Below are 72,089 nucleotides of genomic sequence, written 5' to 3' on the forward strand. Positions count from 1 at the left end.
TAGGTCCAGCAACTGTCCAGGGTTGGTGGATATTCTGTTCGAGACTCTCAACAAAGTTATGAACAGAAATAAAAATATATATATTCTCTCCCCTTAGATGCTGTGAAGAGGTGGAGCCCAAATACTACCGACACCAAAATAGATGCAGCAATGGCGGAACATCTGAAGCACGCTCCAGGAAGACCTGGGGGTGGAGGATAGAAAAAAATAAGCCAAACCGCTGTAATGTGTTTAAGGGAAAGTTCACCCAAAAATGACCAAAAAAAACTCATGTTTCAGACATGTATAACTTTCTAATTTCGGCTGAACACAAAGATATTTGGAAGAATGTAACCAAGCAGATCTCGCCGCCTTAACTATCATAATAATTTTTTTCTATAATGGTAGTTAATGGGTTGTGAGATCTGCTTGGTTACAAACATTCTTCCAAATATATTTGTGTTCAGCAGAACATCGAAAGGTATAGAGATTTGAAACATGAGGGTGAGTAAATAACAGAATTTTCATTTTTGGGTGAACTATCCCTTTATATAATTAAGTATTTTGCACTTGTTGTTTTAATTTGGTTAACAGATGCTAAACCGTTCCAAAAAAAATAAAAAGTGCTAAATCAGAACATGCTTCTTTTTTGCTTATGTCCACAAATAATGTGTTCTTGTTTGTGATGTACACGTGATTTTTTTTTAATGTATGTTCAGGTCTGACTGGACCGATTTTGAACCTTTTGTCAAGTTAAACCTCAAGACATAATTAATTGCCTTTCACGATGTTACACAATGGGTGTGTGATTATTTCATAATCAGGCTTATATACACTTAAAATATGCAGCAACACATATACACGTCCAGAAGACGACGCACTGACACGTCCAGAAGACGACACATTTAGACGTCCATGGACGTGCAGAAAAGACGTGCAGTATGAGGGGCGGTCCGTGCCAGTTCTAAGGCTGAGCAGTATGGCGTTCGGACGAGCTCATTAATATGACGTTGCAACATGCACTCGTCTCACTGAACGTCACGTCTGCGTCTGCCGAACGTGACGTCTGCGTCTGCCGAACGTGACGTCTGCGTCTGCCGAACGTGACGTCTGCGTCTGCCACATTACAGTTCGACTGCCTGGACGTGACGTCTACGTGACGTCTGCTTTGCTGCAAGGGTTTCCAGCACATTCCATACACTAATTAGAGCTTTATTATACCTATTCATTCTCTATTATTGTTTACACTTATCCTCAATTATGTTTAATTAGCAATTAAGTGCTTTTTACCTTTCTTATGTATAGCTTTTTATTCCAAAAAGTAAACATTTATACAAATGATATAAACAATTCTGTATGCAATTGCTTCTTCCACATATCCACGACTTCGGTAAAGTTGGTTTTATATTCGCACATTCGCACATCCGTATTCAATAGCCTTGTTAATCACACTATATTGGACATTCAGTGGACATTCACAAGTAAATATGCCATTAAAACAATGCTTGCCTATTTTGATCGACTGTGAAAAAAATGTTGTAAGTTGACAATCGTTGGTTGTCAATATCATGTCGCTGCTTAAAATTTGCAAACATTAATTTATTGCACATTTATTGGAAAGTCTGAATTTATCAGAAGTCTGAATGTGCGAATATAAAACCAACTTTACCGAAGTATATCCACGGATGTTTTGAAGAAATCATAAAAAAGTTGTTCTAGCATGTATTCACCACTAGGAGTCTCTAGACCAACACCAAAAGAACGAATGTTTAAACACTGCTATATTATGGGCTAATTTTACTAAAATAAACAATATTTGCAATCTTTTATTTTGGAGTTGTAATATTTAGATTTATAGTTTCGCCAAAGTGATTGACAGGCGATCTGTTAGAATACTATAAAACATTTACACCTCAAAAGACAAAAGCGAGCACATTTTATTATTATTTTTTGTTTTTATTTATTTATTTATTTATTTTAATCAGTAGTGCACATTTATCTAGGGTAATTTTTTTTTAATTAGTATGGTAAAATGCATGACATGTTTTTTTTTCTTTTTTCTTTTTTCTCATCCATAAATATTATTTTATGCAAGTCGTGTTGATTTGTGAAGAAGGCTAAATTGATCAAACATATGCTCATTGCGCTTCCTGCGGCTGGCCGCTCGGTTGTTCCTTAAAAAAAAAACTTGATTTTAACAAACATAGAATGTTCCCAAAATATTTCTAAATTAACTAAAGAAACGAAAAGAAATTGACCACCTTGCCATTAAAAACAAAACTGAAATATTGTAATGGCTGCACATCAGCTGTGTTTGGGAAAGAGAGAGAGAAAGACAGACTCAGCTAAAATATAGTCTGATTATGGTTATGGCTAAAAATCCCAGAAAATATCGAGATATCATTTTTGTCTCTATCGCACACCTTTATATAGCCTATTCAATTAATCTTTTCTTGTTTGGTACACAATCCACTGATCATAAAGCTTAAAAAAACTTATCTTTTCTCAACGATATCTGGTTGTCCTGCATCTTCAATAAACAAGTTAAAGTTAGTCCATAATGCAGCTGCTAGAATTCTTTCCAGTAGTTTTTACTTCTATTCATGACTTCTTTGTTAACTTATCTGTTTTCTTTTCTTCTTGTGGCTACTGAAACTATTTATTTATTTACATACTTGTATGAGCACCCAATCATTTATTTCTGTTGTCGGATAAAATGAATTAAACATGGGCCAACGACGCCATCTATTGGTGAGCGAGTGCCAGCGTCGTTGTTTAGCTCTATTTTCATTTCACGCAACGATAAGGATCGAGGACACGACAAATAAATAAATAAACAAATAAAATTGGTGAATCATTTATATAAGGTTTTATTTATTTATATATTGAAGAGGCGGGGTCTGGTTTATAGTGTTATTATAATATTGTTACAATTTAAAATAATGGTTTTCTATTTTAATATACTTTATATTTATTTCTGAGATGCAAAGCTGAGTTCTCAGCATCATACTCCAGTCGTCTTTGACGCATGATCCTTCAATGTCAACGTCGGAAAAAATCGTGCTGCTTAATATTTTTCTGTGATATTTTTACAGGATTGATTGATGAATACTGGCAGATTATTATTCAAAATATAGAAATCTTATCAATTTAACATTATTGCTGAATAAAAGCTAACATTTTCTTTTTAAAAAAGAAAGGAAAACATGATAAAATAATATTAGAATCCTAATTTATATTTTAAATGTAAAATATAAGAAGAGAGGTGCTTGAAAAACTGAACATTAATCAGGCATAATGCATTTTTCCATGTATTTTATTATTATTTACAGCAACAGTCTCAGATCTAGCAGCTGATTGCGATCGATGGGTTGGCCATCAAGCATGTAGGCTATATTAAAAATGTAAAAAGATAAAAAAAACAATAACCCCCAAATGTAAAAAATTTCAAAACGGATTTCATTAAACTAAACGACATGAGTATACCTAAGAGCAACACAAACTTCGCTTTTAGGCTTTATACTTTTTATGTTATCTTTATACTTTTACAATTTAAAAAAGTAAAAAAAAAAAAAAAAGTCTAAATTGTTATATATTAATATATGTATATTTAATATGCACGTAATTAATGTATATTGAGTTTGCCGGGGAAAAGTTGCACTAAAAACTGACAAAAAAATTTTAAAAAAAGTCAGACGCAGACGTCACGTTACAATTCAGACTGAGATGTCACGTCCATTGAGAGCAGTGAATGAAGTGCAGGTAAATACTTATGAGGGGTGATTTCAACAAAATGTGATGATTGCTAAGCAAACTGAGAGGAGAACTAACGTGTATACGCACGCCAGCCGTCTGGCCAAAATCCCATAGTATTCAGGCGTCAGACGTCAGATATGAGACGTTAGACGTCACGGTCACGTGTTAGAGCTGCGCTCAAAGTGCGCGGCGGTATGGCGTTCGGACGAGCTCATTAATATGACGTTGCAACATGCACTCGTCTCACTGAACGTCACGTCTATGGGGGCGGATTCGTGCCATTGATTACCAACCAAAGGAAACAGTCGTGTACTTTTTACGTGTGAGAAGGAGCACGTCGCATCACAGACGCGTGAGACCAACGCCGGAGAAGGAGCACGTCGCCACCACAATAAATTAATATCTTACCCTCATGTTTTTCCTATGTTTTCGTATTTTCTTTATCAATAACTTTTTTCTTTTACTTTCCTGTTCTGATGACACTGGATATACAAATGGTGTATTGCATGCACAGTTCTCTGTAGCCTACTGTTAAAAAACCTAATAATTAAAAAATAATCATTAACTTTCTCTTTGAGATTAATGACTGTACCAAATTATACACCACCAAACTCGCAATTTTATGTTATGTTCACGATTATTAAGCCTACCAACTTCAAATTCAAGCACGTAAAATTTATAATTATAATCTATGCAACATAATATTCTGGGATGTCATTCTGAGCTTTTACTTTTGATAGCCTAGTGGTAAGATTTTTAATTAATACAGCTGACTATACAATGTGTGAATAGATCAGCTCACAATATCTGACTATATGCAATATTGTTTTCAGAAGATTAAGTCATTTTAATAGCCTATTATTTTCAAGAAATCAAATAGGCCTATAGAAAATATAGGAAAATATTCTAATCACAAATTTCATAACAATGCAGGTTAATTTTTAAATGTTTTAACTAGGGCTGTCAGTAATGATTGTTTTGTTAATTATCTGCTAAATAATTTATTTATTTATATTTTTACATAATTTATAATTTATTTTTACATATTTAGGCTATATATGTTTTGTAATTATTACTATTGCAAAGGGGGACTGATAAATGAAAGTGGGCAAAAGAGGCACATTATTATCACTTTTCCAACATTATTCTTAAAAGTAATGTAAATTTTGTTTTCAGCAATAGCTTTAGGTTTATTGGCCTCGATGAGCGTGAGACTCCCCGCCTGAGATTGTGTCCCAGACGGAATTAAATAATTCGTGAATCTTTGTAAATATTCGTGGCTTATACAGCGGGAAAATTTACTGTTTAGTTCGGTTTTGCAGGGTCATTATAGTTAATTAATAACAAAAACTATTAAAACATTTATGCTAATCGAAATAAACATGAAATATAAGAAAATATAAATATTAGTTGAAAAACTTAAACTGAACGAAAATTATTGTTGCCTTGTCAATATCGTTTCTGTTTATTTCCCCCTGACTTTCAATTGACGCGATCATCTTTTCATTAACCGACAAGATTAAATTAAATTAATTAAACGAAATTAGAATTGATAAGTGTCTGTGATTAAAAAGTCCCAGGGGTTTAGTTTTAGCCTACTTGAACAAATAGCAAAATAAACAACAGAACATGAGGATGCATTAATCACGCATCTGCAGCACTTCTGTGAACGGAAAAAAAGATTAAATTAGGCTATATAAAAGGAATAAATAGCCAATGTCTATACGCATAACTTAACATAGCCTATTAAAAAAATGAAAGGGGGAAGAATGCGACAATAGACTAGACTACATGAGTTTCGGTTCATTTGAGAAGTTCACAGAAAGGAAACCGAGAGGAAATTCTTTGTTTATTTTACAAGCAAAGTTTTCTTTTTAATTTTTGAGTGAACTAATACGCCTATTAAAACCTTCACAGATTCGAATGGTGTTGCATGTGTGTCTCTCTCAAGTTATTACACCATAAATGTCTGATTATTTTAAGATGTTTCCGCTTTTATAAGAAAATTCAAGTGAACGCGTCGGCGCCTCATCACGCGGACACAAAACATATCAGTTTTAGTAACTTGACATCGCAGTTGTTAACTGTCAAAATAACATACATTCAACCAAACATATAAAAGGTTATACTGCTATAGTCTGTGTAAAAGCGTTTAAATAATAAATATAGTTTGGATTTGTGCCAAATTATAGAGGTAGGTTATAACGCAGGTTTCTGTTTCAGTTTAGCTTTAAATGAATTCGTTTTGGCTTAACGTTTATATAATATTTTTTCATAACTAAAATAGCTATGTAGTGGTTAATAAAATAATGCAAGAACGCAAATGGTTCTGCCACAAACTCAACTGTTGAACTGAACATGGGTTAAAGGGATATAGATGTTTATGTTGTCCCAAACACGTATTTCTTTTTCTTTCTTCTCTGGAAAATAAAAATTAAAAATAGACTTATGGAACACTTTCCCTCAAAAATATGATAATAGTAACAGTTCTATTTAGAACCGCATCGCCCTCATGAACAACCCCTTTATATGCATTACTTTATTCCTGCTTTTTTGTTTTTCAAAGCTGTAACTGACATAGCCACCTCATTAATGGTTTTCTGGAGCTCAACCATCAAACTACCACTGTAAACCCTAATGCTCAAAATACTTAATTCGTTTGAGTAGGACAAACTTAAATTAAACAAATTAGTTCAGTTAAATTAACAGTTATGAGTATTTAAAACTTTCTTTTACTTTTGAGTTCACAGCACTGACATATTTCAAGTAAACTAAACTGTTAGTTGCAGCAGATTTCTAATTCCCAGCATGCTTTGCATCAGACTGTCTAAATGTTGAAATAAAGTGTTATTTTGTGTGTTTTTGCATAAGATTTACATAGGGAGACATAAGTTAGTGTTTAATGTTGTGTTATGTTGGGATTGACATGGGGGTTCTGTTATGTTAGTTTTGTAGGGTTACCATTCTGGTGAAGAGTAGACCGTGTGGTTAGGTTGAGGATGGGCTGCAAAACTGTTGTTTGATTATATACATGCAAGTATATATTGACAGTCTCTTTGATAATTATAATAGCATGTGTTTTTTGCTAACTAACATTTCACCAAGATTTGAATGTGATGTTTATGTAAATTAACTATATGTACTTGAGTAGGGCGAGGCTGAGAACTGTGGGAGCGAAGGAATGGCAGTGATGTGATTGTTAATGAGAGACACCTGTGCACCACACTAGCATTGCTCCACTTCCATGGCTCTCGGCCCCGCCCCACTTGTCACAAAAAAATTAAGTTCTACTAACTTAAAAAAAATAAGTTAGTTAACTTAAATGTTTTGAGGTAATAAGTTTCCTCAAATGTTTTGAGTATTCTGAATTTATTGAGTTTTACAGTGCAGTTTCAGCTTCTGCTATTGCTACAAGCTGAAGAACCATAATTTGGTACCGTTTAAAACCATTTTTCTTTAGAGTGAAGGGAGGAATGCATTTTCTCCAAGTGATGGACTTGATTTTGATATTTTTAAAGCAATAGCCTACTTACTATTAATATTTATTGAAATCACCGCCTGTTAAATAAAACTTTACTAAATTAATAATAAATAATTATAAATAATGAAAAAATACAAAAATATGGAAAAATGCAGGTAAGTTAACACATCTCATCATTTATATGATTTAAAATTAATCATATTAAAATATATATTTTTCCACCATCAAATAGGCTATTACTGTTTCACATTTCACAAACTTACATGTAAATGAAATATACTGTCAATACACAAGTTACACAAATTATCTACATAAATAAATGCATTTATTTCTATTCAAAGGGATAGAAAACAAATTAATAATATAAGTCTAAAATGATACCTTATCTTATAGCTCCATCTAGTGGACAAGGTTAATATCCAAGCCTTCAGGTTGCAGATGAAATTGCTGATGATTTAGAGCAGTGGTTATAATACCAAAAATAAAATTATAATAGTTCAGGGTGAGAACAGCAAATTCTAAACCAGGAGTTCTCAACTGAATAGGGTTGGAGCTAAACTCTGCAGTAAAGTGGACCTTAAAGAGCTGACAACCCCTGGTTTAGAATTAGCTGTTCTCCTGAGCATCAGAAATTCATACATCTATTATAACTGCTCCTCTTTTTGGTCAGAAGTTACCATGTTAGTATTCCTTCGTTGTAACAAATGTAATAATAATAATAATAATAATAATAATAATAATAATATAATAATAAGAAGAATCCTTTCTACCATCATCTTTTTACTGTTTATACTTTTTGTAACTTCTTATTTTCCCAAATAGACAAACTATATCCATGAAACCAAGAATGTTTTCTAGGAATAACTTGTTCTCCATCTCATTTTGAAGAAAATGTTAAATGACAAAGAAAATTCAGGCAAGATCACGAAAGAACAAAAAAAGATATAGACAAATTGAGCATAAGCTTTTAGGGCTAAGTTAAAATAATGCCTTTAAATTTTCAAAACATTCTTAATTTGTTCACTTCAACACTAACGTAACAGCCAATACACACAAAGACACACACACACACACACACACACACACACACACTCATAATACATTAAATAAATTTAGAATTCATATGCACTGTTGCCACTAGTTAGTTAACTAATTATTGTAAAAACAATAGTCTATAACAAATAGCCTACATCTACTAATGGAAATTTTTAAATGCGTTTAAAGGCGTCATATGATGCGACGTATGATGATCAGGCGTCATATAATGCGACGTATGATGATCAGGCGTCATATGATGCGACGTACATATTTCAGACGTACCAATCACACGTAATTTTTTAATGTAAATTTCTCACGTACGCCGCCGTCACGTCGCCGCCTACGATTAGATCTACAATGACGTCGCCGTGACGTCGCCGCGGGTCTATCGTCTGTCCTCCCTATCAATCCCATTCAAAATTTGACACGGTCTGACGGCGACGTAAGGGTAGACTGCGCCTTATCCTTCGCCTGCTTAGCCTTAGAACTGGCACGGACCGCCCCCCATATATACTGCATTTGCGGTCCGTGCCATTGATTACCAACCAAAGGAAACAGTCGTCTACTTTTTACGTGTGAGAAGGGGCACGTCGCAACACAGACGCGTGAAATCAACGCCGGAGAAGGGACACGTCGCAACACAGACGCGTGACATCAACGCCGGAGAAGGGGCACGTCGCAACACAGACGCGTGACATCAACGCCGGAGAAGGGGCACGTCGCAACACAGACGCGTGACATCAACGCCGGAGAAGGGGCACGTCGCAACACAGACGCGTGACATCAACGCCGGAGAAAGGGCACGTGGCCACCACATAAGATAATTAATATCTTACCCTCATGTTTTTGTCAATTACTTTTTTCTTATATTTTCCTGTGGTCTGATGACACTTTGCATACAAAGTTGTATATGTAATCTCTGTAGCCTACTATTTAAAAATCTAATAATTAAAAAAGAAAGAATTCATTCACTTTCTCCTTGAGATTAATGACTGTACAAATTATACACCACCAAAGTAGCAATTTTATGTTATGTTCACGATTATTACCAACTTCAGATTCAAGCACGTAAAATTTAGAACTATAATCTAGTATTATGGAATAATTTTGGTAGTGTTGAGAGTTTTAATTAATACAGCTGAATATACAATGTGTGAATAGAATAGCTCACAATATCAGACTATGTGCGATATTGAGTCATTTTAATATATTTTCAAGAAATCAACATTAACAAAATATAGGAAAATACTTATCACAAATTTCATAACAATGCAGGTTAATTTTAAAATGTTTTAACTAGGGATCTCAGTAGGCTAATGATTATTTCATTAATCATTTGCTAAAGATTTTTTTTTTTAAATTAAGATAAGTGAACAATAGCTTTTAATATGAATTAAATACATGTAATAATGAGGCAATAATAATTGTTTGAAATGAAGTATTAAAAGTCATATTGCTTTACTAATAAACACTATTAACCTACATTAAGAAATGTATAAACAAAAAAATAGCGTGTTATAGACTAACGAATGCCAGCAGATGGCGACAGCGGCCTGACGATTGTTGTTCAACTTTACATCACGAGCAAACCATTGTTTCTGTCATGTTTAATTGCTTTTAATCTGTGTTTGGCCACGTTTATGATAGAAAAATTAAACCCAACAGTTAAAGTTGTATTTTGAAACCCTAAACATTTAATTATAAATATATTGATACATTCATGTGTTGCTGGCGTATGTTTTTAAGTTGCTACAAATAATTTCAACAGTACAAGTTTTGTCCACATTCCCAAATGCAAGTTATTGTGTAGAATTAAAATTACAAAGATTAGAATAAAATAATACAAGGACTGTAAATGGTTCTGCCACAAACTCAATTGTTGAACTGAACAGTACCAGAGGGTTAAAGAGATTGAGATGCATCTTGTCCCAAACACGTATTTTTTCTTTATTCTCTGGAAAATAAAATTTTAAAGGAGACTTATGTAACTTTTCTATGTCCCTTAAAAATATTATTAGTTTTCTTAAAATAAACACAATGGTTCATTGCAGAGAAATTGTGAACTCTTAAACATTAATACATACTGTACCGCTCAGCTGTACATATTTATGTGTTAAATTCACTGTTATCATTTGAAGTGAGCTAATAAATTAATTTATATAAATTAATTTTACAATAATTTATTTGTAAACTGAAGTATTATTTTTGTTATATTTATTATCATTTATTATTTGTTTTTTATTGTGGGTTACAAACATTTACTATTTAGACATGAAAAAAAAGCAAAACAGACACATAATGTTGTTAAACATTTTTTTTATAACACAAAATTATTATTTCAACAAAAATACAAAATCAAGAATGAAAAAAGACAAAGTAATCAACATAAATAATACTGCCAAGTCCAAAATGTGAGGACTGAATTTAGCCTAGTCCAAAATGTGAGGACTGAATTTAGGCTAGTCCAAAATGCGGTGACTGTACAATGCCTAAAGTCATACTTTCATTAAATGATTCATAGGACGCATGCAGTGGAAGCCTGAGGACTAATCCACATGTGTTAGCCACTGGATACATTTGTGGAGATCCATTTACTGGAACGTGTAGGAATTCGAGTGTGGGTTCTGGATCGAATCCCAGTGCTGGGATCCTGTCTGTTCCTGTGGCAAACATTAAAACACTTTCAAATGTTACTTTGACCTCTGTGTCCTCTACTGTCACCACAGCATCTCCACCTGAAATATAAAAGGAAGGGGGAATTAAGAAATTTAAATATGTAAAGTCTGCATAAATGAAAGCTTTGCAGGCCTTTTCTTCTCTTTTGTAATTTATATCTGCACTTGAGTGGTCAGTACACACAAAATTACAGTATTTAAAAAATCCTATCTATCAACGCAAACATAGTTGGTTATGTATTGTGTAAACATTTAAGGAAAAACATTTGATGTGTAACATTACATTAAATCTGTATATATGGTCATAACAAGCTGTGGTCTGTCATTAATGTTCATCAAATAACATAAAAGATAGAATTATTACTTTCGAAGTGACCATTTTTCAGCTACAATAACGAGTTGTTTTGGAATAAAACACTAAAGAGCAAGTAGTGACTGTTTTAAATGTATTCAATTTCTATTTTTGTTACTTGAATGCTTCTGTCTAGATCTGAATATTTAAACTAATTGTACAATGAACTTAAAAGGATAGTTCACCCAAAAATGAAAATGTGATGTTTATCTGCTTACCCCCAGCGCATCCAAGATGTAGGTGATTTTGTTTCTTCAGTAGAACACAAATGATGATTTTTAACTACAACCGTTGCCGTCTGTCAGCCGTATAATGCGTGTCAGTGGGAATTCCAGCGGTTGCAGTTAAAAATCATCATTTGTGTTCTACTGAAGAAACAAAGTCACCTACATCTTGGATGCCCTGGGGGTAAGCAGATAAACATCACATTTAATTTTTGGGTGAACTATCCCTTTAATTGTAAAAAAGCACTGTTGATTTAATTTGTTTCTTATAATTGTAATGTTTGTCATTTTTATGAACAACACAATAACAAAAAGCTAGATTGTGATTATCAATATAAAGAAATAATTTTGTTTGACAAAATAATTGGTTAAAATGATGCAATCAAATTGTTACCATCTGAATCGTAACTGAATAGAATAAAGAGGCAATACATATTCACCTCTTTTAGAAAGTATTCATATATTCTTTAGCTTGTTCATTACAAAAGGAAGCCAAAAGAATAATCTATACTGTGACAACAGGCACACAACAGTCCAGAATGTGGCAAATCATAATGAATTTGTGAGAACTATTATGTTGTTCAGTATATACACCCACGTGTCAGTGTTGATGTAAGTACTTGAAGACAGTGTGTTCATTTGTAACATTACTATGTAACAGTGTTTGTTCTTTGCATTTTCCAATTGTACTTAACAAACTGTGTATACCCTGTAGGTCAATCAACCAATCTCTCCACTGGCCAACTGCACGTTCCTCCTGCAACCGCCAAGAGGTGCCTCTTTCCGAATATCTGACCTTAAAGAGGTCAGTTAATGTTTTTGCAGTCAACGGGGCAGGGGGACCTCCAATAAAGAAGTTCCATAGGGCGCTGTCACGTTGGAGTGCCTGTAGCACCCCCAATGTGTCCAAGCCCTCCTGCAATCTAGTGAAGACATTACATAAAGTCCAATGAATAGTTACTTTACTACCTGTTTGTAAAAAAATTCTTGTGACAATAACATTTTCTTATGTATTTGCCAATCTTATGAAGGTATTAAAGGTATAGTTCACCCAAAAATGAAAATTCTGTCATTAATTACTCACCCTCATGTTGTTCCAAACCCTTAAGACCTCCGTTCATTTTTGCAACAGAAAATAAGATATTTTTGATAAATTCTGACAGCTTTCAGACAGCAAGGTAACTACCACGATCAAGGTCCAGAAACATAGCAAGGAGATCGGTAAAATAATCCATGTGACATCAGGGGTTCAACTGTAATGTTACGAAGCAACGTATGCTCTCCTGTGTCAGCTGCATCATATGTTACATTGCTTTCTTTCAAATCAAAGCATACATACCACATAGAAAGCATATTTGTGTGTTGAAGCTGACACAGAATGGCATACGCTACAAAAATATTCTACAAAATGACACCAGGGTGATGCAGAGTACACCAATTTTTTGCGTAAAAAAAGTATTCCCGAACCTTCATAACATTACACTTGAACCCCTGATGTCACATGGATTATTTTACTGATCTCCTTGCTATGTTTCTGGACCTTGATCATGGTAGTAACCTTGCTGTCTATGGTGCTGTCAGAACTCAGGTCTTAAGGGTCTGGAGCAACACAAAGGGATATAATTAGTGACAGAATTTTCATTTTTGGATGAACTATCCCTTTTACCTCTTAACTGTCACCCATGCCTATGTTTACTTCATTATATTCCAAATAAATCCTAATGTAATCATGACAAACTATATATATCGTTGGATATGTCTAAGACTCGTTAGTTGATATTTTACCACTGCAATAGATGAATTTATGACAAGAATGCACCTCAAAAATTTACATCATAAAATGAGTTCTAAGCTTTGTCACAAAAAGTGTTTCTTTGTTGCCTTTTTTTTTAAATCATATTTTACAAATCATTATAAAGTATATTTCAACTGAAAATGTAAAACATCCTTTAAAAGCCATAAAATGAGACACTGCATATCCAAGAAATAGAACATCATAATCATATTATAATGAAAACTTATAATTCATTATATAATTATAATTTAAGTTTGGATAGTGCATTTGCATGTCTATTTTTAAAAATGGGGGTGACAGTTAAAGGGATAAAGCAGCAGTCAGGGCATTTACTTGCACAAATGTTTATGTACCAGAAAGAACTGTCACAATAAAAACACTTACTGTCTCAAAGGTGCTTCTAGTCTACCCTCTAGATAATACTGTAAAGAGGAGTCCAAAATGTCATCACGGTCACTTAGTGACCGGACGACAGTCAAGGACCCTAAGAGTGCCAGATTGGAGGCTGCCTCTTCTACAGCATCCCTTGTTTCCTCCACTGTTTTTGCTTGTTGTATCTACAATAAACACAACAATTATATTTACTGTTCATGTGATAAGTACATGTTCTGTTAGTAGATTTCAGTATGAAATATAACTGGTATCTTGTAAATGTTACTTGAATATAGGTGCAAAGCAAGTAATTGTCACAGACACGTCAGGTTCCACCTCACTTCAGTACCCGCGCACCCAATCACCAGCGTACTAATCACCGCCACCTGAAGCTCATCACATCAGTCATCAACACCAGCACTTAAACCCCACACTCACACACACTCACTGTCCGGTCTCGTTTGTGTTACACCAGTTGTAAACTTACCTCAAGGACTCCCAAGGCGATACTTACCCAGCCTCATCATCTCCTTCGTCTCCATTGTCTCCAGTCTCCTCGTTTACCTACCTACCAGTGTGTGTGAGTGTTTCCATCTGCCTTCTCCAGCGTCTCCCTCTTCATTCATCTGCAACAACATCAAGGACAGTATTATCTATCATTCCACCTCTGAGATCTTCCACCACTTCATTCACCACCCGTTTTGCTCTGCTGTTTGCTCAATAAACATCTTAACTACTTTTATTCCTGCCTCCGGTGTCTCTGTTATAACAGTAATGAGTGGACCAGAAATTTTTACCTTCTTTCTATAAAAATTTTTTCCTGTCAGGCTCTGGAGGATTGACTAGCACTATAATTTTTTTATTTAATATTGCTAATAGCTGTTAATAATTAACAGTTAATATTCTTATATGATCCATGTGTTTTGCCTCCGCAGTATGTCTGAGATAAAAAATAAATATTTCAATGATGTCATCTGGCAAGTATGAGTGTGCATCATCATTGATGACATTGAAGTATTTATTTTTTATCTCAGACATACTGCAGAGGCAAAACACATGGATTATATAAGAATATTAACTGTTAATTATTAACAGCTACTAGCAATATTAAATACAAATGTTATAGTGCTAGTCAATCCTCCAGAGCCTGACAGGAAAAAAAACTGAATGTATCTGAATGTGAATGTGAATGTGTCAACTCAAAATGGTAAACCTGATTAAAAATGATGGAAATGTCTTAAATGTAATTGCTTTAATTTGCAACTGGCCTTCAGAAACTGTTGTTTTAGTTCTTCGTCATCCACCTCCATAATATCAACAGGGGGTCTTGGCTCCCCCGTCAACTGGCAAAGAAGCCTGTGTGAAAAAACATGGGGGCCTATCCCTCCATGCACCAGGCAGACAGACAATATGGTCCCAACAACTCTGTAGTTGCCCCTGCTGAGTCCTGAAAATATAAAAAACATTTGCAATTCTGTATGATTATATGTTTAGAAGGTAATATTCCATTTCTAGACTGGAGTGGAAGCTGCAGTTGTTTTATTTATAGTTTGGCTTTAACTGGTTAGTTGTAAAAAATGATATTTGGCTCTATATCAAACTACAATGCAGTTTGTTCTCATGTACTGCAACAGATTAGACATTTCTTGGTTTAAAGGAACATTCTCAAGTTCTCAAACAATTCTGGGGGCATATATGGTCACATGTATGTAGCTTGGCACTGCAAGGTGATCAGTCCTTTCTGTCTCCGTGCAACTTTGTGTTATGGTACATATGGATATTGCATTTTTTGCTATGTCCATATCAAGACCTAAAGGCTCCTGCCCATTCCCAGCCTCAGCCCATTCAGAAGTACCAGTACTTAGGTAGAAACCTATACATAAAAATGCTAATTCTAAATAAACTTTAGACAAACTTTGAGGTTTTTGCCATAACTAAATAAAGGCTTTTTTTATAAATACATAAATTGATATATATATATATATATATATATATGTATATGTATATATATATATATATAATAATACATAAATACATACACACACACACAATTATATTGGTTGTTAATAAGATATATATGCTGTACTGTCATGTACATACCTATAGAATCCAGTCCAAGGTTTTTCCTCCACACAGGGCCCACAAAAAAACGTGAGTTTATTAGTTCTTTCATGAGAAGGGTCAAAAATTCTCTGGTGGGTCCCCCACCGTCTACAGCTCCTTCTCCCTGGCCACACGTGTCTACAAAGACTATGTCCAGTTTTAATTTTGGGTCAAACTGCCTTCTTCTGAACGCCCTGAATGCACATTCGAGGACGTCTCCCCTTACAACATTTATTCTATTAGCTGTGGGTGGCAGTTCCTCAAAATTAACTCTTTCCTGGAGAGTGCGGAGTACCACCCTCAGGTCAGACTCTAACGTCAAAGGACTGCCTGGTGGACTCCCTGGAGGGGACCCAGGGGAAAATTGTGGTAGAGACTCTGCAGAAACTTGTGGTGTTGACCCTGGAGAAAACACTGGGGAAGCCTGTGGAGACCGTGGTGGAGAAAACCCTGGGGTGGTCTGTGGTGGAGAAGACCCTGGTAAAGCCTGTGGAGACCGTGGTGGAGAAAACCCTAGGGAAGCCTGTGGTGGAGAAGACCCTGGTAAAGCCTGTGGAGACCGTGGTGGAGAAAACCCTGGGGAGGTCTGTGGTGGAGAAGACCCTGGTAAAGCCTGTGGAGACCGTGGTGGAGAAAACCCTAGGGAAGCCTGTGGTGGAGAAGACCCTGGTAAAGCCTGTGGAGACCGTGGTGGAGAAAACCCTGGGGAGGTCTGTGGTGGAGAAGACCCTGGTAAAGCCTGTGGAGACCGTGGTGGAGAAAACCCTAGGGAAGCCTGTGGTGGAAACCGTTGAATCATGGCTACCATTCTTTTTTCCCCAATGTTAGTAATTTATTTCTACATTTTGATTTAATTTAATTACATTTCCTTTTTATTCTTTAATTTTATTACTGTTTTGATATCACTTTTGTTATCAAATTTTGATTTCAGTATTTCCAGATGTTAAAATAAACTTAATTTAAATAACCTGATCAGCTGGTCTCCAGTGAATAAATAAGGTTGTTGTCTCCAACAACCCACACTCTCTCAAGGTTCCAGTCTGCTGACTGTGCAGGTGCAAAGCTGGATTTATAGATGTTAATATGAAATCCTCTGTGGCATTGGGTACAGCCCCAGCAAAAGAAATGAGGCTCTGTAAACAAAGAAAAACATAGCCAAGCATATAAATATTATACCGTTGTCAAATACAAATGTACCTATGAAAGGAAAGGAAAAAAACAAAAAACAAACAAACAAAAACAACAAACTTACAAATTTTTTTGTTACCACATGGTTTTATCTGCAGCCAAAGGGGATTTGGGTGATTGAAGTGCAAAATTACATTATAGTAATCTGATGTAAAATACATTTAACTTTATTTTTAAAAGACACTCTGCGATGTAATGCGATTCATCTTCCTGACTAGACTATGGCCACTTACAGGTGCTCTGCAGTTCATCGAATATACTATAAATGGAAGTATTTTCACTGTTAAATTGTAATACTTAAAATACTGCAAAATTGGGTAGAACGGCATGAAATATCATTTGGTGAAACCATTTTTATTTGAAACAATATTGAAAAAGTGTCTCAACTTATCAAAATATGTTTTTCTGTGTTTAACAGAATAATGAAACACATACAGGTCTGGACCAACTTGTAGTTGAGTAAATAATGACAACATTTATATTTTAGGGTGAACTATTTAAGAGTAACTACCTATCTCTGGCCCTACAATAAGAATTGGTGTTATTTCTTGTGGCTTACTACAGCAGTTCACATATTAAATTAAGTGTAACACTAATACCATCTGTACATCAACATAATTGAACCCCTGCTAGTACTTTCCCACGTGGCCAGAATACATCTGAAATTAAGTTTCTTTGTACTGCTTGTATTCATTAAGTGCTTTAAAATTAACAGGACAGTTACTTTGTAATGAATGGCAATTGAGATCACTGGGCACTAGAACATCTAGGCACTGGGACAGTTTCTTCCTGCAGACCATTTCTGTTTTGAACAGTTAAATACTTATACATATACATGTATTTTTGCTGTATCTGTATTTGTGCATTGGAAGCGTCAATACCAAGAAAAAGTCATTGTGAAAGCATACTTGCCAATGGCGATTTTTATTATTGTGATTCTAATGTGTGGTGTAAATTCTAAATATTAAGATTTTGTTGGGTAATTAATAGAATCTGTACGAATTCTATTAATGTGCAAATATGTACAGTAACATGATTTCAAGTCTACATGAAAGATACAAATTATCATTAAAATAAATGAAATATGCATCCCCAAAACAAAAAAATAAAAAAAATAAAACATGAATATACCACATAAAATATATATTTAAAATAAACCATGAAACTGTTTCATGGTTGTGTGTGCCTCTGTGTATCTTTTTTCCCATTGTTAATGATGTTTTTGGTATGATAGGAAATGACAGGAAGGATAGGAAAACATGACTGTTTCCCATCACTGCAAAACATATATCTAGAGTAAAATACTAATACTATTGCTGAGTAAGACATACATTTAACTTTCATATAAACTTTGCAAGTGTATATGACCTTTAATGACATTGTAAGATTTACTGCTTTGCAGGTGTGAAGCTAATAGCAGGTAGGTATACAATAATAGTGTATCTTGGATCTTCCACGCACCTGGATAGGGCTATCCAGATGAAAAATCCTCCTGCGGTAACTTCCATCTGAATAGCGGAACTGGAAGTTTGTCCCATTTGTTGCAGAAACTGTTTCTGCTTCAGCCATTCTTTGAGTCACAATCTGTATTAAGATCAGTTATATTAAACTTTTCAAATGAATAATATGCACAAATTATATCACCTAGTATATCTGTTGCGTTTTATCTCAATAAGATTCATTAGGAGAAAGAATTGAGGAGGTTGACATTACATCAACCATTCATTCACAAGACTTTGGTCAACAACTTGCAAATTGTTATATTATGATTACATTTTACACAAAGGGATATATTAAAAAAACATGTTGTTCAGTTGTACAGTCAAAGTACACTTACATGTACACGCCTCCTCTCTGCCTCTTCTTGGATTCTTGCTGTATTCTCTCTCTCTCTCTGTATCTGCATCTGTGGAAACGGCAGACACATCTTGAATACTTTATTTCTTTTTTAATAAGACTTGATTATTTTTGAGATCCTTACTCTTTGTCTGTCTGTTTCCACACATCTTTGGAACTCTGCATTCTGCTGAAGAATGAGGTTTCGTCTTTGAAGAAGACTCTCCTAAAATGTACAATAATTAAGTCTTTTTGGATATCATACTAAATAGAGAGATAATCTTGGCTGGGGTTTCCCGATAACGATAGATCTTAGAGCTTAAGAGCATTTTCTGTGAGTCATTTTATGAATGTTCCTTAAAGTTTCATGTGTGTTTCCCAAAAATGCACTTAACAATCGCACATACCCATGCTGTAAGTGCTACTGAGGAGTCCCTGTCTGTTTTTCAAGTGCTGAAATGTGAATTTATAGAATGGCTCGTATTGCAGTGTTCCAGACAGCAGAAGTGATAAGTATAATATTATTGTACTATATATAATATTATATAATATATTATATATGTAGTACAATAATATTATACTTGTAGATTAATAATATATCATAATATTGTATAAAATATTATAGACATTATTTCCAGGTTGAAATTATGATTCACGTAGGGATTTACGATTACTCCAGAGCACATGCTTTTGGGAAACACAGCCTTGTTCGAACTAAATATGCAAAACTCTTAAAATAAAGTCTTTAAAAGTTAATCGTAATACCCAATACTTAAGCATAGTTTCCTGTTTGTATGACATGTGGACTTAATAAATCGTTATCTTGAGCAAAATAAGCAAGCTGACATTAAGTACAATGTATATATTTTATTTAGAATTTACAAATGTCATTTATATATTTTAGTTTGTTAAGAGATTTAAAGCACCATTTTTGAAGAGTGTGCATGGGCATACGTGTTCTGGTAGGTCAGAACAAGCATTTGATTTAATCTTGAAATAAAGCAAAATAACTGGGGAAAATGAGAATTAGTCCTCTAATGCCATGTCCGTAATTTATAGCAGAAATTCTAGCATTAATTCAATCTCAAACGGATCCATTTAAAGAAGTTATTACTCCACCACCTGCGTAATGTGATTCACCAGTGTGGTTGAACGACAAGTTTGCGACAATACGGTTTCGGGAAACAGTTGTGATTAGCTAGTTGATTTGTTCAACGATGCATCGTACTTCGGTAGTTCAGCAGTGAGTTACATCGTTGTTCGGGAAATGCACCCTGATTGTTTGATTGGTTAGTATGTGATCTAGATTGATTAGAAGTGGCACATAAATCAATACCATTTGGGGTTGATCAGTGGATTCCAAAAATGCAATGGAATCTCCAGCAGCGCTGTCCATTGAATCCTTTGTGACATGCCAACAAAGTAAGTAAAACATGAGATTAACCAGTTAATAAACTGAAACATTATTTTGAAAAACCAAATAAGTGAATAAAATGAGCAGTAACCAGTTTTATTTAAAAATGACTACTAGCTTGGTGTAATTTAACAAACGCTCAAAGTGCATTTTTATAGTGGCCAATAAATACCATTTGTGGTGGATCAGTTTCCGTAACTGAACTGCAGTCTCCTGTATTGTCCAGTGTTTCCTGTGTGACATGTCAACATAACACATACCAATTAAGTATAACATCAAACCACTTATATTATATTGTTATAATATTACCACTGATTATTTTTTCACCTATATTAAACTTTACGGTCATGTAATCTAAACATCACTACAGGGGGCAGTTCCACTTTATTAGAAAACAAAATCATTACCATTTGTGGTGGATCAGTTTCCGTAACTGAACTGCAGTCACTTGTATTGTCCAATGTTTCCTGTGTGACAAAAAGAGATTTAAATGTTATACAGCTAATTCATTGATAGGGACCTTTAGTAAGTTATGAAGGATAAGGGCTACCAGTCACTTCAATGTGGTGTCAAGTGCTGACACTAAGGGTCACACACGGGAGACCCAAACACCTCTAATGTTTTTAATGGCCAATGATAATTTTCAAGTAGAATTTGCAAGTCGCACCAATGAGATATAGGTATAAAAGGTATAAGTGTAATGTAATGTAAATGACAAAATCAGAGGAAGAATTGTAGCCTTTAGATTGTAAACACTTGGCTGAACATATTTTCATTATGAAACTGTTAATATTTGGAAAAGTGTCAGCCACATTACTTGAACCTTAATTAATTTCCTGGCATATGCTAGTGATTAAAGGGTATCTGAATAGTTACTAAAATCACATTTAAGAATTCTTACTAACTACTTTAAGACCTGCACAAACTAAATGAATACTGTATGCCTTTTCAAAATAAAACCATACAATTGAATAAAATAAATCTGTTATCTCAAGTTCTTTATCATTACATAATAGTCTGTAGCATATTAATTTGTACACCAGATTAACAATAAATACCAAGAACACATAATATATTACATACTTTCATATTTATGGGAATTGTTTTAAGTTCAAACACAATAAAATGCACAAAGTACAGATACATCCATATTGCAATTTGCTTTTTCTCTGTGTTGTTGAAGGAAGGCAATAAAAATTATTGAAAAAAAAAAAATTATTTAAAAAATTGAGACATAAATATGCACATTTACAACATCTAGAAAACCATTATAATGTAAAACCCATAATGTAAACAATGTAGTTCATCAAAAGTAAATCATAAATAATTGTTAGGCATAAATGTGCAGTTTTCACCTACTACAACTTATTGTAGTTACACAATTAATTGTACTTACAAATCTTATTGAACATACATCAGATTTTCAACTTTAATAAGTGCAGCAGCACTCACATAAACTAAATTGAATCATCAATTTTTGAATAATGAGATATTTCAATTGCAGCATATTGCTGTTTGTCCCTTACAAAATAGAAGACCTTAAAATTACTTTTGTCTTAAAAGTCTTAAAAAGACTTTTGTAATACTATGTCACACATTTTACGGCATTGCAATTAATGAATTCAATTTTAATGTTTTTTAAGGACCAGCAGAAACCCTTTAATTTAGTTTCCTGTTGAGTTACAACAAAGTTACATGTCGTGAACTCACCATATTTGTCTCATTTTCCAATGTCCTCTGATCCTCCGGATCACTGTCCTATTGGGATACATTACATTATTAGTAGTTCAGTTTCTGTACAAACATTTTCTGAATGCATTATAGCTTATTTATTCCTTATGATAGCTTTAGAAAAAAGTTTGTAAGATAAACTGTACTTAATAAAAATAAGTACTTTAGTTCGTAACCTTACCGAAGAAATCACCTCTGTGATGTCCGTACTGTTGTCTGTGTTGAAGTCATGCTACGAAATATGAATATATTTTAGTTATAAATTTACCCCCCCCCCCCCCCCCCAAAAAAAGTTACTCTAGAAACTATCTGTACCACACCTTTGGACGAATGTACAGTGCGGAGCGCCCCAATACTCCACTTTTCCTAATGGCTTGGGGAGTGCGTTCATCCAGGGGGACCACAACCCGATGTCTATTCACTTTGCAAAGGTCAAAGTTTACACTCTCAAGTTTTGGGAAAACTGTCCTCAGGAACTCCTCAAAGCCTGCTCCAGTCAGATTTTTGGGAACTTTAATGACTTTTATCTCTTCCGCTAAAAATGAATGTCAATAATAAAAAACATATTAAAAACAAAGAAAAAAATACATTGTTCTCATCTTGTTTGTTATTTAGACTTTTGGATAGTCAGTTTTGTAGAGGTAGGTACAGAGAAATTGCTCACTGAAGTGGCACAGATGTCACTAATCAGCTTTTTTAACTACATCCAAAACAGCAAATGTACTAGAGGCCATCTTAAACACATTCATCCTTGAAAATTTACGAAACAGACATTAGTCTTACTTTGCCAGCAGTTGAATGTTACTTGATGTGTTAACATAAGCCCAATCCTCATTGACCATGTGCAATGACCAGCATCTGGAATACTTTTGACAGAAGAAAAAATATCACACAATCAAGTTAATTGTAGAGATTGTTAAACGAACCAAACAGAGTACACTATCTTTAAAATCTGTCATTAATATTTAGGGGAAAACTGTAAACAGACATCATTTCATAATTTTTCAAGTGAAACATCACATGTAAATTTTTTGTAAAGTGGCATTGATTAACTGGGGTCTTAGAAGTGCAAAATTTCATTGAAATACAAATCAAATTTAAGAGCAAAATTTGGTGGCACACCCACACTATATTCTGGAATGAACAAATGTAAGCCCTTCATGCTTTGAAACAACACTGCTAATTGCTAACTCGGCAGACATTGGAGATCATAACAACATACGAACCAAGTGATGGAAACTATGTGCAATAGTTTGTGCTTTCTGTAACAATGTTAACATAATGCCATTAACACAAAATCAGTAGAGAATGTTTACTTACATACTGGTGGAGTCTCTCAAATTTGCTGCAATGCTGAAGAACAAAAAACAACAACAAATAGGTCAACATCAATATGTCCAGTTAATTACTTAGAAATAAATATACATCCTGCAAGTTGTATTGATAGTCCAGCAAATAATTAAAATGTAGTTATCATTTACCCAGCCAGATGCTGTTCTAAATATGTGTGATTTTCTTTTATCTTTTGAACACATAAGATATTCTGAAGAATGTTGATAACCCGACAGTTGATGGTCCCCATTGACTTCCATAGTATTTTCTTTCTTACTATGACAGTCGATATGTCTATGGTGATAAAATGTCCATTCTGGGATATAAACCATCCATTTATGTAGTGAGCAACATGTGAGTCCAAATACTAATAACTATGTAATATGCCAGAGAAATTATGTGTCCTCACTCATTAGTATGCAGGTACTATGGGCATTCTGTGTTACTGCATGAGAGCCAACACCCCACTCTTACTGATGTCCTGGTACTGACAAGTAGCCCATTCATGCTGCTAAATGCTTGCTATAAAGCTGTAAATGGTTGCAATGGAATCACAACACATTGTACAAGGTGATATTTTAATTTTTTTTTTACCAGAGTCTACAGAGGCCACCCCTCTATCTACAATATTGTGATCCACATATGCCTCTCAACTTTTTTCAATGGGGTGGTTGCTATGCTGCTCTAAGTGGTTGCTAGGGCATGGCTAGGATGTTGTTAAATCAATACCCATTGGCTGGTTGATAGGACGAGTCAAATAAACACATCCTAAGTGTCTATGACATTATGATCTAGAGATATAATCTTACAAGATCAGTGACCTTTTAAGTGTAAAGGATTTTTGTTTATTTGCATATTTGCATGACTTCTTTTATGTGCATTTTCATAAATGAATGATTTAATACTTTATTCATGGATCTACAAAAACACAGTGTACAGTGAGATACACACTTAAGTTTTGACCCAAAAAAGATGAAGATAAAAGTATGAGTCAACTATTGCAAAGTATTATGGGACACACATAATAAATATAATAACACATATACTAGTTAGTTGCAATGTACACCTCTACCATGCATGGTATTGACAAGGTGTCATGATCATTACTGGGAGTGCCCTTGTCTGCCACTTGAGGGCACTCCAACCTGGACTCTTGTTTTTACCCCTTGGACTACATTACCCATAACGCACTTCCCGGACTCATTATTCCATGTCATTGCACCCAGCTGTTTTGTGTTTTCTCATTAGTGTCTGTCTATTTATACCCTGTTTGTTTCTGCTTTTGTTATGGAGGTTTCAGTTCTGGGGTGTATTCCAGAAAGCAGGGTTAACTTACTGTCACATATACCCTGAACTCTCGGCTGATTAACCCAAACCTTGCTTACTCGAGGTATGCTGGTTCCAAAAATGCGTCCGGGAATAAGTTCAGCCAACCCAGAGTATGTTCCCGGTTAACACACAACACATTCTCAACAGAGCGACGAATCGATGATTCACCATGGAAACAGACGCTAAGAAAAAGCGCGCCATTCTACTTCATTTTTCTTCTTTTGTTTAATGGCGATTTACATAACCTACTTGGTGCACATCACCACCTATTGGGTGGTTATGCAATCATTTTTTATTCTTAATATTGTTTGATGCTAATTATTTAATAAGATATCACATATATAATATGTATTTTATTATAGAAATCATAGCATAGAAAATGTCGTTATAAAGGATAAAAAGCAGATCCATGTGTGAGATGACAATAAAATACATTCATATATTAGAATTGAATAAACATTTATATATTGTATAATATAACATTGTGTATATAACTGTAACTATATAATAAATGTAGATACATTAATATAACCATATTGATAATATAACCGCATCTGAATTCCTCTTAAACTAACTAACCCTTGAACATAACCTGCTCCGGAGCAGGTTATGTTCAGAGAGCAAGTTGCTATGGCTACTTACATACCCTAAAAGTTACCTCCGTTTTTGGAACCGAAAGTTGAGGTTATCCGCTTACTTACTCTTAAACATACCCAGGTATGTCACATAACCTGCTTTCTGGAATACCCCCCAGGTCACTCGTTTCTTTGTTTGTTTTCTTGTTTCATGTTTGACTGCTTTTTGGATTTTGACCCCTGCCTGTTCTGGAATTATGATTTTTGGACTACACATTACATAACCTCTGCACTTCCTGAACCTCTGATCTTGCCTGCTTGTTTCTGTGGATACCGTGACACAAGGTCAGTCAGTCCTAGGATCCAAGTTTGGCTCAGGGTCCACTGTTACACTTAAAAATGAGAACAGCTGTATCCAGTCAATGTGTAGTAAAATTCAAAGTGTCCTTGACACTATTTATTTGCTTTACTTTTTCTGCTCAGTGATATACCTGTAGGTATACACAAAAACAGCTAAGCAGGCTTAAATTAAGTTCACTCCAAGTACAGTTGGTATTTCAATACTTCATTTTGTGTTCATTCTGTAACATTATCATTTTATTAATGGGTTAATTAGACTATACTGAAGAACTGTTTTTTTTTTGTTTTGTTTTTTTGTCACAGCACTCACTAAACTTTACAATGTTAGCCTTGCTCTATTGTGGAAACAGTACAAGGATGACAGTCGCTTACCTGGTGATGCAGTGAGCTTTGTGTGTTTCCATTACATGCAGTGCCACTAGCTGTCTGCAGTTTACGCAGGTTTGCTGCAAAGACCCCTCTGTCACAGAGTCATCCTATAATGCAAAGCACACAGACAATATATGAGATACAATAGACATAATACAAACAAAGAAGTAACTGATGTAGCTTACCTTTTGATTGTCCCCATGTAGGGGGAGATTGCACTGCATGGGGACAATATATGCAACCGCTTTATTTAGGGTGCTCCTTTCTCTCAAATATTTAATACTGTAGCCTTCAGGTGGCATACTTATGTCGACGAGATGTTTGCTCCTGCTGCAGCGCATCAATTTGAAACCTCCTCCATTTTTAATTAAAGGAAAAGCCTCCTCAATTGACGTAATGAATTGCTGTGGTGTGCACTGCACATCTCCAAATTTAATTTTTTTCTTCCCAAGGCCGTTTGCCTGAAGGCACATCGTTTCCTCCACACTGGGAATAATTTGCGTGTCCACAACAGCACAGCAAAAAAAAAAGTGCTCCCATGGCTGGGCGGCTTTAATTTTGGTTTTTGAGCATTTATTATACGGCTGAAACAGCCTGCTCAAAGATGCTGTGACCTTGTTTGGTCTGTTAGCCGGTAACTGACATATGGGAAACGGTAGTTGAAGAGTTGGAGCAGCTGTTGGTGCAGTCAGCCCAGTAGTCAGTCCAGTACTCAGTCCAGTAGTCAGTCCAGCAGTCTGTCCAGTAGTCAGTCCAGTACTCAGTCCAGCAGTCTGTCCAGTAGTCAGTCCAGCAGTCTGTCCAGTAGTCAGTCCAGTACTCAGTCCAGCAGTCTGTCCAGTACTCAGTCCAGCAGTCTGTCCAGTACTCAGTCCAGTAGTCAGTCCAGTACTCAGTCCAGCAGTCTGTCCAGTACTCAGTCCAGTAGTCAGTCCAGTACTCAGTCCAGCAGTCTGTCCAGTAGTCAGTCCAGCAGTCTGTCCAGTAGTCAGTCCAGTACTCAGTCCAGCAGTCTGTCCAGTACTCAGTCCAGCAGTCTGTCCAGTACTCAGTCCAGCAGTCTGTCCAGTACTCAGTCCAGCAGTCTGTCCAGTACTCAGTCCAGCAGTCTGTCCAGTACTCAGTCCAGCAGTCTGTCCAGTACTCAGTCCAGCAGTCTGTCCAGTACTCAGTCCAGCAGTCAGTCCAGTACTCAGTCCAGCAGTCTGTCCAGTACTCAGTCCAGCAGTCTGTCCAGTACTCAGTCCAGCAGTCAGTCCAGTACTCAGTCCAGCAGTCTGTCCAGTACTCAGTCCAGCAGTCTGTCCAGTACTCAGTCCAGCAGTCTGTCCAGTACTCAGTCCAGCAGTCAGTCCAGTACTCAGTCCAGCAGTCTGTCCAGTACTCAGTCCAGCAGTCTGTCCAGTACTCAGTCCAGCAGTCTGTCCAGTACTCAGTCCAGCAGTCTGTCCAGTACTCAGTCCAGCAGTCTGTCCAGTACTCAGTCCAGCAGTCTGTCCAGTACTCAGTCCAGCAGTCAGTCCAGTACTCAGTCCAGCAGTCTGTCCAGTTGTCAGTCCAGTAGTCTGTCCAGACATTCCAATCTGTTCAGTTGCTTGGTCTCTTAGGAGTCGACCAAGCTCCATCATAAGAGCTGATGCCCTGTAACAATGGACAAACATAATTATTGACCTACACAGTCTAGATAAATATACTGTCTGGCCTTATTGAGGCGATACTCTGTCAACCTCTCCCCAAAGTGAGACTTAATACTGTACATTCAATTTTGGTTAAATCTGTAGATCACCAAAAAGCTTGGCAGCTCTGCTTTGCAGACAGTATAACTTACATATTAAGGCAGATAATATTAAATCACCATATGTTAATGGTTTTATTATATGCTTTGTCATAATGTATCATTAACCAAAAGTATTATCAATAACTTTTTCTCCTAAAATCAAGCTGTTTTAAGTTACATTAACCTGTCTAGTCATAAGTAACTCAAATGTAATATAATAAAGTTAGGTTTGATTGCTATGGACAATACCATAATCAGATATTTAAGTCAATATCACAATTGTACAATTTGTCATGTTTCAAATATTTTTAAATCACACACACACACACACTGCATAAATATATATATATATATATATATACATATATATATATATATATATATTTTTATATAGATATATATATATATATATATATATATATATATTTATATATGATTCTTTCAATAATTAAACAATATAAATAGGAGTCATTGAAAAATCTTAATTTTCTTCTAAAGCATTATCCATAACATTAAGGCATTCTCTGGAAAGATTCAAGATTCAAAGAAAAACGCGTTTTCTGACGTTTGGCGCAACCTAGTGGCTAAATAATATAAAATTATATTTATAACAAAAAAAATAAATAATAGCGTAAATAGCAGAAGTAATCATGTTAAATACAGTGGTTATTTTAAGCGTCACTTTTAAAAGGTGATTTCTGAATAATTTTTTATCCAGTAAGGCGGCACCTACAGGCAGACCACGAGCTCTGATTTTTTATTTTATTTTACATAGCCTACCATATATAACATATTTTTTTACATTTCAATTATTTATAGTCCATACAGTTTATTCATAACTGAAAATACGTTTACGATGACTTAAGAATAGCACCTTTTAAGTTGCCCAGTAGAGAGTCAGATACCTCCAATATTTTAGCTATGGGATGAATAAAAAAACACCAATATCCATTTTGTTTTGTTTTTTGGCGTATCTCTGCAGACTAAAAAGCGGGAACAGAACGAGAAGAGTCCGGGGTAGATTCGCGAGTCGCGATTATATTTCCTTTTTAAAACCTTGAAATTATGCTACGGGCCGTTGAATGCTTGAATGTTATAAGGTGTGCAATTATTTTAAGGCAAACGCACGGAGAATGTAATTATATTTGTTTAATTAGCTCTAGCAGAATCATGGCCCCTCCAACCAAAATTCCCGCCAAACGTATGTCTAAACGTAGGCCTATCTTGAAAGAGATATTACCAAAGTATTATTATGTTGCATAAAAGTCATATAAAACAACTAATTTTTGCCCTATTTGAGCAAAGTGGTTAATATCTGTCCTGTAAGGACTACAAAGCAATTGTATTTGAATTATTTTTTTGCCCCAGCAATCATCATCTGTAGCCTAAGGTTAAATGAAACCGAAAAAAAAAAAAATTAGCCTATTTTTATCCAGAATCGAGAGCATAACTTACTAACTTACACACAGAAAGCTGCCTTGGTAAAAGAGTTAAATCAAACATCTTTTAAGAACGATAAGAAAAAACTCAATTAATAGAAACCGATATTAATACATAATTTTATAGCTTACAATAAAGTTAAGATAATGCACTTATAATTTTATAACGAGGAAATGTAAACTTGATTATGATAATAATCGTAGAAAAGCACCGTTTAAACAAAACGCTGCATAATATGTCTAATGCAGGGACTGTAAATGCAAATTCAAGGTTATCTATCTTTTTTATTTGCATGTTAGTTTACTTTAGAATCAAAAATAGGTATAATCTATTAAAGGCTATATTAAAAGGAAATGTACCGTTGTCGCTGGTCCGAAGACATTGTCGAGAAAACGAGATAACGAACAAATGAAGGGTTTTGGCGCAAAATCCACCTTTTATACAAGTAGCGCGCCATTGGCTTTCATTCAAATTCTTGTGAAACTTCTATTGGCCCAACAGAACTTTTTTCTTTTCCTGTTTTTTTTTTTTGTTGTTTTTTTAAGTGTTTGTTTTAAAAAGTTACAATACTGCAAAATTATATATTTTTTTCTACAACAATTCCAACTACAGTAAATATTACATTCAATCAAACATTCAATAAGGAAACGAAAGGAAATAAAAAGGAAATAAAAATATTATTTATTTTTTTTACTTTTAGTGATTTGATATATGCCTATAATGGCTTGGTTGTGCCAGTATCCACAGGTAACTTTAAAAAAAAAACGCCTACAATGAGATTGGTGAAGCTTGTTTTAAATATAAAAAAAAAAAAAAAAAAAAAAAAAAAAAAATTGTTATTGCCACTTTTTAAATAAATACTCGTACTTTTTTCGCCATTAAAATTTCAAAGCTCACTATTCTGAATTTTCCAGAATCGCGTAAACTAGGCTAACAATTATAAATTTTTAAAAAATTTCTTGCCACAATTGTGATATCGCAATTGTGAGACTAAAATATAAATTGTTAGATTTAACTTTTTAGTATTAATTGTTATATGTATTATTAAATATTATTATTAGGGCTTGAGCACGAATGTGCTGAGACCTGTATTTGTTAGGATTTGTATTTTTCAAGCGGAAACCCTGTAATTGTTAGGATTTTTAGGGGTTCGAGCACGCATTTCTGAAACCCTATTGTGGGCTATTAGATAAGATTTGTATTATTATTATTATTATTATTATTATTAGGCCTATGCCCTAAAACTGATCGTGCAGCCCAAACCGTAGGGCCTGGCTGAAACATTATTAGTTAGTCCAGGCTATTCCAAATCGAGCACGTATAGCCGACTACGACTGCTTTTATGTGTATTTATCTGTTAAATAATTTATCATCATTTGTGCTGGGATCTGTAGCTGCTGCGACATATATATATATATATATATATATATATATATATATATATATATATATATATGTATGTATGTATTATAGAAAATGGGTAACGCCAAAAAAAAAAATATTCAAAGAAAATACAAACATCCTCCGATGCATTCCAAATAAATTTTAGGCTATCATGCAAAGTACAAAGGCGGAGCAGACATAGGCTAAAAGCACAACACCCAATATCAGTCCGTTACAGTGAGAACGGTATTGTGTCGATGGATATTTGGTTATATCGTTATGTCCAGAAAAAATAAAAAGATTACATTTTACGGTTGTTACTGTACAGTAGATTATTCTTACTAATGCAATACAATGTGCCATATCATATATGGTTGACATGACATAGCCTATATCCAATATACATCTTCCATCTTTATTTACCTCTCTAGCACTTTGTATTCTATTTTATATATCCCTTTTTTTTATTAAAAACACACACACACTCGACCCTCATTAACTGCATATTCATTCGATTGTAACACAATCCTATTATATTGTCTCTTTAAAAAACATACTTTTTATTCTATCTACTTATTTTGTATAAAAACAACAAACTTGTATTTGTACTGTACTCGTGTACTGCGTTAGGCTAACCCACACTTGTACCATTTACATGTTGTTGCTCTTTTGTTGGTTTTGGTTGGTTCCACTGTTGTCATTTGTAAGCCGCTTGTAAGTGTCTAGAAGCGTCTGCTAAATGACTTAATGTAATTTATGCCTTTTTATATATGGCTACCATTATTATTTAAATATCTAAAAGCACATCAATTTATTGCAGTATCTGTTCTGTTAAACTGCACAATTGTAGAAGAATAAACAAAAAATAATCACATACAAACGTTGCTGGAATCCACAAACATTACAGAAGTGTAACAATGCCATGGTTGCGCACTTAAATTAACATTTAAAGAACAATCACATAGATATTGTTGTTGTTAATTTCTCTATGTAATTTTACAAAAAGAATAATAATAAAAAAAATAAGACTGCATTTCAAAAATTTTATTTTCAATGCTCCAGCTTATATTCAAAATACTGGAAAAAGCCACGTTTTATTGATCACATGATAAATAAAAGCTTAAAGTGGTAATATGAACAAAAAATAATAAAGAATTCATAGTCAATTCACAGTCTTTGGATGTATCAGCTGTGCCCATTCCATCGTGTTGCTTTTTTCTTTACAAGAATCTGTTGACTGGTTTGTGATTCTTCTATGGAAAGCAAACTTGTTTCTGGCCACACCTCTTCCTGTGGAGACTTACTACTTCCTCTACCTTGGTATCCGGAAGACCGACAGAACGACAGACAGATAGACACTTTATTTATCCCAGTGGGAAATTCACAATTTCCAGCAGTATACACAACTGATATAACATACAGTAATACTAGTATTGAAAAATAATAATTATAATCTAAAATAAAGTCCTGTGCAAATCAGATTTTGTACTACCTAATGTACACTATATAATCCAGTTCAGTTCAAATCAATGACAAGTGTCCGCCTTGAGTGGAGTTAAAAAGCCGCAAGGCATGAGGAATAATCAACCTTCTCAGTCTGTCTGTAGAGCAGGGTAATGACAACAAACTGTCACTAAAACTGCTCCTCTGCCTTAAGATGATAATGTGCAATGGATGCAATGGATTGTCCATGATTGACAGCAATTTACTCAGTGCCCTTCGCTCTGCCACATTTGTTAGGCTATCCAGTTCTGTGCAGCAGCTTTTTACAGATGTTGAAGGACGCCAGCCTTCTGAGAAAGTACAAGCGGCTCTGTCCTTTCCTGCACAGAGCATCCGTGTTAGCAGTCCAGTCCAGTTTCTCATCTAACTGCACCCCCAAGTATTTGTACGCCTTTACCAGCTCCACACAGTCGCCTTTGATTATCACAGGCTCCGGTTGAGGCCTAGGCCTTCTGAAGTCCACCACCATATCTCCCTGGTCTTGGTGGTGTTAAGATGCAGATGGTCCTGGATCAGTCTCCTGTACTCCTCCTCCTGTCCACTCCTGATACAGCACACGATAGCAGTGCATTTCCCTACAGGGTTGGTCTCCCCTCTGTCCAATGTGTAAATCTCGAATCATAACTACAAAAACACAAAAATAAATAATATTTACATCTTAGTTTATTTTAAAAGTTGAATTCAATTGTTTATAGTAAATTGTATTAATAACCCTTCCAAGTCATAAACCTCACCAACACAGTTCACATGAGCACAATGAAGTATGCGAGTATTGCTAATGCAGGAGCCGGCCGATAATAAGTCAGCATTATGATGCAGAACCAAGTAGTACCACCACGGTGCTGTCTATACAATGTAAACAGCATATGAGAATAAAAGGGAAAAAAATTAATTGTTGAATAAAGTTGTTGTTTATTTATTTTGATTTGGCACACAAAAAGTATTCTTATCAATAGAAGATAAAAAGGTAAAATCACAGTATATTTTAAAAAAAACCCACACGTTTAAATAAATACATTTTTACTAATGACAACTTGTCCATGCTTGTTCAATGCAATATGCTGAACATCCAGACACATCTTACCGTTTTCCATCCTTGCTGTGTTAATGGAGATTCTGTGGTGGATTATGGGTCTGGATTATGGTTCTGATGATGAAAATCTGTGAATTTGGATTCAACATGTTTAAGTAATTTTTTTTTTTTTTCATTTGAAAGTTCAGGAAAAAGCTCAAGATTTAATATCTTTCATAGCCTTGGTATTTCCCTTATGCAAGTTATCATAGAGCATTTAATCAAAATATTCTGTTAGGGGTGCCTAAGGATACATAAGGAGTTTCCTTTGCCTTTATTAACCTGAGAAAACAAAATGTGAACCTACCTTCTTTAGCACATCGGATGTTTTCAGCAGTAGGGTTTAGCAATCTTCCTTCATGACGAGAAAAGTGCAGTGCTTTGAGAAAAAGGATATATCCATGAGTAGCAGGTTCTTGATCAAAGCCTATATTTACAAAATTAATATGTCTGAAATGTGCTGACATGAGACCAACAAGTCTATATACTCCTTTGTACTTTCTGCTCACAAGAAGAAATTTAAACTCTACACTATTCAACATGGACACATTATCTTCACCCATGTGATGGAATTTCTAATTAATAATTAACTATAATGAACTAACATTTCTTTTCTTCTACAGGCCTAATAATAATAATAATAATAATAATAATAATAATAATAATATAACTTTGAAATAGAGAAATAATCACTAGGACTGAGTGTTGTGATTCAGAAACATTCTGCTGTGCTGGCTAGGGTGTTATGGGTGTTTGGGACACCCGGTTTAACTAAGTCAGGTGCATAGGGAAAAATCTACCACACCCAGAATACAAGACTCAAGCGACATGTAATAAAAAGAAACAGAAAATGTAATATGTAATAAATGTAATAAAAATTAGTCCACAAATTATAAAGTACAGTTAATATACTTAATAGTAGTACACCTCAGTACCTTGAATTTGATGCGAGCGGTGTGACATGAGCTTTCTTTGGCTCATCGAAGACCACTCTTGCTGCTGCATTCTGGATCAGTAGCAGAAGCTTGATAGTACATGCAGGAAGGCCCGCCAAGAGAGCATTATAATAGTCCAGTGTGGAGAGAACAAGAGCTTGGACAAGAAGTTGAGAGGTCTGCTCTGTTAGGAAGGCTGTAATCTTCCTAACGTTGTATAAGGCAAACCTGCAAGACCGGGAAGTTGTAGCAATATGGTCTGTGAAACTGATCATTGATCACAAATGCATTGTTCCAGGCTGTCCTGAAATGAGTTATGGTTGACGAACATATCTGAATAGAGAGGTTGTGGTGAAGTGCTAGGTTGACTGAGACTACAAGCAGGTCTGTCATAGCGAGTTTGAGTTGAAGGTGATAACCAGAAATGACAGTCATACAGGCTGCAATGCGAGCAGCTACTGTCGGATCATCTGGTTGGAATGAAAAGTAGAGTTGAGTGCCATCAGCATAGCAGTGATTTAAAAAACAAAAAAGCTTCGGAATGACAGATCCTAAAGATGACATGTAGATGGAGAAGATGATGCAGTCTCAGTTGAATGGCCCCAATGGTTTTTGAAGCCCCATTGGTTGCAGTCCAAGAGGTTGTTCTGTGCAAGAAACAGTTAGTTGAACAACTCGCTCTTGTGTCTTTGCAATGAAAGAAAGAAAGGATACCGGTCTGTAGTTTTCTAAAAGTGATGGATTTAGAGTTTCTTAAGCAGTTAGGTTACCCGAGCCGGTATGACAGGTATGACTGAAGAAAAAAAATGGGGATAGGATCAAGCAGGCAGGTGGTAGGATGATTAGAAAGTAGAAGTTTCGAAATCTCTGCCTCCGAGATTGTAGAGAAGGAGAACATTTTTAGATGAAATCTTTGTCAGTTTTTTGTGTGGAGAATTGGGAACTGATGGTTCTTGTTTTTCGATAAGAAGAATATTGCAAAGTCATCAGCCGTATTAGTTGATGAAGGAGGGGATGGAAGGTTTTGAAAAGTATATGAGAATCATAACTGTTGTTAGTTTTGTTGTGGTATCATGTTGCTTTACCAGTGCGTACATCGGCCGAGAAGGAGGAGAGGAGTGACTGATAAACACTAAGGTCAGTAGAGTTTTTAGGTTTGCGCCACTTCCTCTCTGCGGTCCTGAGTCTAGAGCAATGTTCCCGGAGAAGGTGGTAGTAACTGTAAAAAAAAATAATTGTAGTGCACATAGTAGTGTCATCATCCTTTAAGACTTTAGGTACCTGTGTACATTAAAAATATGAGCTGCAGGAAAGCAGTGTCTGTGCACTTTAACTTTATCTATGAAAGTGTTGGCATGTCAGCCAATAGAATAAGACATTGGTAATAAATACACAGGTCTTTCCTTACCTCGGCCAAAAGTGGAGGACATGCAGTCCATATTTTTATGTTTGTGTAGACATTATGGACTGGGCCAATGACAGGGCTTGCAGGTAAATATCCTCACCAAAGACATCACTGCTCATAAAGGGGTCAATGTAAGCCCTTAAATGCTCCTCGATTGTTTGATGCAAATCCTGAGGTGTTTCCGGAACCTCAACAGCCTGGGAGTCTGGTTCTGCAACAGGCCCATCCCAATCAATGCCCCAGTTTGTGACATCAATCTGTTGAAACATGATTCCGATATTGTAAAAACTAATGCATTAAGTAGTCTAGTCTGCAAACAACTCCACTTAAAAGAAAGGTAGTAAAAGTGTAACCTGGTCAGGATTTTCTTGTTGCCCCGAAAGCACACCAGCAATCCACAACTGCTGTGGAGACCTGTTGCCCTCTGTAGAAAGAGGATGCCTGTCCCACATCTGAATGAACTCCTTCAGGTGCCAGTTCAGTCTTGACAGAAAGACATAATGTAGGCAGATGATGTGGATGTCTTGATCTGGATCCAGCTGACCAATACTTTCAAGGTGCCTAAAAGTAGACATGTGCCAAAATACCATAATGCCATATAACATGACAATTAATATGCACGATATACACTTCAAAACACCATGAACAATTGTTTATGACAAATTATTCAGACTTTTACAATGCATTTTTAGAATACATTTATCATGAACTGTGTTGTGTGAAAATCCACACCACCACTGTATGCTGTGCCAAAGAAGCATGTGCATTGAGAAGACATGCTGAATATAATCAGAAATGCAGCCTTAACCAAATAAACAAAGTGACTGCCAAAACTGAAATGTCTGTTTGAAACATTTAAAGGGCACAGCAGTTTACAATATATACACCACAATATATAGTACTTAATACGGCATTTAATTTTGTCGCCCAGTCTTTAATCTGGACTAAGTGAAACAAACTAATGCATTTATGAATTTTATCTTAATTTCTTAGTTAATTTTTATGATTTATCAAAGTGCCCCTATTATGGTCATTTGATAATGAGCTTTCATGCACTGTCAGCTCTAAATGAATGAAAACATCCTGTAAAGTTTGAAATATGAACGTGCACTCTCAAAAGAAAGAGTTGACTCTGAATCACTGAAACGAGTCCCAAGCCGTTTCATGTTAACATCAACATAAAACAGCATATTGTCTGCCCACTTGTTGCGCATACCTGGGAAAACTTTATTGTCTGAATGAAAATGCTAATAAATTTTGACAGTAGGTGCTGCTTTTGGAGCGTTACAAATGGCTATTTCTAATCGGACCAATCACCGCAGATTAGCATCAAAAAGGAGGGTTTTGGAAAAATGAAAATGAATGAATTTTTTTTTCTTTTCTGAAACTTATTTCAGAAAAAAAAACTTCATATATTCTAGATTCACTGCATGTAAAGTAAAACATTTCAAAAGCTTTTTGTTTTAATTGTAATGATTTGAGCTTACAGCTCAAAATATTAGAATATTTACATTTGAGTTTCATTAAATGACCATCCCTACAGTATAAATTCCGGGTATCTCTTGTTCTTTGAAACCACACTAATGGGGAAGACTGCTGACTTGGCAATGGTCCAGGAGACAATCACTGACACCCTCCACAGAGAGAGTAAGTCACAGAAGGTCATTACTGAATGGGGTGGCTGTTTACAGAGTGATGTATCAAAGCATATTAAATGCAAAGTTGACTAGAAGGAAGAAATTGAGTAGGAAAAGATGTATGAGCAACAGGGAAGACAGGGAATTCTCACAAGCTTGAGAATACTGACAAACAAAGTCGATTCAAACACTTGGGAGAGCTTAAAAAGGAGTGGACGGAAGTGCATCAAGACTCACCATGCTCAGATGTTTTTGGGAAAAGTGCTACCAAGCCACTTCTGAAACAGAAACAATGTCAGAAGCATCTTACCTGGGAAGAAAAAGAATTGGACTGTTGCTCGGCGGTCCAAAGTCATCTTTTCAGATAAAAGTTAATTTGTATTTTATTCAAAAATCAACATCTGGAGTCTGGAGGAAGAGTGGCAAAGAATCAAAGCTGCTTAACGTCTAGTGTGAAGTCTCTGAAGTCAGTAATGATTTTGGGGGGCCGTGACGTCTGCTGGTGTTGGTCCATTGTGTTTTATCAAGTCTAAAGTCAATGCAGCCATCCTCCAGGAGATTTTGGAGCACTTTATGCTTCCATCTGCTGACAAGCTTTATGGAGATGCTGATTTCCTTTTCCAGCAGGACTTTAGCACCTGCCCACAGTGCAAAAACCACTTCCAAGTGGTTTGCTGACCATGATATTACTGTGTTTTATTGGCCAGCCAACATGCCTGACCCCTGAATCTATGGGATATTTTAAAGAGAAAGATGAGAAACAGTCGAGAAACTATCCAGACGAGCTGAAGGCTCAATAATGCCTCAGCAGAGCCAGATTGATCACTTTCATGCCATGCCTCACTGATGCTGGAGTTTGTGCTAAAGGAGCCCTGACCAAACATTGAGTGCATAAATGAACAAACTTTAAAGAACTTGAACTTTTCTGTTTTGCAAATCCATTTTTTTTTTTTTGATCTTAGGCAAGATTATTATCCTATTCTAATATTTTGACATACTGGATTTGACTTTCAAAAGCTGTAAGATCTACTTATGAAAATTACAACAAAAACTTTTGAAATGTTTTACTTTTAATGTAATTAATCTAGAATATATGAAAGTTTCACTTTTTGAATTAAGTTACAGAAAAAAAAAAACACTTTTACATGATATTCAAATTTTTTGAGCTGCACCTGTATATTTTTATTTAACCAAGGATAACAAATAATACCTTCTGTAAAAATTGTAGGTATTGCTTCTTGATAGTGAAGTGACATTACATAATGACACCTTAAAGTAAAGTGTTGCTCTACACATTTCACTTGCAATTTAAATATCTGTGGACTTTACAAATTTTTGGTTTATTAAAATGATCAAAATCCTTTTTATTATAAAAAATATATTAACCTGTAACAACAACACTTTTTGCAATACCAACTTATTTCAATATCGCTAAAATTCACTGTGACAACTCAGTGCCAACACATTTTAATATTGTCATATGCCTACCTGAACGTGGTGTAGTAGTTGCTAACAACACTGCACCATACATCACGCCACAGCCTCTCGATTCTCTGGTTGTGGACGCTTTTTCCAGTGATATGGCTTCTTCTCTCTGATTTACATCAGTTGCATATAAGGACAACACACAGAAACACAGACAGCTTGGTTCTTAATCAGGTGGGGCTTTGACCAATGACAAATCTGAATACATATTTCCTGCATATATTCAAATGTGTTAGTATTACAAAAAAAACATCAAGTGTGCTACAGTTGTGATATTAACTGGGCAACCTTTTTTGGGTTATTCGGGGTTAGGGTCGCAAGGGGCAGTCGTGGCCTAATGGATAGAGAGTTGGACTTGTAACCCAAAGGTCATGGGTTCAAGTTTCAGGTTCAGGTTCGAATTTTCAGCGCTCTCCACCCTCGATACCACATCTGAGGCAGGACCCTTGAGCAAGGCACCATACCCCCAACAGCTCCCCAGGCACCGCAGCATTGGTTACCCACTGCTCCGGGTGTGTGTTCACTTGGATGGGTTAAATGCAGAGCACAAATTCTGAGTATGTGTATAACAATGCATGTGTGGTCTCAATAGCCCCGCAGTGCATGTGACTTAAGGAATATGCAGGGTATAAATTCTACTGAAATTACATTTAATCTGGTTGTTTTAACAAACATTATGGAGCAAGAATTTTTTTCAATTACATTTTTGGGCTCTGTTATAGGCTAACCTGCAATTTAGCAAATTATAAATTTATTTAATAATTTTTTAAGTCCTGGAAAACCCGTAGTATTTTTCCTTCAGAAGTAATGTTGAAAGTTTATCCAATGTGTATATATTAATTTATTCATATTTATTCATTCTACCATGGTGAACAAATGACTGTAGCGGTGATGCACGACCACTTTGAAAATTCTGTGCGACTGCCACTAGGGAGCGAAATGCGACAGCCGTATCCATATAGACTATCCTGATGTCTTACGTGTCCTATGATCCTAACAAGACATGAAAAAGCTACAAGACAAAATCAATCATAAAAAAAGGAAAATCAAACAAAATTAAGCTAAACAAAATTAAACCATAAAACATTACTCAAAATACAGACTCAGTAACATGTGATCGCAAAAAAAACATGCTCAGTGACTGACAATCTTTGTCATGATAAAATACAATTGTTTGAGCTTTGCATAATATTATAATGTTTGAGCTTGAATATCATTTTGCATGACTTTAATGGTAATAATAGATCATTTTAATCATTTTAGTCTTCTCATCTCTTTTTCTTCTCATCTCTTCTTTTAGTCTAATCATCTCTTATTTAAAGGGGTGGTTCATTGCGATTTCACTTTTTTTTTTAACTTTAGTTAGTGTGTAATGTTGCTACTTGAGCATAAACAGTATCTCCAGAGTTACAGCACAATTACAGCCAATACGGAAGTGACTTAAACTGCGATTCATCGACTGGCTGCTAGGGACAGGCTGCAAAAGTGAGCAGAATCTCATTGACCATCATGTTAAATTGGCCAAGTTTACAGCAGAAAAAAACATGTTTACAGTCTGGTTCATATTGTGGTTTTGGTCTATACAGTGAATGTTCCCCTTCATGACAACTCTGAGGGGGGTGAATTTTTATTATAACTCATCCGTTTAAATTATATTAAGCCTTAAAGTTTTGCATAATTAAGGGCGTGGTCACTTGAGTGACAGGTAGATGCTGCTGCTGTCTGAGCCGTCATGTTACCTTAGCAGCTAATTTCAGCCGCTGAATTTGGCATCTCAGCCGTATTTGTGGTTTTTTTTTATTATTTTATACAATATATGGCTTCCTGCTTACTCGAGACAGATGTCCGTCTGTGTACATGTGCTCGCATGCAGAAGATAAACAGAACACATGTTGTGGGATCGTCGTGGCATTGGCTAAAAGTTTTGTTCCTGAGATTTACTACAATGACAATACCCGGAGGATATACAACTCTGACAGCACTGCTTGGATATAACTAAAACTGCTGCACTATTTCGAAAAATTATACTTTTGACACATCCTCATTTGTTTGACAGAACATTTGAGAGTTATACAGATATCTAGTACATATACATATATAGGTACGTATAGAGTTTTTACATTATAAACAATGCTCAGATTGCATCCTTTCTTGAAGAACGATGATGAAGAGCAAATCATTCCGAAGAAATGTAATACAAACAATGGATAATATATAAATATTTCATGGATTTAATGCTCATGGACAAAAAGTACTGTTTTTTTTGTTTTGCAATAGACATTTTACCCTAGTGCCACGGATTGGATTCATCTCGCGATCTCTATTTCATTATAAAGGTATGAAATCCCATTTGATTTGTGTTATTTGCACACCCCACACAAATTAATTAGCCTACATGTGTTGGAGCATCTATAATGTTATTGTAAAAAAGCACCGTAGATTGACAGTAAACCTTTAGTACTTTCTAATGATATTGTTATCTTTATTAATATTTTAGATAGTATCTAAGATAGATAGCTAAGGCGGGCGTGGTTTCAGCAACAAGTCGCATGGGCTCCAACTACGTCACGCCTCTTTGCCCATTTTCAGTTATCCAGGAGTGACGTGCGGTGACGCGCTGCTAAGATGGCAGCGGCCTCATTCTCACGTCAAAACTGCTGTTCAGAACTCTATGGGTGACGTCACGGACGCTACGTCTATATTTTTTTTACAGTCTATGATTTGATACAGCAATATAGACGCCATTATTTACTTTTCCACCAAAGCCCACGTAACCGGTAAGAACTAATGGTAAGGGGCATGCTGTGTCCGGACGGTTCAATGAATCACAATACACTGGCCCAGCAAACCAATCTGAGTACACTGTGTATTTCGGAGGGAGTGGCTTCATAGAACAACAACAACAAAAAATATCCTACCAGTTCCCCGTTCTGGATGTTCCAGCATGTATCTAGCAACCTCAACATTTTCTCCGTCCTTGTCACTTCGAACACGGTGGGGTAAACCATGCTGACTGACAGCAGTGAGAAAACACTGGAGAACAGTTGCAGCCCTGTTATTGCTGTTTCCACAAAGATACATAATGCGCCGGCTGAACCCATCAATCCCTCCATGTATAACAATTCTCCAACTGCATGGACAAAATAATTTGTTTAATGATGTGTGGAAAAGTAGGAAATAAGACTTGACATTAAAGACTTTTTACATCAATAATTAATGTTGACATGATCAATACATTAAAGTCTTACCGTATCAACTTATGGTTACCATCTATGTGCCAAAGGGAGAGAGGCCCTGGAACAGAGTATGGAACCCTTGGAATGATATTAAGCTGAAGCCCACGAAGAAAGTTCCCAACAGGATCAACAGCTTTCAGAGTCAGCCGCACCCTATGTTGTTGGACCCTATAAGAGTACAAATGATTATAACAACAACAACAACAACAGCAATAATATTCATTACATTAACATTCATCACAGCAAGTAAAACCTTAAAATGTCCATAGAGGAAAATTGTAAGTAAGACAAAGTTTCATTCCAAGTTTAGCTAAAACTATTAAGTTATAATGAAGTCCAATGCAACACAACTCACAAGATTGATACTTTGTGTTATATAGTAGCTTTTGTAATATTGCGATATTAATGGATGTCTTTACAAACATACTGGTCAACAAGGATCCATGCATGTCTTCCTATGTAAACTGATTCTACCTGTTTTTAGATAAAAAATGATTATAATAATAATGAAATGTGTTGTGAATGAATGATTAAAGAACATAAAATTACCGAATTCCACAAGAACTGAGATGTCCAGTAACACTCCTTCTTCCAGCATTTGGAAAATTGACAAGGAAGGCAGATACCACTTGCCGAAGTTGTTCATCAGTAATATCAGAATATGTCTGTCGTACAGACAGGCCATATTCAGACATTCTCCTGCGAATTGTTCTGATGCTCACACCAAAAATCCGGGCTATGTCGGGAACTCTGAAGTGGCTTTCCAGGAGGAAAAGCAGCTGTTCCCTTGACATCACTGTCATCGAGTTGCTTCCCTCAAGGTCATCAATTATCGTTTTCAAGAGAGCAAACAATCGTTCTTCATTAGGCAACTCTCCAATTGCAGCTAAAACTGCCAAGATACTACTGATGTTCTCTAAGCCAATGAGAACACAATCAGTCTCAACTTGCGGCTTTAGAATTTCAGCTGCCAGTATGTCCAACACATCTGAAATCTGGCCAAGTAGCATCTGCTGGCTATAAAAAATCATGAAATAACATTTAATTAAGAATTAGAATTAGTCTTGAAGACTGCATGTGACATAAAATTACTTTGTAGAACAAAATTTAAATATGTTGTCAAGTAAACTTTACCACAGACCGTATTTTACTGAGATTTTTTTGGGGAAAACCAATAGCAAAATGTGTAATCCGAGATTGTCATTTTTTTTACATTATCCCTGCACCACTCTACAGAGTACATCGTCTCGCGACAGTTTCCAATCCTGGTCTTTGGGAACCCACTGCCCTGCATTTTTGTATATTTCTCTTATCTGTCATGGATTTCACTATATAATTCTGGTGTGGTAAATAGAGAGATACAAAGTGTAGTGCAGTAGGGTGGGTCCCCTGAACAATAATTGAAAACCGCAACCAACCAAAAATTATATTAAAAACAATTTTAGATGTTCATGTCATTCTGCAATCTGCAGAATATATCCTTAAAGTTTTTTTCACCACTACAAAACCCAATTAAATAGGTAATTCTCACATTTTTCCTCACAATAGCGAATTTTCACCTCTGTTGACGATCTTTGCCCGAACCCGAGGGGCCTGTAGCCTGCGTCATGAATAAATTATGTTAAAACATGTATAAATGACTCATTCTTGACAAAAGGCAAAAGAGCTGTGTGCATGCGCACATTTGAATAATGTCGGGCCGTATACGGGTTAAAGTTAGGGCTTTTAAAAAGTTGTCAATCAAAATGTACTTGTCGGGCCTAACTTTTAAGGCCCGATTACAGCTCTACGTTACCTCACAATTCATTTTTCTCAGACTTGCGCAATTTGTGCTAATCTCACAGTGCCCAGTTATAAAGTCAGAATTGCGTAATATAAATTCACAATTGGTAATTTTAAAAAGAGGATAAAAAGTTAAAGTAATTTCGACTTTTTAAGATCACAATTCTTGGTCGGAAACAAGCTTCCATCCATAATTACAAACACATTTATTGTTTACGATTGGCGATACTGTAACGTTATTTGAAAGAAATAACTTATTTTAAACTCACCTGGCTGCATAAGACATGTTAACTGCTATACTGCTAAACGTTTTCAAAAACTTATTTTTAAATAATCTAATCCCGTCACTGACCACTGACTGCCTCCTACTCGCAAAACAACTAAAATTCAAATGTCTTCTTCTTCTTTTACTTTTATGGCGGGTTACAGACCATCGTTTAAGGTACATACCGCCACCTACAATATTGGAGTGTGTAAAATCATGGCTTTATTGATCTTTTAAATTCATTAATGCCTGAACAACTTCACTTTGAGAATGTCCTATGCCTAAAATAGCCTAAAATACCTTTTATATTCCATTCCCTCCCTATTGTAATAATACATTCTTTAAACTTCCTTCTCTCTTCCTGAAATTTTTTACACTTTAATAAAACATGTTCTACATTTTCTTTATAGTCACATTCCTCCCATTTAGGCCTATCTGTATTTATCTGTATTTCACTCATAAGAAATAACATATTATTAAGTCTTGTGTGTCCTAACAGTCTTGTGTTGATTATTTAATCTCTTCTATTTCTACTATTAAATGTTTTAACTTTGATTGATTTTTGAATTCTGTAATATTCTCTTCCTTTATTATCTGAATCCCATATTTTTGCCACTGCTTGTCAATATTACTTTTTATTATATTTTTACCTTCATTTTTTCCAATAGGAATCTCAATTTTATCAGTAAGGCTTTTTTCGCTAATTCATCAGCTTCCTCATTACCTACCCAAGATTCCTATATATGTGCTGGTATTCAACAAAACTGAACATCTATTCGCAATCTTTCTAAATTTAACAATGCTGAGTAAATTTCTATTAAAATATCATCTGTAGTTGTTTTACTATGAGAGTCTGCAATATTGCTGCTGAGTCAGAATATATTATCACTCTGTCTGGTTTGACTTCCTCCACCCATTGCAATCCCAGAGATACTGCAACAAGTTCAGCTGTATATACAGAAACATGATTGGATATTCTCTTATTGAACTTTACTTTGAGTTCCAGAATACCAATGCCCATGCCCATTACCTGGACCTTTAGAGCCATCTGTGTACATTTCTAAATATCCATAATATTTTTTGTTCTTGAATTCTTGTATTAAATTGCAAACATTTTCCTTTCCATTATCCAGCCATTCCTTTTTCTTTTTAATTTAGTCTGTAAACCATAGGTTCTGGAAATATACATGGTGGAATTCTACTTAAGATATTTTCTGTAATAAACTAATTTATTCATATTATACTCTTCAGCTTTCTTATCTATGTTCCAACCAAACCCTTTACCTACACATTTATCATACTCCCAGCAATTTTTAATCACTGAAGATGAAAAATGTTTCTCATCCTGTATTTGCAAACAATAAGCAAGAGCTAGTTTAATCAGTCTTAAATCTTGAGGGGTTTCCTTACATTCCACCAAAAGTGTATCAATTGGAGTAGTTTTCATTGCGCCTATACTAGCTAATTCTTAATGCTCTATGTTGCATTCTGTCTAATTTCTCTAAGTAGATTTTGGCCGCAGCTCCATATATCATACTACATACATAATCTAACATTGACCTCATCAGTACTCTATATACTTAAAATAACTTTTAAATGTCTTCTTCTTCTTCTTCTTCTTCTTGTAGATTTTAAAGGCGGTTGGCATACAACTTCCGGGTGCATTATCGCCACCTACTGGTATGGCCAAAATTCAAATGTCTGTCATGTCTTTCAAATTCAAACTTCTTCTTCCTCTCGATTTTTCTGGCGCTTGATATACATTCTTAAGGGACATTAACACCTGTTGGTCAGGAAAGTGTGGTCAAGATTCCAAAACCATTTTCTTAATTTATCCTAAACATCTAGCCTATATTCTTTTATCTAAATCATCTAATGTTCCGTAAAGTGGTTTTCAAGTCAAATTTCATCTTAAATATTTTAAAATTGTAAATCAACAATTTATTTTTATCTTTATTATTATAAAATTATAAATAAAATCCTATTATTTTCAGCCCACATTACACAGTTTATAACCTGCAGTTTTTTTGTGAACAATGTAGGCCTATACTCATTTCCCTGTCTCATGTTTTCTAATTGTACTAAATGTATAATCATATCAAAGTCTACAAATAACTGAACCTGCCTGTTACTCTATTTACCAGCATTTCTTTGGATGTTACAAAACCATTTTTTCTTCCTCCCATTGTTTCTACCATGTACTTTTCTCATTGTTTTATTAACTTCATCTCAGTCTTACCAATTAAATTGCATTCCTATAAATATAACTTTCCTTTGGCTACCTTTTCACATTCACCTGCCAATTAATAGCCTATATCGTTATTAACTCAAGATATTGCATTACAGTAAAACAAAAAATTTTGCTTTTAATAAAACAGTCATTAATAATAATAATAAAAAATCTATACAGTTCTGAGCCAAACAGAACATGAAATAGATAATGAAATATTAATACTTGAATTAGGTGTTGAGGCAGTTATCAAGGTGTTCAGCGTTGCAGATGATTACAGACAGACACAACATGTGTTGACGAGGGAGACATGAAATGTGCAGTGCTGGGGGGCCTCCAGGAACGTGGTTGCAACTATGCTATAAACATTCTATTTCCCAAGGCAAACTAAAATGAAATGATGAAGAAATGTCAGTTGGGACATAAAGTGGAAGAAAGTATTACAGTGTACAGCAATCTATTAATGAATGTGATAAAAAGTAACAGAACACTTTAAAAAAAGATGGTTCTTTAAAGGTTCTTTACACATAACAGTTTTATTTAGATCTGCATCGCCCTCATTAATAACCCTTTATATGCATTTCTTTATTCTCTATTCTTTATTTTTTATTTTTTTAAGCTGTAACTGTCATAGCCACCTCATTAACCATCAAACTACACAGTTTTATAATTTTATAAAGCAATAGCCTACTTGCTACTACTTATATTTAAATAAAACTGTTAAATAAAACTTTACTAAATTATTATTGAATCATTATAAATAATAAAAAAATACAAAAATATGAAGTTAACACATCTCATCATCTAGATGATTTAACATTAATCATTTAAAAAAAAATCCACCATCAAACAGGCTATTAGTGATTCATATTTCACTAACTTACTTGTAAATGAACTATACTGTCAATACACAGGTTGCACAAATGAATTAGATAAATCAATGCATTTATTTCCATTCAAAGGGATGAAAAACAAATTAATAATATTAGTCTAAAACGATTCTTTATCTTATAGCTCCATCTAGTGGACAAGGTTAACCCTCTAAAGCACAGCGTTGCCCTCAGGCAACGGAAAGTTTTCTTAAGCCCCATGTTTAGTAAATTTTTCTTTAAATGATAACAACCAATTAGAAAGGTCGAGAAAGTACAAAAGAACAGTTCAGTAAGGTGTTGGAGTCAATATCAAGCACCATTTAAAAGTACATATATTATAACTGCTCCTCTTTTTGGTCAGAAGTTACCTTGTTAGTATTCCTTCATTGTAACAAATTAATAATAATTATAATAACAACCCTTTTTACCATCATCTTTTTACTGTTTATACTTTTTGTAACCTCTTATTTTCCCAAATAGATAAACTATCATGAAACCAAGAATGTTTTCTCAGAATAACTTGGGTTGAATAAAAAGTTAAATGACTTAAAGAAAATCACGAAAGAACAAAAATTATATAGAAAAATTGAGCATAGGCTTTTAGGGCTATGACATCCAAGTTAAAATAATGCCTTTAAATTTTCAAAACATGTTTAATTTGTTTACTTCAACACTAACGTAACAGCCAATACGACACACTCATAATAAATGAAATAAATTTAGAATTCTTATGCACTGTTGCCACTAGTTAGTTAACTAATTATTGTAAAATCAATACTCTATAACAAATAGCCTACATCTACTAATGGAAACTTTTAAATGAGTTTAAAGGCGTCATATGATGCCACTTGATGCGACGTATGATGATCAGGCGTCATATAATGCGACGTATGATGATGAGGTGTCATATGATGCGACGTACATATTTCAGACGTACCAATCACACCTCGTTTTTTTATGTAAATATCTCACAAACGTCGCCGTCACGTCGCCGCCTACAATTAGATCTACAGTGACGTCGCCGTGACGTCGCCGCGGGTCGATCGTCTGCCTCCCTATCAATCCCATTCAAAATTTGACACGGTCTGACGGCGACGTAAGGGTAGACTGCGCCTTATCCTTCGCCTGCTTAGCCTTAGAAGTGGCACGGACCGCCCCTCATATATACTGCATTGGCTCACACACTGCACTGAGCCGTGTGAGGACCGTGTTCTGATACGTGTTAGCGAAAAAATAAATAAATAACTTCACTGCTACACGTGAATCACGCGTGAACGTCTGACTCGACACTTCACTGCCACACGTGATTTACGTGACGTCTGCGTGACGTCTACGCCTCGTCTGCGTCTTAAAATGAATGGATTTAATAGCAAAAAATTAAGACGTCAGTGAGACGTTCAGTGAGACGAGTGCAAGTTGCAACGTCATATTTTTGACCTCGTCCGAACGCCATACGGCGTCGATGGCGGCGACGTAGTTGAGAAAGTATATTTTTTACTTTGCGTCTGGATAACGTACGTGTGGATAAACGTCTGGATAACGTACGTGTGGATAAACGCCTGGATAACGTACGTGTGGATAAACGTCTGGATAACGTACGTGTGGACTAGCGTCTGGATAATGTATGTGTGGATAACATTGATAATAATATTTTAGCTTTATTCTTATTTTGTCCAAAGGAAGCTTTAATTAAGGTGTAAATGTTCATAAATGTAGGAAGCATTATAAATCTGTCTCTCTGAATGAAGCTTGGCCATTCCTCCGGCCACCTCTGTTGCGCAAGCACCGCATTTGTTGACTTTTCTCCGTTTAAAGGACACACCGCTATTCCAGCTGAACTAAGGCTTTCACCTCTTAATATGGAAAATAATAATAATAATAATAATAATAATAATAATAGGCTAATAATAATAATAATAATAATAACAAGCCCAAAAATGCATATAAGTGGCCATGGTAACACTGCAAGTGCGCGCTTGGCTTGAAGCAGCTAAACAAATAAAACAGCAGAGACGAACTCAATGGTCAAACAGGTTTTTGTTTTTTTGTTTTTTAAGAGCATGTTTACGTAGAAAAATAATGTAAAAGTGCTGCAATGGCATAAAAAACATTAAGGTTAGCACAACGAAATAAACAAATATATTTCATGGTTATACACGCTCGTTTGAGATGTGTTGCATTAATTATTATTAGTAGGCCTAGACTTATTTATTTGTTCATGTGCTTGCATTCGATTTGTCTAATGCAATAAATTGAATTATTATATTTAAGCTTTAGTTATATTTTAGGTGATGTCGCTGGGTAAGTGAATTAAGAACAGTGCTCAGTCATAAAAAAATAAATAATGTTGTGTGTGCGTGAGGCGCCGACGCGATCACTTACATTTTCTTATAAAAGCGGGAAAAAAATAAAATACTCAGACATTTATGGTCACATTTATGTAACATTTCGAATCTGTGAAGGGTTAAATAGGCCTATTATTTCACAAGAAAAAAAAATGCCTGTAAAATAAAGAAAGCAAAAAGAATTTCCTTTCTGTGGACTTCTCAAAAATGAACCGAAACTCAAATAACTTACTTGTCGCAGTTTGTTCCTTTCATTTTGGTAATATGTTTATTATTTAGGTGAAATAAACTTCGCGCAGAGGTTATTTATTCCTTTTATAGGATTTCTCCATTCAGAAGTGCTGCTGCCCGATGATGATGATGAATCCTCATGTTCTGTTGTTTTTTCTGCTATTTGTTCATGTAGGCTAAAACTAATTAAACCCCTGGGATTTTATTAATGGGTCACAGACACGTATTCATTGTAATTTCGTTTAATTCTAATTTTACCTTGTCGGTTAATGAAAAGATAATGATCTCGTCGGTTGAAAGTCAGGGGAGGAAACGAAATGACAACATTTAGTTTTCGTTTAGTTTAAGTTTTTTTTTTTAACTAATATTTTTTTTTCTTATATTCAGGTTTATTTCGATTAGCATAAATGTTTAATAGCTAGTTTTATTTTTTCTTAGTTAACTATAATAACCCTGCCTGGGAAAAACATCCACAACTGCAGTACAGTCAATTTTCCAGCTGTTTAAGCCATAAATATTTACAAATTCACGAACTATTTATTGCCGTCTGGGACACAATCTCAGGCCGGGAGTCTCAGACTCATCGAAGCCAAATACAGTTATTGATGCTCGGGAAGCTAAGCAATTTCTTAACGATCAGCATTTCATCTGAAAGAGGTTCGCCTGAAAATGTTGTCCAATAGAGGGAGCCACAGGATAAGGAATATTTTAAGCTTATTTTCCTTTTTTGTAAGCTTATCTGTTTCCATACTTTTACTTTTGAACTATAACCATTAAATTTCTTTAACCATGTTCTGACAATATAGTTTTACTGTACATTGACATATGAGAAATGCTTATCCCAAGAATAATTATTTTTATATGCTGTCTTAACTAATAGCCTATGACAGTTTGTTCTGCATGTGCATTTCTTTTTTCCGGTATATAGCTTACAATATTATAATTTCTATTAAAATACATGATTAAAGTGTTTGATAATAGGCCATAGCTTGCACTCTGAATTAATCTTTTAATTTCGAATTTGGTCTTTTAATTTAACTGTCTTTAATGCATCATGCATTTTTTTTTTTTTTTTTTTTTTTGATTTGTTTTGTTTTATAAAGGATTTCTATGGGGGACAAAACTCTGTAACAATATGTTTTACTTGGATAATGCTGTCATTATCTTAGCAGTAGTGTTTATGACAGGAGAAATGTGTTGATTAGTTGTCTCTGGTTGTCACTGTAGGATATTAAGCCCAGGCATTTTCAAGTTAAGCAATAGCACATCTTTTAATGTCAGTTGATTGGCTAATAGTGTACGTTAGGTCATGTTTTCGTCAACATATTTAAACAAAATTAGGAATGGAGAAATATTCAGCGATTTTGAGGTGCGTTAAATGTGTTTTCTTTTTGCTCAAAACAAAGCAAAAACACTAATTTACAGAACTTCAGACAATTTACAAAATAACAACTGGCAAAACTTACTTCAGACGTCACGTAGCTTCTCACGTAGCTTCTCACACGGTTTCTCAGGCGAGAAGAGGGGCGACGAAAGTGTCACGCTTCTTATCACACGTCATTGGTCACGGCTTCTGCTCACGGCAAGGTACGCGACGATCGACACGACTGATTGCTTAGTTAGCATCGTAAATAGAGAAACGACACCTCATAAAATAGAGAAACGACAACTCATAAAAATACACGTTAAATACACGTATTTAACGCGTGAAATACGCGTGAAAAATCAACACGTTAAGTGTATTTGACGTGTACTTCACGCGTGAAGTGCGCGTTAAATACACGTTAAATACGCGTTAAAAATCTGCTTGAACGGGTCATTGTCATTGGCTGCTGAGAACTTGGGTCAAACCATTTCTGTGAGCTTAAGGGGGTGTACCATTCATCTGCTAAGATGCCACCATTTAACATGCTAGATCAGCTTATTCTGCTCTTTTATTTGGTCATTTTGTATAATGTAATATATTTAAACTGTTGTTTAATTAAAAAATAGATTTAATTTTTCCACTTATGCATTTTTTATTTTATTATTATTTTATTTATTTTACAACGCCCTTACGTTTACTGACAATAAAATGCAGCATTATAAGCTCACTGAATGCAAGTATGCTCTCTCTCATATGACCTGCAAAGTTTTTTCTCTGGTGTGTGTTGGGGTGGGACACTGAAGAAGATTGGTATATGACTTTAGTCGATAGACCTGCTGCAAAGTTTTGTTCTAAAGAAATAGTACAGTTTAGTCATACACAAATATAATTTTAAACTGATAATAATGTAGATGCTCCCTCTGTGTTTGTGTCAGAATATGGTGCGGAGCGCATGCTCAAACCTTTGTGACATACTGTATCAAAACTATGTGAAATAAATTATTTCTAGTCGACTAGTAGTAGTTCATTTAAGCCATTAGTGACTAATCACATTTAAATTCATATAATTTCTTAAATACTAGAGAGAATAAACCATATTAATGAGCGTTTACGCAATATCTATATGACTCTGTGGAGTCTTGGGTAGCCTACTATATAGATATAACCTTGCATTAAGAACCGGCAAAAGTAATGATTATAAAAGTGGCAAAAAAAAAAAAACAGCAAGGAGACATTTTAATTGTTTATTAATAAACTAATGTTTTCTGAATCAGTGTCGGCTGCAAAGATGTTGACATTGCTGACTCTCATCCTCTCCGCAGAGATGCACATTTCATTCGATTAGGCCTACATAATCAGAGAGTAGCCTATTGAATTATTTCGTTTAAAAGTAGACATTTCACGCTTTCTGTATATTTCTCATGTATGTGAGGCAAGCAGCCTATATGCTGAGTTTCGGTTCATTTAGCCTATAAGGCACGCTCCAGTTCACCTGTGAGTGATCGCGCCCGCGCATCTATGTCAGGATTATATTTTCTGCTATATTTTGCTTCTTATTTATTAAATCCAGGCAATTGGTTGATGAAACATTGATTAAAGTTAAGATACAATTTTTACAAAACGAAATTCACTTAAGTTTTGTTTTGTTTTGTAGAAAGCCTTTCTTTAAAGTGAATTTCGTTTTGTAAAAATTGTATCTTAATTTTAATCAATGTTTCATCAACCAATTGCCTGGATGTAATAAGTAAGAAGCAAATATAGTAGAAAATATAATGACACACTGGCGCGTGAACTGGAATGCTTACAATAAATGAACCGAAACTCAGCGTATAGGCTGCTTGCCTCACATATATGGGGAATTTCTCTATAGAAAGCATGCAATATCTACTTTAACACTGGCGTAGGAACCGGGGGGGACGGGGGGGACGTGTCCCCCTCAATATTGGAAAATGCTGCATGTGTCCCACCCAAAAATTAGCCTATACACCGCAGGAACAAAAACTGTACATTTTGAACTTTTATTTTGAATACGCGACGAAGAAGATATTCGGTTTTGTCAGTCAAACCCAGAGTGATTTCATTCATGTTTGAATAATCACCATTCGCCAATCACCAGCTTCATATTCTTCACTTTTCACCTATAGTCGGACTCGGAGCATCTGATTGGTAGAGAGAAGTCAACATTACACTACGAACATTCAAATACGTTATTGGTGCGCACCAGCTTTGAACGACTCGACTTTGTATGAGGTAAATTAGTCTCAGTCAAGCGGTTTAAATTAACAAGCTTTTTAAAACTGAATTATGGATACGAGGCATGACATTAAATCAACAGTGGAATTTTGTATGGCACGTATGTTATGCTTTGCGAGAGGAGGTTAACGTTACGTTAGGTAGATAGCCATATAGCGGGCAATCGATTTCTCTGTGTTAACCTTAGCAAAAGTAAAACGTTCTGTCATCTCTTTTCAGCATAATGCCACCACAGAAAAAAATAAAACCAAAGGAAATAACGTTGCTGAAGTTTTTTACAAAGAGTAAGGTTAGTGTAAATAGTTATAATACAACACATTTTACACAAGGACAGGGCGACATCATAACCTTCATTTCATCAAATATTTGCCTTGTAAAGTGCCCCTTTCCTTTCTGCCCGCAATTGCAGGGGGGCTTGTACACTTTTATGTTTCCCAACTTCAATATTTGTGTAATAATAAATAGATAAATTAAACAGATGAACAGATGATAAACAGATGATTTTGTTTATTTATTTTGCTGTTATTTCATATATGTCGTACCACGTGACGTCACCATACTGTATGTTACTATTATGGTGGCGAGATGGACGTTGATTCATAATGGCCAAAATGTCCCCCCCAATGTCAAAGTGGTTCCTACGCCCCTGTACTTTAACGAAAACGAAATAATTCAAAACGAAAAGAAATAGGCTACTCTGTTTATGTAGAATAAACCGAATGGAATGCTCATTCTCTCTCTAAGCGCGTCCATGAGGAGACGAGGAGAGCCAATGTCAACTTCATCTTTGGAGCCGACACCGATTCAGAAAACATTACTTTATTAATAAACAATTAAAATGTCTCCTTGCTGTTTTGTTCATATTCATAAGACCAATATCGAATCCCAGGCTATATGCCTTTTTCAGTTGACACCTCCCACTCAATAAATTGCAAAAGGCTTAAAGCTTTGTGTTGCTTTTGATATGGAACAAAGACTCAGATTTAAAATTCTGTCCATTTCATGAAGAAATTCAAGCAATAAATACCGTTTTGGCGCTCTTTAATGTGGCATAATAGATTGTTGTAGATTCTGGGTACTTGCATGTGCGTTATCAAACACATAGCAAAAGATTCGTGCCAGTTTCATTTTTGTTCTGGATCTTAACCTTAATATATATGCTATATTTATGTAAATAACTGCAGAAAGGCCGCACTGCAGATAGATATGCATTTCATATGTCGGAAAATCAAATTAAATCGGCTGAATTGCCTGTGCGAGCAAGCTTTAACTAATCTACAGCGCAACATCGATGCACAAAAATAAATAAATTAATAATTCAATAATTTTTAAATCAAATATTAATTTACCGAATTGAATTAGAACAGAATATAGCCTTTTAACCCTTTGACGCGTACGATCACACCGGTGTGATCAGTCTTGGCTGGCCCCAGAAGCGTACGATCACACCGGTGTGATTAGAACGTTCAGTGCTTTACGTGATCAACTGCCAAATTCAAATGTGCGTGCGCGCTTTAACTGGCGCTAGACACACGCAGCGCTTTTCATATATCACATATATGCAATGTTTTCAACCAAATAATGTTCATTTCAGGTTTCAGACATTTAAATACACATGAGTACTAACAAAACAATATATTTAGAGTTTGTAAAATACACAATGATGTCTATAGAAGCGGAAAAAACAACCCTTTCCATTATAACTTGACAACACGTTTAATTCATATCAGATACACATTGTGAAAGTAACTTAAAAGCTTACTCTATTCTTCCCCAGTTAACCGGCACACTTACTTTCATGTATTTCGGGAGAAGTGGATAAATTCACGGGTTGTAAATCCAACAGATCCGATTCTCTGCGCGGTGCAAACTAACATGGCGGCGCCCATCGCTCATATGGCTCAAAGCGCGATCATTATAAAGGTGTTTAAACAGCAAAACACATCCACTTGCACATATTTGGCAATCGGAATATTAGATATTTCATGCTATAGTTAACAAATTTGTGAATATTTTGAATAAAATAGGAAAAATTAAATGAAAGCAGATCATCATTCATACAGTGCTGCGGTGTGCCACATAACAAGCAATGACGCGTCACCATGGAAACCATAAAGTGACACGTTCCAAATAACGGTCGCCTTAAAAAACTCACGCTGGGGGGTCAGCCAGAATATTTGAAACTTACGTGCGAAAGGGTTAATATGTCTTGTTTTAAACGAAATAATTCAAAGCGAAAAGAAATAGGCTACTCTCTGATTATGTAGGCCTATCCGAATGAAATGTGCATCTCTGCGGAAATGATGAGAGTCAGCAATGTCAATTTTTGTTTTATTAGTAAACAATTAAAATGTCTCCTTGCTGTTTTTTTGCCAGTTTCATAATCATTACTTTTGCCAGTTCTTAATGCAAGGTTTATGCGTGCCCTTGCTATATAGATATTGCGTAAACGCCCATTAATATGGTTTATTCTCTCCAGTATTTAAGAAATTAAATGAATTTAAATGTGATTAGTCACTAATGGCTTAAATTAACTAGTACTAGTCGACTAGAAATAACTTATTTTACATATTTTCGATCCAGTATGTCACAAGGGTTTGAGCTTGCGCTCCGTTTAAATCTATATTTTAAAATTATATTACTAACCTGGGCTGGGTTTCCCAATAAGGATGTATCTTAGCTCTTAAGAGCGCTTTCTACGTGCCAGGTTACGAACGCTTGCTGCAATTCCACGTGCGTTTCCCAAAAATGCCCTTAACATGAACGCGCGAAAACGCGCTCTACGTGCTACTTAAGAGTCGCTGTCCGTTTCTCAAGTGCTGAATATTACCTTATAAAATCGTATCCTTTAACGTTTAGAATGGTTTAGAATAAATAAATAAATAAAGATACCTTTCAAAAAGATTAAATTAATGTTCTTCTGGAGGAGGTAGAGCTAAACAAAGATGTAATTTTCAGACGATTTCTTTAAGCTATATATATATATATATATATATATATATATATATATATATATATATATATATACACACACACACACACACAGTCAAACCACAATTTATTCAGACACCTTGAACATTTCATTCATTATCACAGAAACATGGTCAGGTCAAAGTGTCTGAATAATTTTTGGTTCCAAATTTGTATCAATTTTACTGGTAGTCCACTGTATGAAGAATTTTTGGGCACAATATGTCACAGTTTACTTTATTTTGTCATTCTCACTTACATAAATTAACTATAGTGTCTATATTTAACTTAAATTAATTATAGTATATATATATATATATATATATATATATATATATATATATATATATATATATATATATATATATATATATATATATATGTGTGTGTGTGTGTGTGTGTATTTTTATTTTTTTTTATTTTTTTGTATTTTCTTCCCTTTTCTTTTTATATTAAACAACAAAGAGGATTTAAGAGGAATGCAGTCAAAACCTTAGCTATGTTATACACATTGCACTTGAAAAGGTGAAATCTGCCGGTTGTCCTGTAGGTGACCTCATAACTCTATCTTCTTACGATGCACTTAGGGTTTAACGATTACTCCTGAGCACTCGTAGATCTACTTTCATTTTCAAGTGCAACTTAAGTTACGATGCTTTTGGGAAACAGACCTTAATATTAAGATCACTCGTACGATCGTTTTTACGATCAACTTAGGCTTACGATGCTTTTGGGAAACGCTGCCCTGCACTATTTCTTTAGAACAAAACTGTGCAGCAGGTCTATCATCTCTAGTCACACATCTCAGTTAGCCTATGTGTCCCCACCCCAACACACACCTGAGAAAAAACTTTGCAGGTCATTTGAGAGCATACTCACATTCAGTGAGCTTATAATGCTGCATGTTATTGTCAGTAAAGGTAAGGGCGTTGTAAAAAGAAAAAAAGGCATAAGTGGGAAAATTAAATTATTTTTTCATTAAACTGCAATTTAAATATATTATTTCTAAAGATTATACAAAAATAACCAAATAAAAAGGCAGAATAAGCTGATCTAGCATGTTAAATGGTGGCATCTTAGTAAATGAATGGTACACCCCCTTAAGCTCACAGAAATGGTTTGACCCAAGTTCTCAGCAGCCAATGACAATGACCCGTTCAAACTGATTTTTAACGCGTATTTCACGCGTATTTAACGCGTACTTCACGTGTGAAGTACACGTCAAATAAACGTATTTAACGCGTTGATTTTTCACGCGTATTTAACGCGTGAAATACGCGTTAAATACGCGTGAAATACACGTATTTAACGTGTTGTTGACGTGTTAAAATTCACGTGTATTTGGCCCTCATGGCCTTCCATAGTTATCCGTCGTGCTTGTCAGTCTCGTCGCCGAATGACACAAAGGGAGCCCCATAATGAGGGCCAAATATACGTGAATTTTAATTTTTAAATTGAATTTATTTTTCCGAGGTGACAACGAATAAATTACTTTTATAAAAATGTATAAAGTTAACTTTAGAAAGACACAAAACCTTTTTTTATTGTTATGTTTACGTTAGTGTGCTGGTGCCTGTTAGAGTTGCCATGGCAACCGGGAAAACATTCAGCGCGACGTTTCTCCGTGTTTCTCGTCAGTTTTATAGCAATAAATTTCAACAACTGCGTCAGATTGGTTAAGTAACATTACCCACAGTCTGCTTTAAGTACTTTTGTTAATATTGTTTAACAATATTATATCTGTGATTATATGGTATCTTTCTTTGATCGTCTGGAATATATGTTAGCAAAATGTTATGCTAGCAATGCTTTTATTTCATGTTGCTGTAGGCTATATGTTTTTATTTATAGTTTGGGTGTATTTTATTATTTTTATTTGGATTTTTGTTCATGTTCTGTGTTTTTCAAAATAAATGTATTGAATTCATTTTGAGTCTGCATTCATCGTTCACAGCTGTTGGTATAGCCTTTAAATTAGTCTGGGCAAATGAGGACATAAATTAGGTTAAACTACTGCATGTCCGCCCATAGAAAAATAAACAAATATAAAAATTACCATCTGATTACCAACACACAACTATTGATACACAACGTTGCCACGACGTTTTGTTTTTTTATTGTTGTTTATTGTTGTTTTATTAGTAAACAATTGTCTCCTTGCTGTTTTTTGCCACTTTCATAATCATTACTTTTGCCAGTTCTTAATGCAAGGTTTATGCGTGCCCTTGAGTGCTATATAGATATTGCGTAAACGCTCATTAATATGGTTTATTCTCTCCAGTATTTAAGAAATTAAATGAATTTAAATGTGATTAGTCACTAATGGCTTAAATGAACTAGTACTAGTCGACTAGAAATAACTTTCACATATTTTCGATCCAGTATGTCACAAAGGGTATGAGCTTGCGCTCCGCACCCATGTTCTGATAAACATGAGAGAGCATCTACATTATTATAAGTTTAAAATTATATTACTAACCTGGGTAGCGTTTCCCAAAAGCATCGTAAGCCTAAGTTGATCGCTACGATCAACTTAAGCTTACGATGCTTTTGGGAAACGCTGCCCTGCACTATTTCCTTAGAACAAAACTGTGCAGCCCCAGATAGCAAACGGACGTCGATTCAACGTTTATTTTTGGTTGTAAAGATCAGTATCAGTCGCCGATCAAATTTCAATGTTGATTCAACGTTCACTATTTGATCGGTACATCAGAACGTTATTACGTCGAAAATATGACATCGATTCAATGTCGAAATGAGGTTGTTTCATCAACAGATACCTACGCCGACGCATATGATCGAAATCATAACGTCTAATATATGTTGAAACTTGGTTAGAGGAATCGGACATTGCGTGCACTATTAGGACGTGCATGTCTTTTGACTTATTTACTGATATAATTTTAATTCGTTATAAAAACCCTATTTAAGTAAATTAAACAAGTTTATAGCAGTGGTTATTTATAATAAATCCACATAAATGAGCAGCAAAATCTATAGCAGGCTCTTACTCTGACACTGATAAAATGAGCAGTCCTCAAGTTTCCGTGATTTCTTGTCCGATGCATCCATTTTAAAATTAAATGAAAGCATAGCCTACCGAAGATTGCTCAAACGGTATCGGCAGGTCATAAACACACGAGAAGGAGCGTTAATGAAAACCATGAATGCAACATATATGTGAAACACTGTTAATATGAAGACTTAAGATGCAAAAGCCTCTAAGTACCGTCTGAAATTTTTATCAAGCTCGTAGGTTCAGTAATTTCACTTGAATGGCAATTAATAGGTCCTTTTCATTGCCATTAAAGTGAAATAACTGAACATAAACATATAAGCTTGATAAAAATGCTCATTTTAGAAGAATTTCAGATGGCACTTAGAGGCTTTTGCATCTGAAGTCTTCATATACAGCTCTGGAAAAAATTAAGAGACCACTCCAAGTTCAGAAATCAATATTAAGTGGTCTCTTAATTTTTTCCATATATATATGTATATATATATATGTATACTGTTTATATTTTAAAAATGTAAAAATGCATAGAACATAAAGCTTAAAAATTGATCTTCATGTTACATGCATAAATAGGCCTGTGTACATATGTAAAAATATATTTTAAAAATATAGCCTATTCATGAATCATGTTATGTATAGTTTTTAACAAGAGACAATATTGTGAAACAACGAATGTGAAATGACTATGAGTGTACACAAAGCAACACACACACACACACACACACACACACACACACTGATGCCTGGATGCTATATGCAATCAATCACACAAACACATATTTATCAAAACCAGCAAGTACATATACTTCAATTCACCCACTCGACCAACAAAAAGAATCAAAATGTCTTTTGAGACTCCATCTATCTTACATTTTTTCATTCTGATTGCCATTGCTCATTGTTTCAGTATGTGTTAAGTTCAAAATCTTCAACGCTAGTTCACATACTGTGTTTGAACTCTAGCTCATAATGCTGTATGGTTAAAATATGTTTTTTTGTTGTTGTTGTTGTTGTTGTTGCTTCCGTCCTGGTGCCCATTGTAGTGGACATGAATAAATCTAATATATTGTACATTTATTTTATTTATTTTTTTACAGTTAAAGAGAATCTGAAAAGCACAAACTGGCTTTATATATATATATATATATATATATATATATATATATATATATATATATATATATATATATATATATATATATAACAAAAGTAAAGTGTTGGTATAAAAATACTCCAAGCACGTTTTCCAAAAATATAAAGAAGTTCTTTTAAAGTTTCACTTTCTCATTTTGCACAATGGGTCGATAGAACTACAAAATGCATTTTAATTTCATGATTTAATAATTGTATGTAATGTTATAATTCTATATGTTTATGTTTGTAAATGCTGCATGACTGTGACGTGTTTTAATGCGCGTGCGCGTTGAACGTTCGAATCGCTTTCAAATGCTGTAGCGGATCTGAGTTGCCATGGAAACGGGGAAACGTCAAGCAGCAAGCCTCCGTCTCGCTGTTGTTTTCACTGATTTTAGGTAAGTTTAGTCCACAAAATCACACACATAATATATAAAACTGTTCCTGACACTTTTCTTAAGTGTAACTGACACACTTCTGTTGAATATTTACTTAAAAGAAATGATTTAGTGTCTTTGAAAAAGTCCGTTAGCATCTCAACCGTTTTCAGAAGCGGTTGGCTAACTCTATATTTTGAGCCCTTGTTTAATGAAAGTTTGGGCTTTTAATCTCATCGTTATGTGTAGATGAGATGTTTTGATAGCTTTGTTAACGTTTTGCTGGCATATTATCAATGAATGATGGTAAACTTACTTATTTATTTAACCTAAAAGTATGCGCTGGCTGTACCGTTAATCGGTGACGTCACTTACATGAGCGCGAATATTAGCTGAAACTATTTCAAACACGGTTTGATCTCTAATGGTAAACAAATATTGATAAAAATTGTTCTGTAATTTCAGGGACGACAGAAAACCCCCTCCAACAAAGGGTAAATTCCAAAGTTTGCAGCATTTCTGGAGGAAACACAGGTGAACTGAGAAAGCTCATTAAATATTTTAAAATGCATTTATTTCACAATATATTTTACCTATATCACCATGCATCTGCAGTTTTCTTTTGTAAAATTATTTTTAATGCATTAGTTAAGAAGGCTTTGACATCCAAACGTAAGTGACACTGTATGTACAATAGTGAATTCTAATACTAAAAATATAAATTCTGTTAACTTAAGAAATTATTTTTTTAATATTATGTATTTTATTCTTTCCACCTCTGCTCTAGCTTGGTTCCTTGTAATAAACCTGTAATAAATGTGGTTGGCTCTGTGACAAATTGAATGTTATGTTCCTAGATCCTTCCATGAGGATGGCCTCCTGCACCCCAGCAGAGCTGAGCGACCTCCTGTCAAAGGCCATGAACCAGATGACTATTGTAAGCAAAACCTCAATCATTCACTACACTACTGTTGAAAAGTTGTGGGTCTGTAAGATTTTTACATGTCTTTGAAAGAAGTCTCACATTTTAAAATCATTAACCCCAGGTTGTTTCAGTGAGGTTGTTCTTGAAAGGCCTGTAGGCTAAATAATCAGCTAAAAGAGGTAACATACGTGACAAGTATAATGTTATAATGCTTGTAGTTATAATCATTTATTTAACTATTATGATAACAGGATATCATGGTCATTAATCTATTTTATTGTATTTCTCTGTCTATTTGTAGTTATGTTTGCCAGTGACAGACGCCATACTGTTCCACTCAAAGGTATTTATTTATTTGTATACGTGCATGCATTTTTTAATGATATATTCTTAAATATTTTTACTTATAAATGCTGATTGTGGTCCAGGGGGTCGACAACTTTAGGCAAGTAAGTTATTTTCGACAGAAATCTGGGCAGCTTACTCATTGCTCATACTCTTAGCCTCTAATGTGTTTGAATTTATATCATCAATGCAATATCAGGGGGTAAAGATATCATTAGAGTTCTTACAGTTATGGCTGTACTATGCTCTTGTTACCAGATGAGATGTAATCTCTAGCGTTTGGAGCTGTGATTCTTCAGGACAAGATGCCATTCACACTTGATACATGAAGATGGTGAGTTTCACAATAGCTGCACAGTCACAAATCAAGAGACTGACTCAAGCTTTCATCCTTATGAGCTCACCCATATGTAGGGATGGGTACCGAAACATGGTATTAAACAGGCCCCGGGGCTAAATTCTGAAAGACCAGAGTATCGATAAGCTTGAACAATATTGGTTCTGCCGTCGGTACTGGAGAAATTACACGCACTATTCATTATTGCTATATAGATGTTAGGGCTGGGGAAAAAAAATCGATTCACCTATCGCAATTTGTTTATGATTTAAAAAAAAAAAAAAAAATTTATTCCAGAATCAATATTAATTCATATGAAATTTCTCTATTTTAGTCCTTGCCTATAGACGAGGTGGACAGAAGTTACCCACTCTTGTGTCATTATCAATGCTTGTCACGTGACGTAAACCAGTCCTGCTGTTAACGAGCAGAATTACTGAAGGAAAGAAACAACAACAGAAAAAGTGAAAAACTTCCAGGCACAGCCTTAGATGAAATCAACCAAAGATAAAAAAAAGACCTTAAAGGGTTAGTTCACCCAAAAATGAGAATTATCCCATGATTTACTCACCCTCAAGCCATCCTAGATGTATATGACTTTCTTCTTTTAAACAAACACAATCGGAGATATATTTAAAAATGTCCTGCACTACAAAAAAATTTTCTTACTTAGTATTTTTGTATTGTTTATATTCCAAATATCTAGAAATTGTTAAATCAAATCAAGATGCCTTTTCTAGATAATTAAAATTACATAAAATATTTCTTGTTTTCTGGGGGGGGGGGGGTAAGAAAAATCTTGTTTCTGTTTGAAATCCCAAGATGAAATTCAAAAATCTAAAATCTGTTACAGTTGCCGATGGATATTGCCGCGCATATTGTGGGCAGCCTATAACACATCTCGATTGAGACAGACTGCTTCAAAGCTCATATGTGCTGTGATGCACGGAATATCTGTGATCACATAAACAGTAACATCTTCTCAGCATGTTTAATAATAGAACCTGTTATAATCTGTGATTTTGTCTACACTGGATGAGGAGTGACGCAACACAACAAATTCCTGACAGTAAGCGGGCTCCGCGTTCTATTTTCAACAGTCGGTCAGCTTTTAGCTGTTGAGGCGCGACACAAAAAAAGTCATGTCTGGTGTAGACACGGTGTTAGTTGTTGTTTAGAGTTGTTTAATCCTCCTCTGCTGAGATCTTGAGAGATTTAATGTCTTTTATCTTCAGTTGATTTCATCTATAAAGCAATGTTAATTATGTTCTTAATTTGTATATAATAAAAAGAACCGATAAGAATACCGTTGAAGTACCCGATCAATAATTAACAGTAGCAATACTGTTAGAACTATAACGATACCTATCCCTACCCATATGACATAACTGACATAACTTCTATGAGTCACATGAAATAACTTCTTAAGGCTGTCCTAACCTAATGTAGCTCTACCCAACCACTGCATGGAGGCTGAAAGATGGCTTCCTGAAGATGAAAGGACAATATGGACTTGAGGAGGGGAAATACTTTATATGATATGTGAGGATAAGGAGGGGTGTTTTATTCCAACTCTAGTCTTCATACAACGTGTTTGTCAGGATGGTTGTTATTTTGTAAGATTAGGGAGAGACTGTACCTCTCATTTGTGTGTCTTGTGTACTATAATTTTAGAACAGGAGCTTGTACTCCTTTGATTTGATTGAAAAGTTTCAGATGGAGCTGTTTTTTACTTTCTGTTCCCATTATGTTCATTTACATGCAAACAGCTCATGGTGAAATTTTTCTAGCATTTATATATACTACTACTATTACTACTATTAATATTGTTCATATTATTAAACAAAATTAACAAGATCTTTTAAAAACATAATATAATGACTTTATTATAAAAGGACCCACTATGAAAATACAGTTTTACAGTGTTATTCGTGTCTTTCCTTTTACTTTATAGCACATCACTGACAGGCTTTCCTGTGTAACACTGATTCAAGTTTTCCACCATTGTATTTATCCAAATGAGGTTTGTAAATGCATGGATGTTTCATATTTTGCATTAATTATTTCTCTTATATGAAAATTACAATGTAAAAGAAGACGTGACAAGGTCATTGGTCTTCTCACAAAATGCCACGTTAGAGGAATATTCAGAGGGGCGAATTGAAATAATTTCTTTTGGGCATTATCATGCCCACTAAAACTAAACCTGGAATGATAATTTGTGTTACCAGATGAGATACTTTGTAATGGGTATGTATGATGTATGATTTTGATCTGTACTATTTCTGTTTCAGGTTCTCAGGGATCCCCAGTTGAAGGCATCAGGACATCAGATGTTGGCCTGGACAGATGTACCAACAGTACACCACAAAGACCTCTGCTTTTAAATGGATGGCTGATTACTACCATGTTCTGTGCGGGTATTATTATAGCAAAACTGAGCACCTGTGACAGTGGGATTTCTAATTTTAAAGAATAGTCATACATCAGTAAATTATTTTTTTATTTTTTTATTTAAAAATTTGAAAGGATTTTTAAAAGTTGCAAACTTTTTCTCCAGTTACAAAAACAGCTACACCTTTTCAAATTCTTCATTGGGGGTGCACAAATCCTATTTCACAAATTAAGAAATTCATATGCTCACATTTAAGCCGTGCTCTTCAGACACTGTAACAGTCCTGATATGATGTCACACTTTGCAGTATCTTTTTTATTAACATGAATTCAAATTTTAACAAATATATTCAAAATGTAAAGATATACAATCTGACAATCTGATCTTGTCATTATTAATCAATCAGTAATCAACACTGCACCACCCCGAAATTACATGCACTGTAGAAGTATGGTTTTGGCAAGAAATGAACAGTAGCTAAATATTTATTATAAATGCTACTATTTGACATTCAGTATTTTAGTCTATATTAAAGGGATACAAGTCTCTTTTATGTATGATTTTTTTTTTTTTTATTACAAACTGTTTTTGTTTGTTTGTTTGTTTGTTTTTAGCTAGCACTTAATATTTCTTTAATGTTACCACATGAGAATAGCCAAACAGTGTAGGTGATTCACAAAATCATACACAAAGAAATGTGCATGATTGGCCAAAGTTTTACTGATCTACAAACAAATTGAGCTTATGAATTTCTTAATTTGTGATTTGTAGAATAGGTTTAGTGCACCTGCAATGAAAAAGATTAAAGGCAGCGGCTATTTGCACTAAGTGACAATAGCACATTTTCTTACACTAGGTGAAAATAGTGATAGATTCTATTTACACCATGTAAAGTATCAATTCTTTGCAATAAGAGTAAATAGATGCTATCTATAGGCCTACTTAATATTGGCAGATACTATTTGCACCTCAGTATTTTTGTACATTAACAGGATGCAATAATATAGAGTGTAAATGATTGTATTTATTAAAATGATTAAATGGATGCTGCCTTATTGGTAGAATAAAACCCTCCCTACACCTTCTCCTAACCCTACCCAATAAACATTTTTAATATTATTAAACACTCGTTCAGTTTAGTTCCGCTTTTAGAACATTATTTTCATTTTTATTGAAAATAAATGTGAGCTTAGCAAAAGGCAGATTTGAACCTGCATCAAAAGCCAGAACTCCCTACTCGCTACTGCTGTGTCACTGAAGACGTTGCCTTCTGTGCTTCTTTTTAAAACTTGAGTGGCCCAAAAGCTAGTGTAAATAGCGTTTGCCAACAAGGGACGCTATTTGCACTTTATGTAAATAGACACTCTGAAATTTAAAAGGTGTAACTGTTGTGTTGTGTTTTTGAGAGAGAAAGGAACTAAGTTTTCAACTACTAAAACATTTTGATGACTTCACTGAAATATTGTCTACACCTTCCACTGTCAGTTGCTCAGTTTCACTACAATAATGCCAGATACAATACAGCATGTGCATAATTGAGTCACTGTTCTAACAGCTGGGGGCTATAGAGAACCACCTGCACTGCAAATTTTCAGGAGTGACATTCGCATTTATCCAATTACAGGAGTGAATTCGTTAAATCATTGGGGCACTTCATGAATTGACACTGGTTTACATTTAGATAAAGATGAAATATTTTAATTTTGATATAAATGTCAATAATAATTATGAAATAAATTTAAATATTCATAAACCTTGAAATTAAAAAAGTAATTAAAAATATATATTTTATTGTCCATTGTATTGAAATTGTGGGTTACATCTTTGTCACCCTTTTCATCCCTGATGAGTTTACATCCCTGTTACAAGAGCAAGGAACTTACATTTTAATTGCAAAGGAAAACCAATTCATCGTCTATATTCTTCTGTCCTCCATTTTTAAGGGTAAGATTTCTTTATAAATCATCTAGTGACCCATATGTCTTTATTTTTGTTGAACACAAAAGGAGAGAGTCATATAGTCTCAGTCACAGCAAGAAAAGAAACTGATGGCGTAGTCTGACTCAGGCTGTCAGTCTCTTGATGTTCTGCCTTACATCTCCTTTTGTGCTCCAATAAAAATAACACATTTGGTACAAAAGAACATGACCAGTTTTATACTTGAGTAAATATTGCTTTTAATTTGTAGCTTGAGACTATTTATAATAGCTAATAATTAACTTGTATACCTCTTTGTGTGTATTTGAGAGTAAATGCCTTTTCTATGTTAGTCTTGTATAGAAGGTTTGTATGCTCTAACGATGTAGGCTATTTGTACCTGTATTTTGTAAATATTAAAGCAATGTTAACTGAATGTGATGTGTGATTATTTTGTAAACAGGCTTATCTTTTAGTATTAAGTGTTTGAGATTTTTAAAATAAGTAGAAAATGTGTTAATTGTATAGAGTTATTTCACCCAAATGAAATCAACATCAACGTTGGGTAAGCAAACCTGTTAGATCGATTTCATGTTGAATTCGTGTTGATCTACAACGTCGTTTCACTCAGCTGAAATCAACATCGTTTCGACGTTAGGTAAGCAAACCAATTAGATCGATTTTATGTTGAATATGTGTTGATTCTACAACGTCGTTTCAACCATCCGAAAATCAACATCGTTTCAACGTTCGGTAACCAAACCAATTGCGTCGATTTTCCGTTAGATTTGAATGGAGTGTCTGACGTTGATTCAACATTACCCCGATGAGCAAACTGATGCCGGATCAACGTCGGAGATCAACGTCGTTTCGATGTCACGAGAAACGTCGTTTCTACGTTGATTCTATGTCAGTTTGCTATCTGGGGCAGGTCTATCATCTCTAGTCACACACTTCAGTTAGTCAGTGTCTCACCCCAACACACACCTGAGAAAAAACTTTGCAGGTCATATGAGTGCATACTCACATTTAGTGAGCTTAATGCTGCATTTTATTGTCAGTAAAGGTAACCCAGATAACAAACTGACATAGAATCAACGTAGAAACGACGTTTCTCGTGACATCGAAACGACGTTGATCTCCGACGTTGATCCGGCATCAGTTTGCTCATCGGGGTAATGTTGAATCAACGTCAGACACTCCATTCAAATCTAACGGAAAATCGACGCAATTGGTTTGGTTACCGAACGTTGAAACGATGTTGATTTTCGGATGGTTGAAACGACGTTGTAGAATCAACACATATTCAACATAAAATCGATCTAATTGGTTTGCTTACCTAACGTCGAAACGATGTTGATTTCAGCTGAGTGAAACGACGTTGTAGATCAACACGAATTCAACATGAAATCGATCTAACTGGTTTGCTTACCCAACGTTGATGTTGATTTCATTTGGGTGAAATAACTCTATACAATTAACACATTTTCTACTTATTTTAAAAATCTCAAACACTTAATACTAAAAGATAAGCCTGTTTACAAAATAATCACACATCACATTCAGTTAACATTGCTTTAATATTTACAAAATACAGGTACAAATAGCCTACATCGTTAGAGCATACAAACCTTCTATACAAGATAACATAGAAAAGGCATTTACACTCAAATACACACAAAGAGGTATAAAAGTTAATTATTAGCTATTATAAATAGTCTCAAGCTACAAATTAAAAGCAATATTTACTCAAGTATAAAACTGGTCATGTTCTTTTGTACCAAATGTGTTATTTTTATTGGAGCACAAAAGGAGATGTAAGGCAGAACATCAAGAGACTGACAGCCTGAGTCAGACTACGCCATCAGTTTCTTTTCTTGCTGTGACTGAGACTATATGACTCTCTCCTTTTGTGTTCAACAAAAATAAAGACATATGGGTCACTAGATGATTTATAAAGAAATCTTACCCTTAAAAATGGAGGACAGAAGAATATAGACGATGAATTGGTTTTCCTTTGCAATTAAAATGTAAGTTCCTTGCTCTTGTAACAGGGATGTAAACTCATCAGGGATGAAAAGGGTGACAAAGATGTAACCCACAATTTCAATACAATGGACAATAAAATATATATTTTTAATTACTTTTTTAATTTCAAGGTTTATGAATATTTAAATTTATTTCATAATTATTATTGACATTTATATCAAAATTAAAATATTTCATCTTTATCTAAATGTAAACCAGTGTCAATTCATGAAGTGCCCCAATGATTTAACGGATTCACTCCTGTAATTGGATAAATGCGAATGTCACTCCTGAAAATTTGCAGTGCAGGTGGTTCTCTATAGCCCCCAGCTGTTAGAACAGCGACTCAATTATGCACATGCTGTATTGTATCTGGCATTATTGTAGTGAAACTGAGCAACTGACAGTGGAAGGTGTAGACAATATTTCAGTGAAGTCATCAAAATGTTTTAGTAGTTGAAAACTTAGTTCCTTTCTCTCTCAAAAACACAACACAACAGTTACACCTTTTAAATTTCAGAGTGTCTATTTACATAAAGTGCAAATAGCGTCCCTTGTTGGCAAACGCTATTTACACTAGCTTTTGGGCCACTCAAGTTTTAAAAAGAAGCACAGAAGGCAACGTCTTCAGTGACACAGCAGTAGAGAGTAGGGAGTTCTGGCTTTTGATGCAGGTTCAAATCTGCCTTTTGCTAAGCTCACATTTATTTTCAATAAAAATGAAAATAATGTTCTAAAAGCGGAACTAAACTGAACGAGTGTTTAATAATATTAAAAATGTTTATTGGGTAGGGTTAGGAGAAGGTGTATGGAGGGTTTTATTCTACCAATAAGGCAGCATCCATTTAATCATTTTAATAAATACAATCATTTACACTCTATATTATTGCATCCTGTTAATGTACAAAAATACTGAGGTGCAAATAGTATCTGCCAATATTAAGTAGGCCTATAGATAGCATCTATTTACTCTTATTGCAAAGAATTGATACTTTACATGGTGTAAATAGAATCTATCACTATTTTCACCTAGTGTAAGAAAATGTGCTATTGTCACTTAGTGCAAATAGCCGCTGCCTTTAATCTTTTTCATTGCAGGTGCACTAAACCTATTCTACAAATCACAAATTAAGAAATTCATAAGCTCAATTTGTTTGTAGATCAGTAAAACTTTGGCCAATCATGCACATTTCTTTGTGTATGATTTTGTGAATCACCTACACTGTTTGGCTATTCTCATGTGGTAACATTAAAGAAATATTAAGTGCTAGCTAAAAACAAACAAACAAACAAACAAACAAAAACAGTTTGTAATAAAAAAAAAAATCATACATAAAAGAGACTTGTATCCCTTTAATATAGACTAAAATACTGAATGTCAAATAGTAGCATTTATAATAAATATTTAGCTACTGTTCATTTCTTGCCAAAACCATACTTCTACAGTGCATGTAATTTCGGGGTGGTGCAGTGTTGATTACTGATTGATTAATAATGACAAGATCAGATTGTCAGATTGTATATCTTTACATTTTGAATATATTTGTTAAAATTTGAATTCATGTTAATAAAAAAGATACTGCAAAGTGTGACATCATATCAGGACTGTTACAGTGTCTGAAGAGCACGGCTTAAATGTGAGCATATGAATTTCTTAATTTGTGAAATAGGATTTGTGCACCCCCAATGAAGAATTTGAAAAGGTGTAGCTGTTTTTGTAACTGGAGAAAAAAGTTTGCAACTTTTAAAAATCCTTTCAAATTTTTAAATAAAAAAATAAATAAATAATTTACTGATGTATGACTATTCTTTAAAATTAGAAATCCCACTGTCACAGGTGCTCAGTTTTGCTATAATAATACCCGCACAGAACATGGTAGTAATCAGCCATCCATTTAAAAGCAGAGGTCTTTGTGGTGTACTGTTGGTACATCTGTCCAGGCCAACATCTGATGTCCTGATGCCTTCAACTGGGGATCCCTGAGAACCTGAAACAGAAATAGTACAGATCAAAATCATACATCATACATACCCATTACAAAGTATCTCATCTGGTAACACAAATTATCATTCCAGGTTTAGTTTTAGTGGGCATGATAATGCCCAAAAGAAATTATTTCAATTCGCCCCTCTGAATATTCCTCTAACGTGGCATTTTGTGAGAAGACCAATGACCTTGTCACGTCTTCTTTTACATTGTAATTTTCATATAAGAGAAATAATTAATGCAAAATATGAAACATCCATGCATTTACAAACCTCATTTGGATAAATACAATGGTGGAAAACTTGAATCAGTGTTACACAGGAAAGCCTGTCAGTGATGTGCTATAAAGTAAAAGGAAAGACACGAATAACACTGTAAAACTGTATTTTCATAGTGGGTCCTTTTATAATAAAGTCATTATATTATGTTTTTAAAAGATCTTGTTAATTTTGTTTAATAATATGAACAATATTAATAGTAGTAATAGTAGTAGTATATATAAATGCTAGAAAAATTTCACCATGAGCTGTTTGCATGTAAATGAACATAATGGGAACAGAAAGTAAAAAACAGCTCCATCTGAAACTTTTCAATCAAATCAAAGGAGTACAAGCTCCTGTTCTAAAATTATAGTACACAAGACACACAAATGAGAGGTACAGTCTCTCCCTAATCTTACAAAATAACAACCATCCTGACAAACACGTTGTATGAAGACTAGAGTTGGAATAAAACACCCCTCCTTATCCTCACATATCATATAAAGTATTTCCCCTCCTCAAGTCCATATTGTCCTTTCATCTTCAGGAAGCCATCTTTCAGCCTCCATGCAGTGGTTGGGTAGAGCTACATTAGGTTAGGACAGCCTTAAGAAGTTATTTCATGTGACTCATAGAAGTTATGTCAGTTATGTCATATGGGTAGGGATAGGTATCGTTATAGTTCTAACAGTATTGCTACTGTTAATTATTGATCGGGTACTTCAACGGTATTCTTATCGGTTCTTTTTATTATATACAAATTAAGAACATAATTAACATTGCTTTATAGATGAAATCAACTGAAGATAAAAGACATTAAATCTCTCAAGATCTCAGCAGAGGAGGATTAAACAACTCTAAACAACAACTAACACCGTGTCTACACCAGACATGACTTTTTTTGTGTCGCGCCTCAACAGCTAAAAGCTGACCGACTGTTGAAAATAGAACGCGGAGCCCGCTTACTGTCAGGAATTTGTTGTGTTGCGTCACTCCTCATCCAGTGTAGACAAAATCACAGATTATAACAGGTTCTATTATTAAACATGCTGAGAAGATGTTACTGTTTATGTGATCACAGATATTCCGTGCATCACAGCACATATGAGCTTTGAAGCAGTCTGTCTCAATCGAGATGTGTTATAGGCTGCCCACAATATGCGCGGCAATATCCATCGGCAACTGTAACAGATTTTAGATTTTTGAATTTCATCTTGGGATTTCAAACAGAAACAAGATTTTTCTTACCCCCCCCCCAGAAAACAAGAAATA

General features: G+C 34.8%; 4 protein-coding genes across 12 annotated transcripts; 1 reads left to right on the plus strand and 3 right to left on the minus strand.

Annotated features, from left to right (window-relative positions):
• Positions 1 to 10,708: 10,708 nt before the first annotated feature.
• Positions 10,709 to 14,982, minus strand: LOC137032329 (G2/M phase-specific E3 ubiquitin-protein ligase-like). Its single transcript, XM_067404083.1, has 4 exons — positions 14,941 to 14,982; positions 13,685 to 13,857; positions 12,214 to 12,428; positions 10,709 to 10,989 (listed from the first exon to the last, which is right to left on the minus strand). Exons 1-4 carry the CDS (start codon positions 14,980 to 14,982, stop codon positions 10,709 to 10,711), a joined length of 711 nt encoding a protein of 236 aa, XP_067260184.1.
• Positions 14,950 to 26,133, minus strand: LOC137032330 (uncharacterized). The gene is made up of 15 exons (XM_067404084.1): positions 26,095 to 26,133; positions 25,913 to 26,016; positions 25,651 to 25,671; positions 23,269 to 23,297; positions 22,265 to 22,479; positions 22,126 to 22,176; positions 21,924 to 21,971; positions 20,621 to 20,680; positions 20,386 to 20,445; positions 20,136 to 20,201; positions 18,945 to 19,025; positions 18,801 to 18,869; positions 18,425 to 18,547; positions 16,744 to 16,908; positions 14,950 to 15,119 (listed from the first exon to the last, which is right to left on the minus strand). Exons 1-15 carry the CDS (start codon positions 26,131 to 26,133, stop codon positions 15,051 to 15,053), a joined length of 1,200 nt encoding a protein of 399 aa, XP_067260185.1. The 3' UTR covers positions 14,950 to 15,050.
• Positions 26,134 to 26,215: 82 nt separating this feature from the next.
• LOC137032331 (uncharacterized) lies at positions 26,216 to 27,516 on the plus strand. Its single transcript, XM_067404085.1, has 2 exons — positions 26,216 to 26,302; positions 26,569 to 27,516. Exons 1-2 carry the CDS (start codon positions 26,216 to 26,218, stop codon positions 27,514 to 27,516), a joined length of 1,035 nt encoding a protein of 344 aa, XP_067260186.1.
• A 4,794-nt stretch (positions 27,517 to 32,310) lies between these two features.
• Positions 32,311 to 51,100, minus strand: LOC137031835 (uncharacterized). Of its 9 annotated transcripts, none has more exons than XM_067403131.1 (12): positions 43,834 to 51,100; positions 42,332 to 42,799; positions 41,795 to 41,950; positions 41,465 to 41,676; positions 38,550 to 38,655; positions 35,778 to 35,985; positions 35,525 to 35,681; positions 34,020 to 35,238; positions 33,392 to 33,463; positions 33,097 to 33,173; positions 32,747 to 32,858; positions 32,311 to 32,636 (listed from the first exon to the last, which is right to left on the minus strand). In XM_067403131.1, exons 1-8 carry the CDS (start codon positions 44,010 to 44,012, stop codon positions 35,015 to 35,017), a joined length of 1,710 nt encoding a protein of 569 aa, XP_067259232.1. In that variant the 5' UTR covers positions 44,013 to 51,100; the 3' UTR covers positions 32,311 to 32,636; positions 32,747 to 32,858; positions 33,097 to 33,173; positions 33,392 to 33,463; positions 34,020 to 35,014. The 9 variants fall into 9 exon arrangements, with proteins under 9 accessions (XP_067259232.1, XP_067259240.1, XP_067259238.1 ...); XM_067403139.1 differs by adding an exon at positions 43,342 to 43,382 and having other exon boundaries at positions 32,747 to 33,173; XM_067403137.1 differs by adding an exon at positions 43,314 to 43,382 and having other exon boundaries at positions 32,747 to 33,173.
• Positions 51,101 to 72,089: the final 20,989 nt, after the last annotated feature.

This window comes from Chanodichthys erythropterus, chromosome 12 (genome assembly GCF_024489055.1).
Source record: "Chanodichthys erythropterus isolate Z2021 chromosome 12, ASM2448905v1, whole genome shotgun sequence".
Taxonomy (NCBI): Eukaryota; Metazoa; Chordata; class Actinopteri; order Cypriniformes; family Xenocyprididae; genus Chanodichthys; species Chanodichthys erythropterus.

What these genes read in the sequence shown, in the direction of transcription:
- LOC137031835 (XM_067403132.1), bottom strand. Translation starts at nt 44,012, where the DNA reads ATGTACCTTAAACGATGGTCTGTAACCCGCCATAAAAGTAAAAGAAGA. An exon ending in ACATCCAGAACGGGGAACTG is followed by an intron (nt 38,656 to 41,464) that starts GTAGGATATTTT and finishes GATGTAAATCAG; the next exon opens with AGAGAAGAAGCCATATCACT. An exon ending in AACTACTACACCACGTTCAG is followed by an intron (nt 35,986 to 38,549) that starts GTAGGCATATGA and finishes GTCTACTTTTAG; the next exon opens with GCACCTTGAAAGTATTGGTC.
- LOC137032330 (XM_067404084.1), bottom strand. Translation starts at nt 26,133, where the DNA reads ATGCAGTGCAATCTCCCCCTACATGGGGACAATCAAAAG. An exon ending in AAACTGATCCACCACAAATG is followed by an intron (nt 20,202 to 20,385) that starts GTATTTATTGGC and finishes CATGTCACAAAG; the next exon opens with GATTCAATGGACAGCGCTGC. An exon ending in CCACTGATCAACCCCAAATG is followed by an intron (nt 19,026 to 20,135) that starts GTATTGATTTAT and finishes TGTACATTTTAG; the next exon opens with GAGAGTCTTCTTCAAAGACG.
- LOC137032331 (XM_067404085.1), top strand. Translation starts at nt 26,216, where the DNA reads ATGTCGACGAGATGTTTGCTCCTGCTGCAGCGCATCAATTTGAAACCT. An exon ending in GAAAAGCCTCCTCAATTGAC is followed by an intron (nt 26,303 to 26,568) that starts GTAATGAATTGC and finishes GGGAAACGGTAG; the next exon opens with TTGAAGAGTTGGAGCAGCTG.
- LOC137032329 (XM_067404083.1), bottom strand. Translation starts at nt 14,982, where the DNA reads ATGGAGGTGGATGACGAAGAACTAAAACAACAGTTTCTGAAG. An exon ending in TAAAACAACAGTTTCTGAAG is followed by an intron (nt 13,858 to 14,940) that starts GCCAGTTGCAAA and finishes TGTTTATTGTAG; the next exon opens with ATACAACAAGCAAAAACAGT. An exon ending in CTAGAAGCACCTTTGAGACA is followed by an intron (nt 12,429 to 13,684) that starts GTAAGTGTTTTT and finishes TGTCTTCACTAG; the next exon opens with ATTGCAGGAGGGCTTGGACA.